We start from the raw sequence: 72089 nt of genomic DNA, 5'->3' as shown, positions 1-72089 counted from the left end.
TTATTCTATAGTCATTATTCCTTTTAACTATGTATTATCAAGATAAATATGATATTTGGCCTCTATTCTAGGAAAATTTGCATCCTCAAAGTTGCTGGAATTAGTTTAATATGGATCTTGTTTTTGTAAATCTCCAGTGCTTCTAGGTTGATCAAATGTCTCTCCCGAAATAAATGGCTTACTTCTTGTGTAGGCAAGTTGATACCAATGCTCTGTAAATGGAAATCTGGTTTATATTCTGATATCTTAGATAATCCATCTAAGTCTAATATTATCCAGCCCTTATATATAGGAAATGAATCTGTTTGCTCTGTTTTACTTGTATCAGTGGCATTATGTGGTTAAGAGCACAAACTCTGGAGCTAGGCTGATGGATGTGATCTTGGATAAGTACTTAGTTTCTGGAACTCTGTGCCTGTTTTTTCACTTGTAATGTAGGCATAACAAAATCACTTCCTTCATAGCTTTGCTGTGAGGTTTAAATGGGCTATTATGTTAAGGTTAGAATTTTGCCAGTCTCCTTACTAGCCTGATACAATCATTTTCTGTTGTTATTCTTGTGACTCCTTGTTCTGTCTGTACATCGTGCTACCTAGAACATTGGGATTTTTTTCCCCTTTGTTCTATTTCAAGGCTCTCTGAAGTTACAACATTCCCTTTGACCTTGAATACTGATTTTGGAAATTTCCATGAGTCTCAGCCCCATAGTCATGAACCCACTGATGGGACATGAGCCCAGTTCAAAACCCTAAGATCATTGCTTACAGAAGAAAGGAGTTCAGAATATGAACTTTTGTATGTACTGTTCAGCACTCTGCCCTACCTCCTCAACTGCTCACATTTGGACCGTAACATATATTCACTGAATGAAGTAAGAAATAAACACTTTTAAGCATTTAAGATTGAAAGAGTATCTTTCCTAGGCTAGGAGAAGCTATTACAGTTAATTGGATAGGTATCATTAAAGAGAAATCTTAGAGTAGATGATCAAACTCCATAAGATCCAGAATGTGGTATGTATACATGAGAAGACTCTTCATTTCACTTCCCATTTCATAAAATCATATGACATCATTCAAGTGATGGGTTTTCCCAAAGTCATTAAGATTCTCATTTCTCTTCACTAGAAGAAACAGTTACATTGAATATAAAATTTTCTTTTGTTGGCATTATTGGTTATTTTCCAAAGGAAGAATAGATAGAGGCTTGATTTTTTTCCTCTCCCATTTTTCATCAGAGGCCACCCTCAGACTTCTTTGTTGGACAACGTCTTGGAATTCCTCTTTTATATTCATCCATTCTGTTGCTCATTTGCTTTTATTTGTCCTCTCAGTGATTTTTCAAGATTGATTTTTAAATCAGAATTACAGAGCTTAAATTCTTTTGGCCAAAGCTTCACAAAAATTGTTGTTGTATTTTGGGGATGGAAAAAAGAGATCTATGACAATATACTCTGAGGGCATCCAAATAAGTTTTTTAAATCTTTTATCAGTGGTTGTTTCAAGTTAAATTTAAAATTATTCTCTGCTCTTTTCTGATCATGTCTCTTCCATTATTTCTGGAATAAATGGAATGCTCATGAGTTCTAAGGAAATATCAGCCAGATACTTGAATTTCTTGCCCAGCTGTAAACTGAAGAGAGAGTTGTTTTTATGATCTAATCCTAACTCTATGTATTTTCTTCATTGTAGCTGATTGCCCCGGTATAAACTTTATGATGCAACTGTTACTACGCAATGGAAATATCAGTGAACGTGATAAGAATTTAGTGAATACCTGAGAGCAATTCATCTTCCTCCTCATTTAGGGAGACCTGGAATTCTTCAGGTTTATAACATTATCCTCCTTAAGTCCTTTGGTGGTGCTGAAACTCAGAACATTTCTCATTTTCACTCAGGATAGATAGGATGGCTATTTGTTGATTATTCCTAGGAATGCTTATGAAGGCTCCCCATGAAAAGTCTAACTTTCCCCTTCCATGAACACAGTAGCATTAAAGTTCCCCTCATCCTTTGAAGTTGCATGTGACTGTGTGACTTGTTCTGACCTTTGATCAAAAGTGAAGACTCTTGGGGCACCTGGGTGGCTCACTGGATAAAGCCCCTGCCTTTGGCTCGGGTCATGATCTCAGGGTCCTGGGATCAAGCCCCATGTCGGGCTCTCTGCTTGGCGAGGAGCCTGCTTCCCCTTCTCTGCCTGCCTGTCTCTCTGCCTGCTTGTGATCTCTCTCTCTCTCTCTCTGTTAAATAAACACAAAATCTAAAAAAAAAAAAAAAAAAAAAAAAGTGAAGACTCTTTAAGAGTGGACTTATTTCTTCACATTCTCTTCTCCCTCACCCTGCCTATCTGACAGTGTTCCAGAATGTGGCTGTTCAGTCAACCTGGGTCCAGCAGTGAAAGCAATGATGACATAGAGCAGAACTCCCAGCTGGCAAAGATGAAAAATCAGCAAGAAATGAGCATTTGTTTTTTTAGGCTACTAAGATTTGGGGTCATTTGCTACTATAACATAATCTACCCTATTCTGACTAGAAAGCCTTCTGCAACATCCAACCTTCTTTTTTCTTTTTAGTTGCCCTTCATTAAAAGTATTGTGGGTCCATGTAGCTTCCCAGAAATGGACTTCTCCTATACTTATTATTATGCATATTATTGAGACTGAAACAGATGATACATTCCCAGAGACAATAGTCAGTTCAGGGTTGGGCATGTCATATAAGATTATTTAATCAAAATGCATCTAAGATTTGTAAAGATTGTTGGGATGAAGCTACTCCCTTTAATATTTAATTTTTTTAAGATTTTACTTATTTGACAGACAGAGACCACAAGTAGGCAGAGAGGCAGGCAAAAGAGAGAGAGAAGGAAGCAGACTCCTTGCTGAGCAGAGAGCCAGATGCGGGGCTTGGTCCGGGGATCCTGGGATCATGATCTGAGCCAAAGGCAGAAGCTTTAAACCACTAAGCTACCCAGGCTTTCCTCCCTTTACTATTTAATGTGAAAGAGGAACCATGTATTTCTGGATGTTTGTTTTCCTTCTCGAATACTGAAGAGGCAAACTTTGAAATGAAATGGACATTATAGAAGTTGAAGAAGAAAGACAAAGAAAACAGGTCCTTAGAGTCATCTTCGAGCTGGTAAGTGAAGGCTTATTAGATGTTAAGCCTTATAATAATTATATGTGCCAATAAATTACCTTTATGATTTATCCTACTCAGAGCCCATTTTTTCTGATATCTGAGACTAAAAAGAGCTCCCCTGACATAATGTTTGTTTGTCATGTGATAGATTTGGAAGGGGCATAACCATCACCAGTGATTTGCCAAAGCCAACCTATGTTTTATCATTGCTGCTAGAAGAATTGGCAGGTCTGTGAGATGACTTATGGGTGAAGAACGAATAACCATCACATTAGAGGCAACATGATGTGTCGGAAAGATATATGTTAGAATCCTGTGTCCACTAAAAATCAAGCATGTGTTCTTGGAAAGGTATTTTGGCCTCTCAGAGCCTCAACTTCCCATCTCTAAAATAGTGATAATTTGCTCTAAGCAATAAATGAGATAACACTTAAAATTTAGATAGGCAGGGTAAATTCTTTTCATTCATGAACTTTGGGGTTGTTCCAGTCTTAATGGATACTGTTTAGTACTTCCTGTCAAAATCAAAAGACTCTTGGTTCTTTTCTGAAGCTAGCCCATTCTACCCTTCCTACTCTCAAAGAATTGAGAGACTTTATCATTTGTATCTCAGAATACATGTCTAAGTTGCCCCATCTGAATGAAAGTCTTCTTTCATTTATTGGGGATATGGCACATGTATGTGTAGATGATTACCAATGCCAGAAAGACATCTGGAATGTAGTTTAAATACAGTATTTTAAAGAAAGAGTTCTATTTATGTATCCAGTGTAGTACATGAAAATCAAGATATTGTCAATTTTTTCTGATACTGTGTCATGCTGACCAATTTGTCTAAGCTTGTTCTGCAAGTCTAAATATAAGATAGAGAAAATCTATGGCAATTGTGATTATGAGTGTATCACAACCATTTATCTTGAATTCTTTTATCCCCCTATATGTTAGGTAGTGATCTCCAAGGAATTCTAAGCTAGCAAAACTTGGGTTCTTTTAAATATATACATAGAAAAGAGTGGAACTCATTTCATTCAAAAGCAAAAACAAAAGCTATCTATTTTTCTCATTTTGACCTTCATTGTAAAGTCTTTAAGGAGAGAACAAAGAAAAAAAAAAAAAAAAAAGAAGGGAGAGCATAATTGTGCCATAATAGAGTACGGCGATTCTATGCTCATTTTAATTAACTTTGCAGTCCCAAAGGAGCCATTCAACTCCTCAGAGTCATCAGAAAATCCTATAATATTTTATTTCTGTTTCATAGTAACATGGAGATTGGTTTGCTTATCCCATGGGATCAGAGACATTTTACACAAGGGACATAAAGTACTGTTAAAAATTAATCATTTTGAAATATAAAACATTATTGGAAGTAGTGCTATTGTTCTGAAGATTTACTAACTGGTTGGCACATTGTCATTACACGCAGAGCCACACTAGGTTTTTATATTTCATACTAAACACTTCTCATCATTTTCTTGAAGTTATTATTAGAGCACGACTAGAGCTCAGTGCACGTTAAATTAAAATAATGTGATGAGGCATATTTGCCTGACATCCTTGGTCTCCCAAAGATGCATATAGTCTGAGTGAATACAATGGTGGGGAGATTCAGGAGTCTAATAGTAAAGAAACAAGGTTAAGATTTTGGCCTGTGAGATCAAGGAGACCTATGTTTGAATCCTGGGTAAACACCATGGGATCATAAACCCTTGGGCAAGCCACTAACCTCTCTAAGCTGTGGGTTGGAATGTGTTCCCCACTCTTCTTCAGTGGATAGAACCACGTCTGTGAGGAAGCTCTAGAGCCAGGATCAGCAAACTTTTTCTGTCAATGGCCAGAACCAATGAGCTTGGGTTGCCGTTACAAAATACCATATGCTGGATGACACAAAAAAACATTTATGGCTCACAAGCTCCAGGCCTGAGTCCAAGTCAAGCCATGTCAGCATGGCTGGGTTCTGCGTAAGAGCCTTCTTCCTGGCTTGCAGATGGTCACCCTTCTTATTCTGTTCCCACACATTGTAGAGAGAGGGAGAAAGAGAGAGAGAGCATGCTCTGGGTCTTTCCCTTTACTCCTAAAGACACTGATCCTATCATGGGAGCCCTACCTTCAAGATGTTTTCTACTCCCGAAGGCCCCACCTATGAATATCATCACATTGGGTGTTAGGACTTCAACAAATGAATTTTGGGCACATGTTCAATCCACAACAGCCGGAAAGTAAATATTTTTTGGCTTTGTTCATCCTACAATCTCTATGGCAACTCCTCAATTCTGCCTTTGTACTGCAAAAAGAGCCACAAATAATACATAAACAGGTAAGCATAGCTATATTCCAGAGAGGCTTTATGTAGGGACACCAGAATAAGAATTTCATATAATTTTTATGTTACAAAATACTATATTTTTTGTTTTGTTTCTACTCTTTAAAACTTTGAGAAATAGCCTTAGCTCGTGGATCATTAAAAAACGGTTGGCAGCCAGAGTCAACCCACAGGCTAGAGTTCGCTGAGCCCTGCTCTAGGAAAGTTTAGCCTTTCATGGTGACAGGAGACTTGGCCTCTGAGTCACCACACAGAGAAAGACTGCCTATAGACTAGGAACATCTGCCCAATTTTGCTCTGAGAAATAAATGTCTTTTATACAAAGCTCTGAAATTACAGATTCCTTTTGTGAGAGCGGCTAGCATTACCCTAAATTAAATACCACCTCACAGGAATATATGAGGATGGAATAGAACACTTCACACAGTGCTGACATGTATTAAGGAATGATCAATACCATGTTCTCGGACATACAGTGCATGCTGAGTCCATGTGAAGGCATTCAACTCTCCAGGTCTGAGATGGACACCAAGCTTGAGAAGTTCATGCCAGTAAAGGGGCAAATACCTATTAGAGAGTCCCTCGGTCTTGACTTAGAAATATCCTAGAGTCTAGGCAATCTGGTTTGAAATAAACTTTCTAGAGGATAACTTATGATCCTATAATACTAGGTGTAGTGTAGCCAAGAGGCCAAGCTCTGCCTATAACACATAGCCCGCTGACCCATTTTTGTAGCCAAGATATGATTAAGGAGAGTTCTACACTTCGGAAGACATCTATGTGTTAAGTAGAAAGCCAAATGAAAGAAGTTGCATTTTTTTCAGTACAAGCCACAACTTGCTATGAAATTACATTCAAAAAGAATTTACATGTGAAAAGTATGTTGAACATTTTATAATTATTTGCTTCTTACATATTCTCACAATTTTCATAGTCTAACCATTGTCATTAAATGTTATTTATTTATTTTAAAGATTTTATGTATTTATTTGAAAGAGAGAGAAAGCACCAGCAGGGCAAGGGGCAGAGGGCATAGGACAAGCAGACTCCCTGCTGAGCAGGGAGCCCAGTGCGGGGCTGGATCCCAGGACCCTGAGATCATGAGGTGAGCTGAAATCACGAGTCAGACACTTAACTGACTGAGCCACCCAGGAGCCCCTCATTAATTGTTATTTAAAATCATAGGCTATTTGATACCTTACTGATGGTTTTCCTTAAAGGTAGAGTTTGAAATCTTGAATTTTTCCAAAGCAGTCCAGCTTGATTCCTCAGCAAATTCCACTCCTATTCTTAGAGCTTTATTGTTTTACATACTGAGATACAGAAATTAGCTATCTTCAAAATATATATTTTAAAGATTTTATTTATCTATTTGACAGACAGAGATCACAAGTAGACAGAGAGTCAGGCAGAGAGAGAGGAGGAAGCAGGTCCCCTGCTGCGCAGAGAGCCTGATGCGGGGCTCTATCCCAGGACCCTAAGACCATGACCTGAGCTGAAGGCAGAGGCTTTAACCCACTCAGCCACCCAGGCGCCCCTCTTCAAAATATTTTTATAAAACAACTATCTGAAAAATGGTTGGATACCTTTACATATTACATCTATGTGGACCTTTCTGCTTAATTTGCCAGTGTGATGATTTTAAAAAACTCAATTTTTATGGATTAAGTAACATAAGAAAGAGTACTAAACTTGGAGTCAGGTGACCTGGTCTTTTGGTTCTCTATTTACTCATTGTGGGATTTAAGGAAAGTTATGAGCATCTCTGGGCCTTTATTTCCTTATCTATAATTGGGAGACAATAAGACCTATGCCAGGGGTTTGTAGTGAGGATGAAATGAAATCATGTCTGTGGAAATGCTTTGTAAACTGAAAGTCATAATGATGCGGAAAATGTATTTTGTGATAAAGACCTCACCACTTTCTCAGTTTTCCTTGTCTTGTAACAATGAATGTTTTGTTTTCCAGAACTGAATGAACTAACTCTCTCCTCCTAGCTGTATCCCTATTTTCTGTCTGTCTGTCTGTCTCTCTCTCTCTCTTTCTCTCTCACAAACACACACACACACACACACACACACACACACACACACACACACACACAGACATCGTGATGCTTTGGGAGAAACGTTTTGTTCACTTCTGCAAAAGCAGCTTCTGACCATATTTCCTCTTTCTCTGTGGGTGGAGTGAGAAGAAAATCTGGTTAGGGATGTTGAAAAACGAGAACAGCTGACTGAACATTGGCATGCATTCACTGAAGTTTTATCCCTTCTGTGCAAATCTGGAGAATTTGGTTTGCTAACAGGCAAAATTTAGAGCAAAATAAAATAGTTTCTTCAGCCGTTTCAGGAGTTATCAGCTTGAAACAATATATCTGTGCTGAGAGATGCAATAAGGAATAGATGCGCCGTCAATTCTGGAGCTCTTTTGAGAATCAGATGTTGATAAAGCGACTCTTTCTTTTCCCATATTTTCCCTACATCCTCTTCTTCCCCACAATTCCTCCAGGCACTAAATTTAATGTGTCTCCTATTCAGACTTACATGGAGGAAATGGCATTTGGTAATTTTGAAATTAATAAATAACGGAAACACTCCCTTCTCATTGAGAATAAATGATTTCCCTTGGTTAAATTTAATGCAAAGAAACCTGACCCGATTAACACAATGGAACGTGGGTCATAGTCTATTTTAGGCTCTCCCATACCTGCAACGTGGCATTGACTCCAGGGTGCACAAAGGGACATGAGCGCTCATTTGCTAATTTTAAAGTAGGAGTCCTTTATTTGTGAGGTCTATCTCCAGGTATCTGAGATTGAAAGGGCAAGTTTATTGATGAAAGGGCCTGCTCAGATTACTTTGGGAACTGGGTGTTCCCATGGTGCCTTGGCTGCAGTGGCTTGTTACTGATTCAGAAAGTCAATCCTGTTTAAGATATCCCTTGGCTCTAATAGCCTCCCATAGTTAAGGGAAGGGAGGTAGAGATACTGTGTTTGTCCTACTGTGATGTCAGGAGACTCAAATAACTCAGGACTCCCCCAAGTGTTATTTTAGAAATTTGTGGGTGCTTTTTCCCCTGGTTTTCACAATAACCAGGCTGAAGAAGCATTACTGTAAGGAGGCCAGGGATGTTCCGATGTCCTAAAATGGATAGAATAACCAGCAACAACAACAACAACAACGAAAAGAATTATCCTCTATCTTAAATGAATTTTTAATATCACCTGAGCTGCTCTTTCTCTGAGCTCAGAACTTAAGTCTGCATACACACACACACACACACACAGAAACTATTTTTTGTCTGGTTTTGAAACACAGTGAATTTTCTGAGAATGAATTACTTTGTCAACTGAGGTAAGATTGCATGTATTCAGTTTTACTTGGAAACCTTCCTGAGAGTTGTTCATTGTTACAGAAAGCCATGTGACCAATGGCAATGTTGTTTGTGAATTTTCAACCACTAATATAATACTCCGGAATCAGTCTGTATTTGCTATTGTCACATTCATGGTGATCCTATATGTAGAAGATAGTTCTGACTACTTCTGTGTGTCATTAGGGTAGTTGTGTCCATCTGTTTTCATATGGGAATGTACAATGTTTTATTATAAATTATTGTTAATTTTCTCATTTGAGGAGAGCTATGGCATTGTTTTTTTTTAATTTTTTATTTCTTTTCAGCGTAAGCTATGGCATTTTTTGAAATTATGTATACAGTTTAGATATATTATCTATGAATCTAATTTAAGGATAGGGAAAGAACATTACAAGAAATTTATTAGCCAAGAGGAACATTGAATCCAAAAGACTGAGAAACATTAGGATTCATAGTCAAGACTATCATGCTTACATTTTGGGGAAAAACCAATGGGTCCCAAAAAAGATACAACCAACACTTGAATTCAGTGGTACAGACATCTTACAAACCTCCAAACCGAAGAATATCATTTTCTTTATCACTGGTAAGTGCATACTGATTTGACGGTGTAGTAGCAGCCCAGGCATCTCACAGAAACTGTATTTCTCCTCTCAGACAAGCAATACATTATTTAATAATAGACTCTTTCTCAGCTTCTTAGAGGTGGAAAGGGCCACAGAAAACATTTCAAATAATTTCTGACAGGAGAAGAATCTCTTATGCAATATCACCTACAAGTCTAAAAGTTGTTGCTTCAACGCCTCCAGGGACAGAAAGCTTACGATCATATATGATGATTTGTTCTCAATGTTGCATGCTCCTTTTTAGAAAGGTTGAGCTGAAGGCTCTCTACTTAAAATTTTACCCTCTCGTCCAAGTTTGGTTCTCATTAGTAATATGGAGCAGTTGTTTTTACTCCCCCTATATAACAGCCTTCTGTATATTTGAAAAGAGTGCTCACCTAGGGATGGAATGAGCCAGTGTTTCAACCAAGGCACTTTAGGAAGGCGGGAGTACTGTGGTCGTGGTGAGGAGTGGAGGCTTCGTAATATGAATCTGCATTAAAGCCACCAGCCAAAGGCAAGAGGTCAATGTTCTTCACCTCCAGCATCAATTACTTCAGCATCTCTCCCTTAGAGTGGTCATGGTTAATTTTACCTCCTCAAGGGTTTAGAGGAGATAATATAAGAGGAAGGAGCATATCAATAGAGATGTTGAAATGTATGAAGCTCTACCCTCTTGTGTGTCAATTCACTGTACTTTCTGTGAAAGCCAGAAGGCATAGGCTTGACCCTCTGTCTTGAATATCTTTGGGAGCTCAGGAACTGTTTCTTTCTTTGTTCATCTTTCCTAACAGCCAAGGACCCAAACCTTGCCTAAAAAAAATAGATTATCCCCCCCCCCAGAATTATCTAACTTATAACCTTCCCAATAGTGCACGATGAGCTGGAGTTCCCTACCTGAAGTGCTTTATACTCATTCCTATTCTGGCGCGGCAGGTTGTCTTCTCACTCAGGTTGTAACCCAGACATTACCTTCTCAGCAAGACCTTCCTTGACAACCGTGATACAAAGCAGGTTCCCCTAAACCTAGTCTTTCTGTATTAGGTTAGCTGTTTACATCATTTATAGCACTTAACTAGGTTAAATGATGTTTATTTAATGAGATATCTTATACATTAATTTTTTTTCTACCAAATTTCAAGTTCCATGAAAGTTGGCAACACATTTTTCATGTTCCCTGCTGTACAATTAGGTGTAAACAGTACCTGGCACATGGTACATATTCACTAAATATTTGCTGTATAAATGATTAAAGAGAAAGAATACAGCTCTTTGTTTTTCACTTTGGGGTAGCTTATTGGATTTTAAATTGGGGTCAGTATTTTTTGCTAACTATGATGATTCTTTCGTCTTTTCTCCAGGTTGTGAGTCTTAATTCCTTGTATAAGATACTTCCAGTCTCCCATTTTTGGAAATGCTCTACTTTTTTTCAATTTTTTTCTTAAAATATGATTTGTAGCATGAACACAATATGCCTTTAGCTTAGAATATGGTTATATAGATGCTGTGCTTCAACCACAAGGTTTAGTGTAAGTGTGGAACTTCTTAGTTTTAGCCTTAGGAATACTTGAACTCTGGAAATAATTGGTTAAGCTAACCTTGTGCTTTATTATTTTTTTATATAGATTAATTTTCAATTATCTTAGTCTCTTTGGATCTCTGGACTCTGTCCTCTTGTGTATTCAAGGTGTTAGCTAGAAGTTCATTTAAATAATACAATATAATTTATACTAGTTTTGGCATACAGTTTCTTATTATATCTGCATTCTAGTGTTTTAGTGAACATTTCACCGACAAAGGCATTCTATTTTGATTTATTAAGAGAGAACAGTGAACAGGATCTTAAAAGTTTACATTGATTATTAACACTTCTGTTTTTGAGGTTCATGTAACAATGACATTTGTCAGACTCTTCATGTGCTCTGCGGAAGGACTTCTGACTTGCTATCGCCTACATGTGTCTTGTATCTGTAATTTCCCATGCTTCCCACTGTCCCTGCCAACTGGTAGCATTGTGGTGACATGTCTATGTGGTAACATGTCTACTAGGCCATGGCATAGACCACAACATATCTGACTAGTGATTAAGTGGTCAGCAAAACAGCAGTCCCAAATCTTACTCCAGCACCATCCAAACTAGAAAAAGTTAGTCTGATAAATCATTTTTAAGTGCCCTGCATGCTGCCCTTGAAAGGGAAGCATTAATGATGTTGCATCAGAAAAGGTTTAGGAACAATAAGACAGGTCACATTTAGCCACATGTTAAGGTGAGAACTCCCCTCATCCCTCTATTCACACACTAACTAGACAAGTCCTGGCAGATGTTTGAAGTATGAAATGGAGGTCTACCAGTGTTCTTTAGTTTTATTTTAATCCAACTCAAAATACTTTGCTATAAAATTAATAATTCTGGAAAAATGCCTGGACAAGAAATTGGAATGTATCATTGCTCTACTTAGATACAATGCAACAGAAGAACAAAACCTCTCCCTGCCCTAGGTTGCCAACCACATCAAAGATGGAAGCTGATTACCTATGACCCTGCAATTGCACTACTGGCTATTTATCCCAAAGATACAGATGTAGTGAAAAGAAGGGCCATCTGTACCCCAATGTTTATAGCAGCAATGGCCACGGTCGCCAAACTGTGGAAAGAACCAAGATGCCCTTCAATGGAAGAATGGATAAGGAAGATGTGATCCATATACACTATGGAGTATTATGCCTCCATCAGAAGGATGAATACCCAACTTTTGCATCAACATGGACGGGACTGAAAGAGATTATGCTGAGCGAAATAAGTCAAGCAGAAAGAGTCAATTATATGGTTTCACTTATTTGTGGAGCATAACAAATAACATGGAGGACATGGGGAGTTAGAGAGGAGAAGGGAGTTGAGGGAAATTGAAAGGAGAGGTGAACCATGAGAGACTATGGACTCTGAAAAACAATCTGAGCGTTTTGAAGGGGCAGGGGGTGGGAGGTTGGGGGAGCCTCCAATAAGGAGAGCACATATTGCATGGAGCACTGAGTGTGGTACAAAAACAATGAATTCCGTTACGCTGAAAGAAAATTAAAAAAAATAATTTAGTTAAAAAAAACCAAGAAGCTGAAGCATCATCCATAGGACTCAATCATACGCTAATTCTTTCCTTTATTATTTTTTTTGGTTGCTCTTCTAAAAATACTTCATTGGATCTAGAGACTGAAAGTCAGCCATCATAATAGGTATAGATTTACAGCAATCTTTTGAGGATCCATAGGAAATCAGCAAATACACAGCATGCACGTTACCACTTCCTGCTCCTATGGGTAGACAGAACCTTCTAACTGATCTGTAAGAGACTTTAGGGTATCCAAGGCCTTGTTTGATGTTTCTTTATTTCTTTTTTTTTTTTTTTTTTTTTTTTTCATTTTAAGTAGGCTCCAGATCCAGCATGGAGCCCAACTCAGGACTTGATCTCAGGACCCTAAGCTGAGATCAGGTGTCAGATGTTTAACCAACTAAGCCACCCAGGCACCCTAGATGTTTCTTTGTTTTATACACACTACACAGTTTAGTAATATATTTCTCAAAAAGTTGTATATAGATAGATTTTGTTAAATCAAATCATATTTTAATTGCACAAACATTTCACCATTTAAATGAATCCCACTGTGAATATATTTATAAATAGTCACCAATTAATTTTAATTCTTATGTAACTTTTTCTTAAAATGAATCTACTCTCCAAACACATAATTATAAGAAGTATGCTTCATTACTAATCAGCCAGATAGAGGGGAGCCAAGAACTTTCAAAAATGATCAGAACTTCACGTTGTATTTCTGTTAGCCCTGCTGTGTGTGACTTTGTCTTTGCAAAAATCAAGCACTGATTATATGTTCCTCACCTGTGAGAAAGCCTATATACTCTTTTATAGTAATTTTTCCTCATTCAGGGCTTCCAAATCATTAAAATGGCTTTTGTTGAGGCTAGCAGATGTTAGTATTTGTATTTATTATATTAATGATTATTAATTTTATGGACCAAATCATTTACAAATGAATTAATATAAACTAGAGGGCCCATACGAACATTTTAGATTAAAAACAGGTGCCTAGGGACGCCTGGGTGGCTCAGTGGGTTAAGCAGCTGCCTTCGGCTCAGGTCATGATCCCAGCGTCCTGGGATCAAGTCCCACATCGGGCTCCTTGCTCCGCAGGGAGCCTGCTTCTCCCTCTGACTCTGCCTTCCACTCTGTCTGCCTGTGCTCGCTCTCGCTCGCTCTCTCTCTGACAAATAAAATAAATAAAATCTTTAAAAAAAAAACAAAAAACAGGTGCCTGTACTAACTCTGTTATTTGTTAAGTGTGGATTTAGAAACTGGCTTATGCTCCCATATAAGCCCAAATATAATCCTGAGTTGACACTAGGAGTTGTCAGCTATGGGCTGTGTCATAAATTTCATTTATTATAGAACAAATTGCCTAAAATTTGAAAATACTCAAGACCAAGAGATCCTTCAGCATCATTATTTTATGACAAGAATCTGCATAAATCCTACAGATAGATTGGTCCTATTCCACACATGGAAAACCTTTTAGTGTCTGTCTTCTCTCACTATGATCATATTTTATGAGTTTGACATTGTCTCTAACTTCAATGACCTGGAAAAAAATGCCTTCCTTTGTAGTCAGTCAAATTCTCTCCATTACCCCCCCCCCCACCTTTCTAGCACATTTGGAGAGATCATATTTGGGGAATTATCCAGGATTTGCCTAAAATCATGTCCTGGTTCTGGAGAAAATAGTTCTCATTGTTCACTTACTGGGCCGCTGTGATAAATTTTTTTATTTGATTTATCTCAATTACTATCCATAACCATATAAAACAATTTCCATTGCTCTCATTGGAACTGTTACTATTCTCATTTTAGAGAAGTAGAAATTGAATATGTAAGAAATATGCAATGTCATACAGCTAATCTATAGCAAAGCTGGGATCAAACCCCAAGAAGTATGATTTGTTGTTCCTTACCAGGTTTATCAAATAAGACTGTTATAATCCCTAAAAATATGGAGTATTAAGTGGAATGTGTAAGCATAGATATTGATGATCTTTGTCAGCTAGGACACTGTCAGTTATGATGTGATGATGGTGACTTTTGTAAACAGTGATATTAGACCCCCATTTCAGGAGGAAGCAGAACAACCTGTTGAGGCTTAAAGGATCTTCAGAATATGAATGAAATTTCTACCATTTTCAAAAAGGTCAGTCAACAAACATTTATTTAGGACTTACTAAACATCCAACACTGGGTTGAGCACCAAAGATAGAAAATATGATCAATGTCTGGAAGATCCCATAGTCTAACTAAAGAAAATAGACACTATATAGATAATTTTGTAATCGTTATAATTTTTAAAGACTTACTTATGTATTTATTTAAGAGAGAGAGCATGGGGAAGCACAGAAGGAGAGGAAGAATCAAACTCCCTGATGAGCAGGGAGTCTGACACTGACTGGATCCCAGGACCCGGATATTATGACCTGAGCCAAAATCAAGAGTCAGTTACTTAATCAACTGAACCACCCAGGCTCCCCTTGTTATAACTATTTTGGAAAACAATTTCTTAATATTTCATGATCACCAATTAGGTTCTAGGCCCTTGAGATGTTTCAGCATGTTTAATTTTTGCAAACACGGTGAAATGCAAAGAATCCCCATTTTTAAGGAGTAAGAACATTAAAATTAGTGGAGTCTAAACATCTTGCCCAAAGCCATTCAGCTGCAGGGTGAAGTAACAGTAGTGGTGGAGAATCAAGATTTGAATCAAAACCCATTTGCTGATAAACACATGGATTTTTTTAACCTAATCATTTGGAGTCTAGCTGATAAGATAAAGATGCAAGATCTAACAATAATTAACAGCTCGTACCAGATGAGTTTTATCAAATCCTTCCAGAAGTATTGATCCCCTCAAAAATTTGAGAATGAGAAATAAAGTTAAGAGGTCTGGAGTTGAAGCTTCTTGAGGAGGCCAGTTCTTGGGTGGGACTGGGGGCAGTGAACATCTAGATATTTATGTAAGTTCTTCTAGAAAAAAAGGAGAGCCAAATAGATGCCAAAAATAGAAGAAAAAGTTTATTAACAGAGTTTTTTCTTTTGCTTTCCCCCACCTTCCTTCTTTCCTTTCCTATACTTCTTTCCTGCCTTCCTTCCTTTTTCTTTCTCTCTTTTAAATAAATAAATCTTTAAAAAGTAGTTTAACAATTTACGAATTTGTCTTAGTTAGGCCTTAGTTAGGCTGTCAACTCAAAGAAAGGAAAAGGAAGAGAAGGGAAAGGGGAAGTGGACGGGCAAGGGGAGAAAAAAAATAAATCCAGCCACCAAGTACAGGTCCTAACTTTTAATCTACTTATTTTCCGTGGTTTCTTTATGCCTTTGATAGAAGTTAGTGTTTGCTGCTTCCCAAACTAAACCCAAAACTTTGTGGCTTAAAACATTCATGATTTCTCACAATTCTTTGGGTTATCTCAGTAGTCCTTTTGGTTTGGAACAGCTAGGATGGGGGTAGGTGCTAACTCAGGCTTATTCACATGTCAGTGATGTTCCACGGCCGCAAAAGCAGCAACTTCAAGGCATCTTGAGGTTAGGTTCAGAGCTCACACAGTCACTTCTGCTTCATTCTGTTAGTCAAAGAAGTGTTAAGACCAAACCATATTGAGTATGTGGTGGGGAAATAATATCTACCACTTGAGGGGAGGAACTGCAAAGAATCTGTGACTGCCGGCAATATAAAGCACTTCTGGATGGAGAAGTGAAGATTCCTAGTCTATTATCAGCGATTGCCAATGGCAAATGTCCTCTTTTTTTTTTTTTTTTTTTTTTTTAAGGATTTTATCTATTTATTTGACAGTGAGAGAGACAGTGAGAGAGAGAATAAAAGCGGAGTGAGGGGCAGAGGGAAAAGCAGAATTCCTGTTGAGCAGGGAGCTCGGAGGGCTCCATCCCAGGACCCTGAGATCATGACCTGAGATGAAAGCAGACACTTAAGCACTGAGCCACCCAGGTGCCTTCTTGAATGCCTAGCTAATCTGTATCAGTTATCAATTGTGATAACTCTGTCACTAAAGAACTTCAGAAAGTAATGCTTCGTGTCAGACCCATGAAAAGTTTCCTACAAAAGTGAACATGTTTGTCACATTAAATTTCTAGAACCAGCCACATTAAAGTTGAAAGTGGAAAGATGGTTTCACATTTTAACAACAACAAAAAATTTAAAAAATATTTGACATTGAGGAAATATTTCTGTCTCTATAACAATGTTCTTTGAATTATAGAACTGAGGCATGTATTCTAAATTGACATGAGGTTTTCAAAGGGGAATGTTAAACAATGCAGTTAATATTCTCTTGGAAATTTTGAGAAATTCACAGAACTTCAAAGTGAGAATTGAAAAGAAGCACAAGCATACTTTCCCAGATTGTTGGAAATCCAATAACAAACATTATGAAACACCAAAATTCCAGAAAATACTAGATATGATTACAAATTTGGTCATAATTTCTTCATATTCTTCAACTTTTATGGAATGAGCCACTGAGAACCTTAAGTACCACAAGTTTGCTAAAATAGTTCCCTAAGAGTACCTTACAATTTTGGGGGTAATTACCTCAAAGAACGCTTGTGTATGTATCCAAACACATCTTCCCTGTATTTTGATTCATGTTTTACCCCATATTCCATGTTGACAAGCCTTTTATCTTATCTTTTATTGAGATTTATTTACTTATTTTAGAGCAGGGGGAGGGGCTCAGGGTGAGGGAGAGAGTGAAGCCCAAGCAGACCCCCCTTCTTAGTATGAAGCCCAAGACAGGGCTCGAACCCACCCTAAGATATGACCTGAGTCAAAACCAAGAAATGGATGTGCAAGCAACTGAACTACCCAGGTGCCCTGATGTTGCCAAGTCTTTTAGAGAGAACACATCACTTGTACTCACTGGCCCCTATGAGAATACCAACATTTCCACTAGGAATGCCATCACCAGAGGGTCCCTAAGCTCAAGCTTATGGATAGCACAAAAGTGATGGGTTCTACTTAGAGGTAGAGGGATTGTTCAAACCCAGAGCTCCTTTTAAGTGTTCCTTTAACTCCCCTGTCTCTCTAACTCCCCTGTCTCTCTAACTCCCCAGTTTTATGGCTTCGCAGTACAAGGACCTTACACTCGACAGATACATAATATGAGCACTTGCTGGGGCAGGCAGGCCCTGTCTGGGGTGCTGGAGATAGAAGTGAACACAATGTTATATGTCAAATATATGCACTTTAAAAAGAGAAGAACAAGTGCATTTTTTCCAGTACCCTGCCTTCATGGAGCTTAAGCTTACTCAACTATTTACTTGTGTTCTCCTTCCTGCCCTAAGCCTGACTAAAACTTACCTCTTTCCCTAGTTCAAAAAAAAAAAAAAAGTCTCTTATGGTTATGAATAGATTTAAAAATCTGAGGAGTCCAAGGGGGGATAATGGACATGGTTTGCTGTCGCAGTCTCGTAGTGCCTGCCAAAAAATGCCCTGTTACTTTTACAGGACCACAACTCAACAGATTTAGACAGGATATATTTAAATAATGTCAAGGACATTGGTTGTAACTTGAAAAATTGAGCTTTTTTGTTTTGTTTTGCTTTGTTTAAAGGATTGCAAGTATGCAGTTTAAATATTATTTCTCCCAACACTCTATTTGGATGAATGCAGGGAGCATCAAGTAGCCACAGGTTTGGTCACTTGATTGAGTAAAAACAAAGAATACCAAGCAAACAGCAAGATGGCATTATTCACTTTCCATTTGGGCATCTTAGCATTTTATTGTAAAAATCAGGGAATGAGGGATGCCTGGGTGGCTCAGTGGGTTAAAGCCTCTGCCTTCCACTCAGGTCATGATCCCAGGGTCCTGGGATTGAGCCCCACATGGGGCTCTCTACTCAGCAGGGAGCCTGCTTCCTCCTCTCTCACTCTCTGCCTGCCTCTCTGCCTACTTGTGATCTGTCAAATAAATAAATAAAATCTTTAAAAAAAAAGATCAGGGAATGAGGTGAACATCACTTCCGCATGACCTACCTACTTTATGTGTCAGAACAAGTTATGTTCATTGAGCTATGCACTATTTATAGAGGAAAACTTAAGAGTTTGGGTGAATTTATATGAAGCCTCCTAATGTAGTGGGACCCATAAATATTTTAAGGTAAAAAACATGAAAAGGTAGAGCATTTGACTTGGGATTAGAGAGGACACAGGGCTTTGTCCCAGGTAATTGTTTCTGAAAGAGGAAATCAAAGGTAAATTCTTTTGCTATGTATTTGCGCACACTACTGACTCCTTAGTAGAAACTGAAAACTTTTCATTTTTATTTTTATTCTTTTTAGTTGCCATTTATTGTATACTTACTATGTGGCAGATTTTAATATCTGAAAGTCCATTATATACATTTCATTGTATCCTCACTGTAAGGGAAGAGATGGATATTAGTGTTCCTGTTTAACCCATGAGGGCACTGAGGCACAGAGACTTTAAGCAACCTGACAATGACCTTAGAGTCCGCAAGTGATAGATCTTTAATTCAAAAACAGAGTACTTCGATTTCTAAGCCATTGTTTTTAACCACCTAACACCTAACACTGCACCCTGAAATGTAGATTTCCAGAGCTGAGGTCAGCATCTTTTGTATGACAAAGGCTGATAGGATTTTGTACTCTACATCTCTGAACTCCAGTTCCCTCAACTGTAAAATGAGAACAATAATGCCTGCTTTGAAACTAAAAATAAAACAGTGTAAATGGAAGAACAAATGTGCTTTTCCAGCACCATTCACAGGATCTGAAAAAAATAGCATACAGTTCAAAATATTTATTGACTTAAATATGATATAAAGGAACTATTTCACACCATTTTTAAGCCAAGTTGCAAGGGGATGTTGGAATGCAATTACAGACATTGTAACTTCAACTTGAACATTTATCTCTATGCCAAATTAGTGAAACCAGAGATCAGGAATACTAAGAGGAGTCAAAGATAATTCACCCCACCTAATTTGTGGCATTGTTTGAAAAGAACATTTTCATTAAAAAAAAATGAAGTTATTTAATAATATGTGTATATAAGTAATGTTTTTAGTTCTGCTTTACATAAGGATGTGTGTGTTTATGTGTGAATTCTAGGGATGAAATATTAATATATCTTTCAAATGCTTTTCTGTTTATACTTATCTATGTATGCCTCTTCTATAGCAAAATACTAGTATATCAAGCCAGTTTCACATTTTAATTCAAGTAGAATTTTATTAATGTAAAAATTGTTATTACCTGATTCTGACCAAACTTCTAAACAAGTCTGATCCTTCTAAAAGATAGTTTGAATCATGTTATTCAGCTTATTAGTAGGGTTAGCTTTCTCTCATAACAGGTATTTGTTTTATAAGTTAGAGCATGATATCCTTGACTCATAATTGTGTCCTATGAGGAATGAAACAAGGTAGCAGTGACATTTTGCCTGGGGAAAAGTCGTGGGGGACACAAAAGTTTTGTATAGATACTTAAGCACCATCTTGTTACAAAGAGAATCCAGTTTTGTGTGGCCCTAAAGAATAAGACTAGGATGGTGAATGGAAGCTACAGGATGACAGGTTTTAGTTGAGTATGAGGAGGAGTTTTCTAACAGTCTCAGCTATCCAGAGATGCCTCAGGAACGGAAAGGATTCTAGCAGTTAAGGGGAAGCTGGACCTTCAGTGATTCAGGGCTTACGAGGAATGTGTGCCAAAGCCAGAAGCTGATGAAAAGCTCCACTTTGTCCACTGTGAAAACTCTTTCTGACGGATCTTTCACACCCACTGGTAAAGCTTATAGTCCTTTTAGGTGTTTTAGTTCATTTGGAAAACATGGTAACTTAACCCTAAGTGATAGCTGGTGTTTGATCTTGGCTAACGAATCTTTTGTCCTAGAATATAAAACCCTTCACTAGCCAAAGTTTTTCAGTGTCCTTTAATGGCCTTTCCTGATCTATCTGATCTTTACACAAAATTGTTCCTTAGAACTTGGCTTTGTGCCTCTTTTCCCACTCTTTTACCCTTCATGAGTTCACACACCCCATGACTTTAAATACCACCTACACCTTAAAGACATACAAGTTTACATCTTCTGAATTTGAAACCCATGTCTAGTTGTCTACTTAACATCAATATATGGATGTCTTAGAGGCATTTCAAACATTCAACATCTTTAGTCTATTTTCTAGCTGTCCTCCAATGATACTCTTTCTCTTCTAGTTTCTTCATCTCAAGAAATGATACAATTAAATATTCATGCAAGATGTATGGAATTCTCTTTTGATAGATCCTTCACATTAATCCTTCTCACAAAGGTTCTACTTCTGGCAGATGTCTCAATTACATCTGCTTCTTTCCACCTCTACTTCTAACACCTTCACTAAGCCACCATTATCCCTGTCTGGGACAGTGATAACCCCTTAATTGCTTCCCCTGGTTCCACTTTATATCCCCATCCCCATTCATTTTTCACAGTTCAGTAAGAGGAATATTTTCTTTTTTTTTTTAAATTTAATTTTATTTTTTCAGTGTTCCAAGATTCATTGTTTATGCACCACACCCAGTTCTCCGTGAAATATGTGCCCTCCTTAATGCCCACCACCAGGCTCATCTAATCCAACACCTCCTCCTCTCCAAAACCCTCAGTTTGTTTCTGAATCCACAGTCTCTCGTGCTTCATTTAACCCTCCAGTCTCCCCCCAATTCACTTTTCCTAATGTCCTCCATGTTCCTTATGCTCCACAAGTAAGTGAAACCATATGATAATTGACTCTCTCTGCTTGACTTATTTCACTCAGCATAATCTCCTCCAGTCTCCTCCATGTTGATACAAAAGTAGTAAAAGGAAGGGCCATCTGTACCTCAAAGTTCATAGCAGCAATGGCCATAGTTGCCAAACTGTGGAAAGAACCAAGATGCCCTTCAACAGATGAATGGATAAAGATATGGTCCATATATATAATGGAGTATTATGCCTCCATCAGAAAGAGGAATATTTTCTGTTCTTTTGTATCTCATTAAAAAAGGAAAGAAAAAGAAAGGGAAGGGGAAAAGGGGGAAGGAAATGAAGAAAGAAAAAAAAAAGAAAGGAAGGGAGGGAGAAGGAGAGAGAGAAAAAAAGAAAAAAACTTTTATTTTGAAATAATTATAAACTCATAAAAAATTGGAAAATAATTCCAGAAAGGTCCCATTCAAGGTAATATTTTAGAAGTGCATACCTTGTTATGTCACTGTCTTGCTTAAGGTCTTTTAAAGTTCTTCTCATTTTCTTAGGAAAGTAAACATTGCTATCATAGCCCGTAAATCCCAGCATGATCCCTGCTCTTCTGTTTCTTGTTTCTTCAACTTCCTTTTGATCTGCTCTCCCTGTCACTCATGGTGCTTTACTTATTCTGACTTTCTCTCTGTTTCTTGCCTATCAGAAATTCTTTCCAGCCTGATGTCCTTTGTCAGTGCTGTGCCCTCCTACTCACCCTTCAACATGATCAGCACATCATTCACTAATCCCGCAATCTAAATCAGGTCCTGTTATGGTCTTTCAATTATGTCTCATTTTTCCTACATAATACTTATCATCATTATTTGCATAATGACTTGTTTAATATCTGCCTCTCTAACTGAATTGTAAACTGCCTTTTCATTGTTCTAATATGACTACCGTGCAAATACTAGGTTCTTTACAATTTTCAAATCAATGAAATCTAACATATCCAAAAGGAAGAGTTGTGGTTGCTATTTAGAATTTCTTCCTGAGGCCAGCAAGCTCTGTGATAACACTGAGCTAGACATGGATCCAAACATTAGTTCTGTCTATTAAAGATGTGGATCTTTGACTCTTAATGTCACAAAACAAACTGAGAGAGGCCAGGGGGAGAAGGGTATGGAGAGAGGGGTGGGGTTATGGACATTGGGGGGGGTATGTGCTATGGTGAGTGCTGTGAAGTGTGTAAACCTGGCAATTCACAGACCTGTACTTCTGGGGCTTATAATATATTATATGTTTATAAAAAAATAAAAATAAATTAAAAAAATGATGTGGATCTTTGATTGAGTTACTTAAATATATGGAACCTCAGTTCACTCACCCATAATAACATTAACTTTTATTGGTTGTTGCAAAGATTAAATGAGTAAGGGTTCAGTATAGTACTGTGGGTGAGCCTGTCATATCTTAGAAGCAGTGTTCAGTATAGTACTGTGTTCAGTGTAGTAGCGTGGGTGAGCCTGTCATATTTTAGAAGCAGAGATTCTTAAAGTCTGCATGTAAGGAAAACAGGCACATGTATAGCCACACATATACAAAATCTCAATGACATAGTGTCTGAATATTCCTCAGAATACAGTGTATGCTTTCCTTTACTCTCCAAGTGATATTGCTCAGATATCTGATCCTAGATTGTTTCTCAGATTCTTTATACTGTACTTTTTTACTTTTTAAAATTTTTTTTTACTTTTATTAACATATAATGTATTATTAGTCCCAGGCGTACATGTCTGTGAGTCACCAGGTTTACACACTTCATAGCTCTCACCATACCACATAACTTTCCCAAAGTCCATAACCCCACCACCCTCCCCTTCCCCCCTTCCCCCCAGGTAACCCTTGGTTTGTTTTGTCAGATTAAGAATCTCTTATGGTTGCTGGGGGGAGTCAAGATGGCGGAGAAGTAGCAAGCTGAGACTGCTTCAGCTAGCCGGAGATCAGCTAGATAGCTTATCTAAAGATTGCAAACACCTGAAAATCCATCGGCAGACCGAAGAGAAGAAGAACAGCAATTCTGGAAACAGAAAAACAACCACTTTCTGAAAGGTAGGACCGGCGGAGAAGTGAATCCAAAGCGACGGGAAGATAGACCCCGGGGGGAGGGGCCGGCTCCCGGCAAGCGGCGGAGCAACCGCGCACAAAATCAGGACTTTTAAAAGTCTGTTCCGCTGAGGGACATCAGTCCAGAGGCTAAACCGGGGCGAAGCCCACGCGGGGTCAGCGTGGCCTCAGGTCCCGCAGGGTCACAGAAGGATCGGGGGTGTCTGAGTGTCGCAGAGCTTGCGGGTATTGGAACGGGAAAGCCGGCTGCAGAGACAGAGCCGACATTAAGCTCACAGCTCGGTGTGACCTTGAACCGGTCGCAGGCTCGGTGAGCTCGGAGCGCGGCCGGAGGTCAGGCAGACGGGAGTAACTGGGCGCTGTTCTCTGAGGGCACACTGAGGAGTGGGGCCCTGGGCTCTCGGCTCCTCCGGGCCGGAGACCAGGAGGCCGCCATTTGTGTTCCCGTCCTCCGGAACTCTACGGAAAGCGCTCAGGGAACAAAAGCTCCTGAAAGCAAACCCGAGCGGATTACTCACCCCGGCCCCGGGTAAGGGCGGTGTAATTCCGCCTGGGGCAAAGACACTTGAGAATCACTACAACAGGCCCCTCCCCCAGAAGATCAACAAGAAATCCAGCGGAGACCAAGTTCACCTACCAAGGAGTGCGGTTTCAATACCAAGGAGAGCAGCAGAATTCCAGAGGAGGAGAAAGCCAAGCACGGAACTCATGGCTTTTTTCCTGTGATTTTTTTTTAGTCTTGCAGTTAATTTAATTTTTTCTTTTTCATTTTTTTTTTCTTTTTTTCTTTTTCTTCTCGCCTTCGGGTAAAATTTTTTTTTTTAACTGTTACCTTTTTCTTTTTTAACGATTTTTTACTAGTTTATCTAATATATATATATTTTTTCTTTTTTACATTTTTCTCAGGTGTTTTCTTTTTTTAAAAAAATTTTTTTTTCTTTTCTTTTTTTTTCTTTCTTCCTTTTTGAACCTCTTTTTATCCCCTTTCTCCCCACTCACGATTTTGGATCTCTTCTAATTTAGTTAAAGCATATTTTCCTGGGGTTGTTGCCACCCTTTTAGTATTTTACTTGCCCCTTCATTTACTCTTATCTGGCCAAAATGACAAGACGTAAAAATTCAACGCAAAAAAAAGAACAAGAGGCAGTACCAAAGGCTAGGGACCTAATCAATACAGACATCGGTAATATGTCAGATCTAGAGTTCAGAATGACAATTCTCAAGGTTCTAGCCGGGCTCGAAAAAGGCATGGAAGATATTAGAGAAACCCTCTCGAGAGATATAAAAGCCCTTTCTGGAAAAATAAAAGAACTAAAATCTAACCAAGTTGAAATCAAAAAAGCTATTAATGAGTGCAATCAAAAATGGAGGCTCTAACTGCTAGGATAAATGAGGCAGAAGAAAGAATTAGTGATATAGAAGACCAAATGACAGAGAATAAAGAAGCTGAGCAAAAGAGGGACAAACAGCTACTGGACCACGAGGGGAGAATTCGAGAATTAAGTGACACCATAAGACGAAACAACATTAGAATAATTGGGATTCCAGAAGAAGAAGAAAGAGAGAGGGGAGCAGAAGGTATACTGGAGAGAATTATTGGGGAGAATTTCCCCAATATGGCAAAGGGAACGAGCATCAAAATTCAGGAGGTTCAGAGAACGCCCCTCAAAATCAATAAGAATAGGCCCACACCCCGTCACCTAATAGTAAAATTTACAAGTCTCAGTGACAAAGAGAAAATCCTGAAAGCAGCCCGGGAAAAGAAGTCTGTAACATACAATGGTAAAAATATTAGATTGGCAGCTGACTTATCCACAGAGACCTGGCAGGCCAGAAAGAGCTGGCATGATATTTTTAGAGCACTAAAAGAGAAAAACATGCAGCCCAGAATACTATATCCAGCTAGGCTATCATTGAAAATAGAAGGAGAGATTAAAAGCTTCCAGGACAAACAACAACTGAAAGAATTTGCAAATACCAAACCAGCTCTACAGGAAATATTGAAAGGGGTTCTCTAAGCAAAGAGAGAGCCTACAAGTGGTAGATCAGAAAGGAACAGAGACCATATACCATAACAGTCACCTTACAGGCAATACAATGGCACTAAATTCATATCTCTCAATAGTTACCCTGAATGTGAATGGGCTAAATGCCCCTGTCAAAAGACACAGGGTATCAGAATGGATAAAAAAACAAAACCCATCTATATGTTGCCTCCAAGAAACTCATTTTAAGCCCGAAGACACCTCCAGATTTAAAGTGAGGGGGTGGAAAAGAATTTACCATGCTAATGGACATCAGAAGAAAGCAGGAGTGGCAATCCTTATATCAGATCAATTAGATTTTAAGCCAAAGACTATAATAAGAGATGAGGAAGGACACTATATCATACTCAAAGGGTCTGTCCAACAAGAAGATTTAACAATTTTAAATATCTATGCCCCCAACGTGGGAGCAGCCAACTTTATAAACCAATTAATAACAAAATCAAAGAAACACATCAACAACAATACAATAATAGTAGGGGACTTTAACACTCCCCTCACTGAAATGGACAGGTCATCCAAGCAAAAGATCAGCAAGGAAATAAAGGCCTTAAACGACACACTGGACCAGATGGACATCACAGATATATTCAGAACATTTCATCCCAAAGCAACAGAATACACATTCTTCTCTAGTGCACATGGAACATTCTCCAGAATAGATCACATCCTCGGTCCTAAATCAGGACTCAACCGGTATCAAAAGATTGGGATCATTCCCTGCATATTTTCAGACCACAATGCTCTAAAGCTAGAACTCAACCACAAAAGGAAGTTTGGAAAGAACCCAAATACATGGAGACTAAACAGTATCCTTCTAAAGAATGAATGGGTCAACCGGGAAATTAAAGAAGAATTGAAAAAAATCATGGAAACAAATGATAATGAAAATACAACGGTTCAAAATCTGTGGGACACAATAAAGGCAGTCCTGAGAGGAAAATATATAGCGGTACAAGCCTTTCTCAAGAAACAAGAAAGGTCTCAGGTACACAACCTAACCCTACACCTAAAGGAGCTGGAGAAAGAACAAGAAAGAAACCCTAAGCCCAGCAGGAGAAGAGAAATCATAAAGATCAGAGCAGAAATCAATGAAATAGAAACCAAAAAAACAATAGAAAAAATCAACGAAAGTAGGAGCTGGTTCTTTGAAAGAATTAATAAAATTGATAAACCCCTGGCCCGACTTATCAAAAAGAAAAGAGAAAGGACCCAAATAAATAAAATCATGAATGAAAGAGGAGAGATCACAACTAACACCAAAGAAATACAAACTATTATAAGAACATACTATGAGCAACTCTATGGCAATAAATTTGACAATCTGGAAGAAATGGATGCATTCCAAGAAACATATAAACTACCACAACTGAACCAGGAAGAAATAGAAAGCCTGAACAGACCCATAACCAGTAAGGAGATTGAAACAGTCATTAAAAATCTCCAAACAAACAAAAGCCCAGGGCCAGATGGCTTCCCGGGGGAATTCTACCAAACATTTAAAGAAGAACTAATTCCTATTCTCCTGAAACTGTTCCAAAAAATAGAAATGGAAGGAAAACTTCCAAACTCATTTTATGAGGCCAGCATCACCTTGATCCCAAAACCAGACAAGGATCCCACCAAAAAAGATAGCTATAGACCGATATCCTTGATGAACACAGATGCGAAAATACTCAACAAAATACTAGCCAATAGGATTCAACAGTACATTAAAAAGATTATTCACCACGACCAAGTGGGATTTATTCCAGGGCTGCAAGGTTGGTTCAACATTCGCAAATCAGTCAATGTGATACAACACATCAATAAAAGAAAGAACAAGAACCATATGATACTTTCAATAGATGCTGAAAAAGCATTTGACAAAGTACAGCATCCCTTCCTGATCAAAACTCTTCAAAGTGTAGGGATAGAGAGCACATACCTCAATATCATCAAAGCCATCTATGAAAAACCCACCGCAAATATCATTCTCAATGGAGAAAAACTGAAAGCTTTTCCACTAAGATCAGGAACACAGCAGGGATGTCCATTATCACCACTGCTATTCAACATAGTACTAGAGGTCCTAGCCTCAGCAATCAGACAACAAAAGGAAATTAAAGGCATCCAAATCGGCAAAGAAGAAGTCAAATTATCACTCTTTGCAGATGATATGATACTATATGTGGAAAACCCAAAAGACTCCACTCCAAAACTGCTAGAACTTCTACAGGAATTCAGTAAAGTGTCAGGATATAAAATCAATGCACAGAAATCAGTTGCATTTCTCTACACCAACAGCAAGACAGAAGAAAGAGATATTAAGGAGTCAATCCCATTTACAATTGCATCCAAAACCATAAGATACCTAGGAATAAACCTAACCAAAGAGACACAGAATCTATACTCAGAAAACTATAAAGTACTCATGAAAGAAATTGAGGAAGACACAAAGAATTGGAAAAATGTTCCATGCTCCTGGATTGGAAGAATAAATATTGTGAAAATGTCTATGCTACCTAAATCAATCTACACATTTAATGCAATTCCTATCAAAGTACCATCCATCTTTTTCAAAGAAATGGAACAAATAATGCTAAAATTTATATGGAACCAGAAAAGACCTCGAATAGCCAAAGGGATATTGAAAAAGAAAGCCAACGTTGGTGGCATCACAATTCCGGACTTCAAGCTCTATTACAAAGCTGTCATCATCAAGACAGCATGGTACTGGCACAAAAACAGACACATAGATCAATGGAACAGAATAGAGAGCCCAGAAATAGACCCTCAAATCTATGGTCAACTCATCTTCGACAAAGCAGGAAAGAATGTCCAATGGAAAAAAGACAGCCTCTTCAATAAATGGTGCTGGGAAAATTGGACAGCCACATGCAGAAAAATGAAATTGGACCATTTCCTTACACCACACACAAAAATAGACTCAAAATGGATGAAGGACCTCAATGTGCGAAAGGAATCCATCAAAATCCTTGAGGAGAACACAGGCAGCAACCTCTTCGACCTCTGCCGCAGCAACATCTTCCTAGGAACAACGCAAAAGGCAAGGGAAGCAAGGGAAAAAATGAACTATTGGGATTTCATCAAGATCAAAAGCTTTTGCACAGCAAAGGAAACAGTTAACAAAATCAAAAGACAACTGACAGAATGGGAGAAGATATTTGCAAACGACATATCAGATAAAGGACTAGTGTCCAGAATCTATAAAGAACTTAGCAAACTCAACACCCAAAGAACAAATAATCCAATCAAGAAATGGGCAGAGGACATGAACAGACATTTCTGCAAAGAAGACATCCAGATGGCCAACAGACACATGAAAAAGTGCTCCATATCACTCAGCATCAGGGAAATACAAATCAAAACCACAATGAGATATCACCTCACACCAGTCAGAATGGCTAAAATCAACAAGTCAGGAAATGACAGATGCTGGTGAGGATGTGGAGAAAGGGGAACCCTCCTACACTGTTGGTGGGAATGCAAGCTGGTGCAGCCACTCTGGAAAACAGCATGGAGGTTCCTCAAAATGTTGAAAATAGAACTGCCCTATGACCCAGCAATTGCACTATTGGGTATTTACCCTAAAGATACAAATGTAGTGATCCAAAGGGGCACATGCACCCGAATGTTTATAGCAGCAATGTCCACAATAGCCAAACTATGGAAAGAACCTAGATGTCCATCCACAGATGAATGGATCAAGAAGATGTGGTATATATACACAATGGAATACTATGCAGCCATCAAAAGAAATGAAATCTTGCCATTTGCGACAACATGGATGGAACTAGAGCGTATCATGCTTAGCGAAATAAGTCAAGCAGAGAAAGACAACTATCATATGATCTCCCTGATATGAGGAAGTGGTGATGCAACATGGAGACTTAAGTGGGTAGGAGAAGAATCAATGAAACAAGATGGGATTGGGAGGGAGACAAACCATAAGTGACTCTTAATCTCACTAAACAAACTGAGGGTTGCTGGGGGGAGGGGGTTTGGGAGAAGGGGGTGGGATTATGGACATTGGGGAGGGTATGTGCTTTGGTGAGTGCTGTGAAGTGTGTAAACCTGGTGATTCACAGACCTGTACCCCTGGGGATAAAAATATATGTTTATAAAAAAAAAAAAAAAAAAAGAATGAAAGGACAAATACCCAACTTTTGTAGCAGCATGGACGGGACTGGAAGAGATTATTATGCTGAGTGAAATAAGTCAAGCAGAGAGAGTCAATTATCATATGGTTTCACTTATTTGTGGAGCATAACAAATAGCATGGAGGACATGGGGAGTTAGAGAGGAGAAGGGAGTTGGGGGAAATTGGAAGGGGAGGTGAACCATGAGAGACTATGGACTCTGAAAAACAATCTGAGGGTTTTGAAGGGGTGGGGGGTGGGAGGTTGGGGTACTAGGTGGTGGGTATTATAAAGGGCACGAATTGCATGGAGCACTGGGTGTGGTGAAAAATAATAAATACTGTTATGCTGAAAATAAAAAATAAATTAAAAAAAAATAAAATAAAATAAAAGTATTTATGTAGGAAAAAAAAAAAAAAAAAGAATCTCTTATGGTTTGTCTCTCTCCTGATCCTATCTTGTTTCATTTTTTCCTTCCCTACCCTCCAAACCCCCCACTTTGCCTCTCTACTTCCTTATAGCAGGGAGAGCCCGGCTAGCTCAGTCGGTAGAGCATGAGACTCTTATAGCAGGGAGATCATATGATAATTGTCTTTCTCTGATTGACTTATTTCGGTCAGCATAATACCCTCTAGTCCTATCCATGTTGTTGCAAATGGCAAGATTTCATTTCTTTTGATGGCTGCATAGTATTCCATTGTATGTGTGTGTGTGTGTGTGTGTATACCATATCTTCTTTTTCCATTCATCTGTTGATGGACATCTAGGTTCTTTCCATAGTTTGGCTATTGTAGACATTGCTACTATAAACATTTGGATGCACGTGCTCCTTCAGATCACTACATTTGTATCTTTAGGGTAAATACCCAGTAGTGCAATTGCTGAGTCCTATGGTAGCTCTATTTTCAACTTTTTGATGAACCTCCATACTGTTTTCCAGAGTGGCTGCACCAGCTTGCATTCCCACCAACAGTATAGGAGGGTTCCCCTCTCTCTGCATCCTAACCAGCATCTGTCGTTTCCTGACGTGTTAATTTTAGCCATTCTGACTGGTGTGAGGTGATATCTCATTGTGGTTTTGATTTGTATTTCTCTGATGCTGAGTGATATGGATTACTTTTTCATGTGTTTGTTGGCCATCTGGATGTCTTCTTTACAGAAATGTCTGTTCATGTTCTCTGCCCATTTCTGGATTGGATTATTCTTTGGGTGCTGAGTTTGATAAATTCGTTATAGATTTTGAATACTAGTCCTTTATCTGATATGTCGTTTGCAAATATCTTCTCCCATTCTGTCAGTTGTCTTTTGGTTTTGTTGAGTGTTTCTTTTGCTGTGCAAAAGCTTTTGATCTTGATGAAGTCCCAGTAGTTCATTTTTGTCCTTGCTTCCTTTGCCTTTGGCAATGTTTCTAGGAAGAAGTTGCTTAGGTCAAAGAGGTTGCTGACTTTGTTCTCCTCAAGGATTTTGATGGATTCCTTTCGCACACATGAGAGACATGAAAGACATGAGGTCTTTCATTCATTTGGAGTCTATTTTTGTGTGTGTTGTAAGGAAATGGTCCAGTTTCATTTTTCTGCATGCGGCTGTCCAATTTTCCCAACCCCATTTGTTGAAGATACTGTCTTTTTTCCATTGGACATTCTTTCCTGCTTTGTCAAAGATTAGTTGACCATAGAGTAGAGGGTCTATTTCTAGGCTCTCTGTTCTGTTCCACTGATCTATGTGTTTTTGTGCCAGTACCATACTGTCTTGATGATGACAGCTTTGTGATAGAGCTTGAAGTCCGGAATTGTGATGCCACCAACTTTAGCTTTCTTTTTCAACATTCCTCTGGCTATTCGAGGTCTTTTCTGGTTTCATATAAATTTTAAAATTATTTGTTGCATTTCTTTGAAAAAAAAAAAAAAAGGATGGGATTTTGATAGGAATTGCATTAAATGTGTAGCTAACTTTAGGTAGTATAGGCATTTTCACAATATTTGTTCTTCCAATCCATGAACATGGAACATTTTTCCATTTCTTTGTGTCTTCCTCAATTTCTTTCATGAGTACTTTATAGTTTTCTGAGTACAGATTCTTTGCCTCTTTGGTTAGGTTTATTCCTAGGTATCTTAAGGTTTTGGGTGCAATTGTAAATGGGATTGACTCATTAATTTCTCTTTCTCTGTCTTGCTGTTGGTGTATAGAAATGCACTGATTTCTGTGCATTGATTGTATATTGATTGTATATTGACACTTTACTGAATTCCTGTACAAGTTCAAGATTTGGAGTGGAGTTTTTTGGGTTTTTCCACATATAGTATCATATCATCTGCAAAGAGTGATAGTTTGACTTCCTCTTTGCCAATTTGGATGCCTTTTATTTCTTTTTGTTGTCAGATTGCTGAGGCTAGGACTTCTAGTACTATGTTGAATAGCAGTGGTGATAATGGACATTCCTGCCATGTTCCTGACCTTAGTGGAAAAGGTCTCAGTTTTTCCCCATTGAAGATGATACTGTATTTCATAGATGGCTTTGATGATATTGAGGTATTTACCCTCTATCCCTATGCTTTGAAGAGTTTTGATCAAGAAAGGATGCTGTATTTTGTCAAATGCTTTTTCAGCATCTATTGAGAGTATCATAGGGTTCTTGTTCTTTCTTTTATTGATGTGTTGTATCACATTGATTGATTTGCGGATGTTGAACCAACCATGCAGCCCTGGAATAAATCCCACTTGGTCGTGGTGAATAATCCTTTTAATGTTCTGTTGGATCCTATTGGTTAGTATTGTGGTGAGAATTTTTGCATCTGTGTTCGTGAAGGATATTGGTCTATAATTCTCTTTTTTGATGGGATCTTTGTCCGGTTTTGGGATCAAGGCCATGCTGGCTTCATAAAATGAGTTTGGAAGTTTTCTTTCCATTTCTATTTTTTGGAATAGTTTCAGGAGAATAGGAATTAGTTCTTCTTTAAATGTTTGGTAGAATTCCCCCTGGGAAGCTGTCTGGCCCTGGGCTCTTGTTTGTTGGGAGATTTTTGATGACTGCTTTGATCTCCTTACTGGTTATGGGTCTGTTCAGGTTTTCTATTTCTTCCTGGTTTAGTTTTGGTAGTTTATAGGTCTCTAGGAATGCATCTATTTCTTGCAGATTGTCAAGTTTGCTGGTGTATAGTTGCTTATATTATGTTCTTATAATTGTACTTCTTTGGTGTTTGTTGTGACCTCTCTTTCATTCATGATTTTATTTATTTGTGCCCTTTCTCTTTTCTTTTTGATAAGTCTGGCCAGGGGTTTATCAACCTTATTAATTCTTTCAAAGAACCAGCTCCTAGTTTCATTGATTTGCTTTTTTGTTTTGTTTTGTTTGTGTCTATTACATTGATTTCTGCTCTGATTTTTATTATTTCTCTTCTCCTTCTGGGTTTAGGCTTTTTTTTTTTTTCCCTGTTCTTTCTCCAGCTCCTGTAGGTATAGGGTTAGGTTGTGTATTTGAGAACTTTCTTGTTTCTTGTATTGCTATATATTTTCCTCTCAGGACTGCCTTTGCTTTGTGCCACAGATTTTGAACAGTTGTGTTTCCATTATCATTTGTTTCCATGAAATTTTTCAATTCTTCTTTAATTTCCTGGTTGACCTATTCATTCTTTAGAAAGATGCTCTTTAGCCTTCATGTATTTGGGTTCTTTCCAAGTTTCCTCTTGTGACTGAGTTCTAGCTTCAGAGCATTGTGGTCTAAATATATGCAGGGAATGATCCCAGTCTTTTGATACTGGTTGAGACCTGATTTATGACCAAGGATGTGATCTATTCTGGAGAATGTTCCAGGTGCACTAGAGAAGAATGTATATTCTGTTGCTTTGGGATGGAATGTTCTGAATATATCTGTGATGTCCATCTGGTCCAGTGTGTCATTTAAGGCCTTTATTTCCTTGTTGATCTTTTGCTTGGATGATCTGTCCATTTCAGTGAGGGGAGTATTAAAGTCCCCTCCTATTATTTTATTATTGTCAATGTATTTCTTTGATTTTGTAACTAATTGGTTTATGTTGTTGGCTGCTCCTAGTTAGGGGCATAGATATTTACAATTGTTAGATCTTCTTGTTGGACAGACCCTTTGAGTATGATATAGTGTCCTTCCTCATCTCTTATTATAGTCTTTGGCTTAAAGTCTAATTGATCTGATATAAGGATTGCCACCCCAGCTTTCATTTGATGTCTATTAACATGGTAAATAGTTTTTCACCCCCTCACTTTAAATCTGTAGGTGTCTTTGGGTCTAAAATGAGTTTCTTATAGACAGTGTGTTGATGGGTCTTTTTTTTTTAATCCATTCTGATACCCTGTGTCTTCTGATTGGGGCATTTAGCCCATTTACATTTCGGATAACTATTGAGAGGTATGAATTTAGTGCCATTGTATTGCCTGTAAGTTGACTATTACTATATATTGTCTCTGTTCCTTTCAGTCTACTACTTTTAAGCTCTCTCTTTGCTTAGAAGACCCCTTTCAATATTTCCTGTAGAGCTGGTTTGGTGTTTATAAGTGATTTTAGTTTTTGTTTGTCCTGGAAGCTTTTTATCTTTCCTTCTATTTTCGATGATAACCTAGCTGGATATACTATTTTTGGCTGCATGTTCTTCTCATTTAGTGCTCTGAATACATCATGCCAGTTCTTTCTTCCTGCTAGGTCTCTGTGGATAAGTCTGCTGCCAATCTAATATTTTTACCATTGTATGTTACAGACTCTTGTCTCAGGCTGCTTTCAGGATTTTCTCTTTGTCACTAAGACTTGTAAGTTTTACTATTAGATGATGGGGTGTGGACCTATTCTTATTGATTTTGAGGGGGATTCTCTGTGCCTCCTGTATTTTGATGCTTATTCCCTTTGCTATATTAGGGAAATTCTCTACTATAATTCACTCCAATATACTTTCTGCCCCCCCCATTTCTTCTTCTTCTGGAATCCCAATTATTCTAATATTGTTTTGTCTTATTGTATCATTTTTCTCTTGAATTCTCCCCTTGTAGTTCAGTAGTTGTTTGTGACTCTTTTTCTCAGCTTCTTTATTCTCCCTCATTTGGTCTTCTATATCACTAATTCTCTCTTCTGCCTCATTTCTCCTAGCAGTAAGAGCCTCCATTTTCTCTTGTACCTCATTAATAACTTTTTTAACTTCACCTTGGTTAGACTTTAATTCTTCTACTTCTCCAGAAAGGGCTTTTATTTCTCCATGTCTTTTTTGAGCCCAGCTAGCACCTTGAGAATCATCATTGTGAACTCTAGATCTGACATATTACCAACGTCCGTATTGATTAGGTCTCTAGCAATCGGTACTGCCTCTTGTTTTTTTTTTGTTGTTGTTGTTGTGGTGAGGTTTTCTGCCTTGTCATTTTACCCAGATAAGAATATATGAATGAAGGAATAGAATACTAAAAAAGTTGCAAAGACCCCAGAAAAATGTGGATTAACCAAACCAGAAGAGACCCCCCAAATCATGGGGAGAAGAAAGGGGATAAAAATAAGTTTAAAAAAAATTTTTAAAAAAGAAAGAATATTAAAAAATATAATATATATATTAGACTGGTGAATAGAAGAGAGCCAACCATCTGATTTGGGGAGTATTTGAGAAGAAACTACCTACCAAAATTTTAAAGAAAGAAAAAAAATACACACACACACACACACACACACACACACACACAAATAAGGGTAAACATGATGAAGGGGTAGAATATGACTGTAAAGATGAAAATTTAAAAAAAAATTATAAAAGGAGTTGATAAGATAATTTGGTTGGGAAAAGAAAGAAAAAGAAAGTGGAGAGAATTTGCTCAGGATGGAGACTAGAATAAACCCTGTGCTCAATTTATGGTATATTTTGATCTAGTAGAAGAAGTTGTATCCCAAATTTTTTTAGAAGAAAAAACCCTATGTGTATACAAAAGATAAAGTTAAATACCATGAAGGGTCAAATATAAGTATAATAATAAAGATTCAAAAAGATTGTTTTTAATAAAGGTATTGTTAAGATAAAGTAGTTAAAAAACATTAAAAGAGGAATGAGTAAAAGTTAAAAAATTAGAATAAGAAAAAAAATTAAAAAATTTAATTAACTTTGCAAGACTAAAGAACAGTGGGGAGAAAGCCATGAATTCCATGCTTTGCTTTCCCCTCCTCTGGAATTCTGCTGTTCTCCTTGATCAGTGAGCTTTGTCTTGGCTGGGTATTCTTTTTTTTTTTTTTTTAATTTTTTATTTTTTATAAACATATATTTTTATCCCCAGGGGTACAGGTCTGTGAATCACCAGGTTTACACACTTCACAGCACTCACCAAAGCACATACCCTCCCTAATGTCCATAATCCCACCCCCTTCTCCCAAACCCCCTCCCCCCAGCAACCCTCAGTTTGTTTTGTGAGATTAAGAGTCACTTATGGTTTGTCTCCCTCCCAATCCCATCTTGTTTCATTCATTCTTCTCCTACCCACGTAAGCCCCCATGTTGCATCACCACTTCCTCATATCAGGGAGATCATATGATAGTTGTCTTTCTCTGCTTGACTTATTTCGCTAAGCATGATACGCTCTAGTTCCATCCATGTTGTCGCAAATGGCAAGATTTCATTTCTTTTGATGGCTGCATAGTATTCCATTGTGTATATATACCACATCTTCTTGATCCATTCATCTGTTGATGGACATCTAGGTTCTTTCCATAGTTTGGCTATTGTGGACATTGCTGCTATAAACATTTGGATGCACGTGTCCCTTTGGATCACTATGTTTGTATCTTTAGGGTAAATACCCAATAGTGCAATTGCTGGGTCATAGGGCAGTTCTATTTTCAACATTTTGAGGAACCTCCATGCTGTTTTCCAGATTGGCTGGATATTCTTGCTGATCTTCTGGGGGGAGGGGCCTTTTGTAGTGATTCTCAAGGGTCTTTTCCCAAGGTGGAAATGCTCCACCCTTGCCATGTCCCAGGCCAAGTAATTTGTTCTGGTTAGCTCTCAGGAGCTTTTGTTCCTTGAACACTTTCCGTAGAGCTCTGGAGGACAGGAATCAAAATGGCAGCCTCCCAATCTCCATCCTGGAGGAGCCGGGAGCTTGGGGCCCCACTCATCAGTGCGCCCTGAGAGAAAAGCACTCAATCACTCCTGTCTCCCTGGTCTCTGGCCATGATCTGAGCTCACCCAGCCTGTGACTGAGTGTTTCTTCCTCTGGCACACAGCCCCATTTGTAGTCTCCAAACCCAGCAGATCCCTGACCCTCTTCCATGGGTGTCTCCCTGGATCTGCCACATGTGGGGTCCCTGCTCAAAGAGCAGTGGTCCAACTGTGCCACGGATCACAGTTTAGAGTAACCCCAAACTGAGAGCTCACTCCTTGGGTCTGTCTCGGTAGCCGGTTTTCCTGCTCTGATACCTGCAAGCTCTGCTACACTCAGACACCCCGATCCTTCTGTGACCCCACAGGACCTGAGATCACACTATTGCTGCAAGAGCTCCACCCCCACTTAGCCTGTGGAGCAATGTCCCTCAGTGGAGCAGACTTCTAAAACTTTTGATTTTATGCTCCACTGCTCCACCACTTGTTGGGAGCTGGCGCTGCCCTTTCCCACCACTCCGCAGTCTTTCTTCTCATCATTTCAGATTCCCTTCTCCGCATGTCCTACCTTTCAGAAAGTGGTCGAGTTTCTGTTTCTAGAATTGCTGCTCATCCTCTCTGTTGGATTTGTAGGTGTTCAGAATGATTTGATAAAGTATCTAGCTGATCTCCTGCGACCTGATGTTGTCTTAGCCTGCTACTCCCCCACCATCTTGACCCCTCCTCCCTTTTTTACTTTTTTAAAGGTTGGTTTTAATATGTAAAATATAGCTTCAAGCTTCTTTTCCTCTTGCCTTCATCTGACTATGAAATACATGATAAACAAATTCTCCTAGGCTAAGATTATATTCTATATTTCCAATCTAAACAAGCTTCTTTCTTTTAAAGAAGAATCTTAGAGATCATGACTTGTGCAGGGTTGTGTTAACTCTGGGGTACAGAGAAGACAATACAACATCCAAAGATCTGGAAAATATGGCTGTATAAGTATATAGAAGCTAGTTTATGTGCCTGTCAATGAATTGATGATTCAGAGATATATTTTTAAATGATTGGGGTGATGGCAACAATATATTACTATCTGACATTAATTTATATTACTACCATATTATTAACTGGTAATTATCAATTAATTATAGTAAATATTAATCCTCTAATAATATCAACTCTATTAACTAATTAACATAAATATGGTCAATAATGATAATATCAATCATTATAACAAATATTTGTAGTAATCTATATTAGTATCAGATAAAGTACAAAAATTGTTGCTAGAGGCAAAGAAAGATGCTTTCGTTTATGAAAGAGTCCATCAGATATTTGTTGATATGACAACTATCAGCACATATGCAGCTAACAAAGAGAGGCCCAAAATATATGAAACAAAAACTAAAAAAATTGAAGGAATAAATATACAATTCAACAATAATAATTAGAGACTTCACTACTTCCCTTTTCCTAATGGTCAGAGAAAGAAGGGATAAGATCAGGAAAGAAATAGAAGCTTAAACAATACTATAAAATTAATAGGGAGAAAAGAATCTGTAGAATATATGACTTGAAACATGCTTTCCTAGTGCATATGAAATTTCTCCCAAAGTAGATCATATATTAGATCAGTAAAAAAAGCCTAAATAAATTTAAAAGAATTGAAATCACACCAAGTGTGTTCTTTAACCATAGTGAAATTTGAAATCAACAGAAGGAAATTTGGGAAATTCACAAATATATGAAAATTAAGTACACTTTTAAATAATATTACATAGAAAATCATTAGTAATCAAACTAAAGCTATTAGAAACAATAAGTAAGTTTGTAAGATACATGGTATATATACTGAAATCAGTTATATTTTATACACTAGCAATAAGCAACCCAAGAATGAAATTAAGAAAATAATTATATTTATATCAAGTTGAAAAGAATAAAACAATAAATTTAGGAAGTATAAGTATATTGCATATCTTAAAAAAAAAGAAGTCACTGAAATAAAGAAGACCTAATTGAACAGAAAGACATCACATGCTTATGGTTGAAAAATCTGAGTTCATTAAGATAGAAATGCTCCCCAGATATATCTATCGATTTAATGTAGTTTCTATCAAAATCCCAACTTCTTCTTCTTTTTTTTTTTTTTAAAGATTTTATTTATTTATTTTGAGAGAAGACAGTGAGAGAGAGCATGAGAGGCAAGAAGGTCAGAGGGAGAAGCAGACTCCCCATGGAGCTGGGAGCCTGATGCGGGACTCTATCCCGGGGCTCCGGGACCATGACCTGAGCCGAAGGCAGTTGCCCAACCAACTGAGCCACCCAGGTGCCCCCAAATCCCAACTTCTTTCTGCAAAAATTAAGAGACTGATTCTAAAATCATTTGAAAATTGCAAGGGGGCCCAGAATAGCCTAAGCAATTTGGAAAAAGAAAAACAAATTTGGATGACTCACTGTTTCTGATTTTTAAAAATTTACTACAAAGCTACAATAACCAAAACAGTATGGTACTGCTGTAGGTTGAACATATAGATCAGTTGGATAGAATAATGAATATAGAGATAAACTCATACATATGTCCAACTGATTTCAAGAACATTGCCAATATAACTCATTTTTTCATCAAATGGTGCTGGGACAACTGGATAGCCACATGGGAAAGGATGAAGTTGGACCTCTCTCACACAACATTGATAAAAATCAACTCAAAATGATCTAAGGAAGAGTTAAGACTACAAAACACTTAAAAGAAAACAGAGGTATAAATCTTCATGACCTTGGATTAGGCAATGTTTTTCAGATATAACACCAAAAGCATGATAAACACCAGAAAAAAAATAAATTAATTAAACCTCATACAAAATGAAAAAAAAAAATTGGAAGTGAAAACTTTTGAGTTTCAAAGAATACTCAACAAATTGAAGAGATACCCTACAGAGTGAAGGAAAATATTTGCAAGTAACATGTATGGTAAAGATCTAGTATCCAGAATATATAAAGAACTCTCACAACTTAGTAGTTAAAAGGCAAATATCCCCGTAAGAAAAAAAAAAATGGATAAAGCTTTTGAACAGGTATTCCTTCAAAGAAGTGCAAATGACCAATAATTATATGAAGACATTCTCAGAATCACTAGTCATTAGTAAAATGTTAACAGCCTAAATCAAAACCACGCTGAGATGCAATTTTTAACCCACTAGGATGACTGTCATAAGAAAGGCAGAAAATGTGAGTAAGTATGGATAAGGTTGTGGGGAAATCAGGCCTTATACATTTATGGTAGAAATGTAAAATGAGGCAGATGATTTGGAAAAGAGTTAATTAGTTTCTCAATAAAGATAAACGTAGGGTTTCCACATGACCCTATTTATATACTTAAGAGAGATAAAAATATATATCTGTACAAATACTTGTACACAAATACTTATAGTAGCATAATTTACAATAGCCAAAAAGAGGAAACAATTTACATATTCATTAACAGATAAATGAAGAAAGAAATGTGGTATATGCAAACAATGGAACAGTATTCTGCCATAAAAATGAAGTATTGATTCAAGCTACAACATGGATGAACCTTAAAATATGCTACGTAAAGAAGCCATACACAAAAGACCATAGATTGTGGATTCCCTTCATATGAAATGTCCAAAAAATACGAAAATCCATAGAGGAAGAAAGTAGACTAGCGTTTGCCAGAGGCTGGGAGACAATGTGAGGAGTGATTGCTAGTGAGTAGGGGGAACCAAATGGAATTTGTGGGTAATGAGAATGTCCTGGAATTAGATAGTGATGATGTTTGCATGATCTTGTGAATATGATAAAGCCCACTGAATTATACATTTACTTAAAAGGTTTTTTAATTGAAGTATAGTTGACACATAATATTAGTTTCAGGTGTTCAACATAGTAATTCAACAATTGTATACAATATAATTGTATTACAATATTATTGACTACATTTCCTATGCTTTGCTTTTCATCCCTATGACTTAGTTATTTAAAACTAGAGGTTTGGGGGTACCTGGGTGGCTCAGTGGGCTAAAACCTCTGCCTTCGGCTTGGGTCATGATCCCAGGATCCTGGGATCGAGCCCCACATTGGGCTCTCTGGTTGGCAGGGAGCCTGCTTCCCTTCCTCTCTCTGCCTATTTGTAATCTCTGTCTATCAAATAAATAAATAAGTAATCTTTAAAAAAAATAAAATAAAACTAGAGGTTTGTATCTCTTAATTTCTTTCCCCCATTTTGCCCAGCCCCTGTCCCCTCCCTTTTGGCAACCCTAGTTTATTCTCTGTATTTATGAGGCTATTTCTTTTTCCCTTTTTCTTGTTTTTTTGTTTTTATTTGTTTGTATACCTTAAAAGGGTGAGTTTTGTGGCATGTGAATTATATTCCATATTTTTTTAAAGATGTGATAAACAAAAAAATATGCCAATATACATCTATCCTCTTTCCTGTACTGGATACTGTTTCAGCATTATCTCAGTACATCCCCTGACATACACTATTTAATATAGGCTGAATGTTTGGTTCAGGAAGATGAAGTGTCATGCCTAGAGTCACACCAGTCATTCTAGTAAATCACAGAACTATTTCAAATACTATTCCATTTGATTCCTTAGTATGTTTAATAAAACAAATTGATCCTGAAAGCTGATAAAAATTAAGTTAATGCTTAATAGATTCAGTCAGAGCAACCAAGCATATTTGTAGATGTGGACAGCATGGCCATCAATTATATGTGTATTTCATAAACACTATGTACTTCTCAGGTATAAGTGTCCTGTATATTTAGCATATACTTGTTAGGATCAAGAAGTGTCCATCGATTCCGTCTCTGGGATATCAGTGAGTAACTCACATCTGTTTCTTACTGTTGCAGAGCCTGTAGTCTGATATTATCCATCCCCTCTTAGATGTCAGGTCGTATGCTAGGTTTCCAAGAAGGAGAAGAGGGTTGGAGGCTTGGGTGAGGAATAGAGACATTTGTATTTCCTCTCCTTGATGGTGGTTGATATGTTTGCTTGTAATTAAAACCTTGCAAAGGTGACACTGTGCTACACTTCCCCCATGTCTCCTTTCTTTTTTGTTGGGTTTATCATTCATGGGTGGAAACACGTTGGCTTGTAGCTTTGAGCAGTTCAACAGAACTTGATTTAAATAGAAACATGTCTGTAAAAAATAATTTTCTGTCAACAACATGCTGTCACTTTCCAAAGAAAACATGACTGCTTATAGACAGACTGTGAATACCCAAGGCAGAATTTGGCAAGGGCCTTTAGCTCACATCTAATTCTAAAAAGTATTATGGCATCTTAAATAATTTCAGTTTTATATTTTACATGGGAGATATTACCTCAGGTGGATGATTCCCGTGAGGGCCACCCTGGGCCATTTTTTATGTACCAATTCTGAGTCACCAATTCCCTTTCATTTTGAGCTCTTTATTTCCTTATTCTCCCCTAGAGAATCAGAAACTTGGAATTTGTTTGTTTGATAGCTTGGCTGTTTCCTTGCTCAGCTAAATTTTGTGTAGTGTGTTCCAAATATTCTTTAAGAGTCCCAAAATGAAAAAAAAATGGTTTGGCCAATATGATACTCAATTATGTATCATGAATTAGATAGAAGGTCTGCGTGTACCAAAGCATATTGACTTGAAATTGACCTCACAATAGCAAGTTACTCTATCCAAAAAAAAAAAAAAGAAAAAAAAGAAAAAAAAAACACATGGGTTTCAGAGGGAAGGCAGATTCTAGGCAAGCCGTCAACAAAGGTTTAATGAACCCATCAACGATCTAGGTTGTTTTGCTGTGTCAGCTCTGGCCTCATTCCAAGACTGGTTCTTCTCATGGTTGCAAGATGATTGTCAATAGCATTTCTTTGCCTGCAGTCCGACAGAATCAATGTAGGAAACATATTATCCTCCCCCCACCACTGTCACCAATCAGTAATAATTGCCAGAGGAATACTTGGTTTATACTAATCTGCCTTTATCCCTGGGCCTGAGGCAACCTAACTCTGGGTTATATGTTTTATGCCTAAAGAAGAAGTTTGAGTAGATGGTCAAAAGTCTATGCCATTTATGGTTTGATTCTTTATCTGAAAACAGGGTAAAGGATTTAAAATTTGTATTGTTTGTATTATAAGATCTTCATATGTAAGTGTAAGGAGGAAACTATTAAGTTTAAGTCTACTTAGATGTAATTAAATTTAAACTTAGTATTGAGTTGGAGTTGGGAAGAAACCAGGTTGAATCCATAGGATCTTTTCCTTTTGAAGCTCAAGAGACAGTATAGCAGGATAGTTTGGCTTGTTTTGAAATCACAGAGTTCAAATATGCTTGTACCTCTTATGATCTGTGTCGCTGTGGGCCAGTACTTTAAATCTTATTGTTCACATCTGTATAAAGAAGGAAATGGCATCTAACTCATTAAGTTGACGTTTGACTATTGTCAAGTCGCTGGCACATGAAATGTTTTCCCATTTTCCCTAAGGACTGGATCAAAAAATCAGTCTTTAGTTTCAGAATCCTCTATTATGTGTGTTTGACAGGTAGCTAGCCTTCCTGGGTTTTATGTAAAGAACTTCATATGAAACCCACATGGTCCCTTTACCAGAGCTGTGCTTTCCACTGGCTTCATGAAAGATCTTCTTCGTCATCACTAGCAAAAATCCACCAGGAGAGTGGATTTTTCTCGTATCACAAGGACAGTAAAACATGGACTACGTCCAGGCTCTCCAGTGTTTGCTACAGTAATATCGGGGTGGGAGAGGAGTGCAGTGAAAGTAAAGCTCCTGCTGTAAGGTGGGTGTCATGTTGACATGCCCAGAAGGCTTTGTGCCTCAGATATCTGTGGGAAGCAAAAAGTGGCCAGACTTCAAATTATGGAATGTATACTTGAAAGAAGATGCTTTGCAACATGACCCCAGAGATATGAACTAATATCTTTTCTTTGCTTACTCATTCAGTTTAAAATAACAAAGGCAAAATTTTTGTCCTGCAACTGTGTTAATTTTGCCAGTTCTTTTATAATTTATTTAAAAATATTAGTTGGTCTGAAATATCTGTGGTGATATAAAGTTTTGTGTTTTGTTTGGTTTGGTTTGACTCTGTACCCTCAAACCAGTTTCCAGTTTCTAGAGAGGAAAAAAAAAAGGTTGACTTTCCATGGTGGCTTATCAGTTCATTTATTTTACAAACAGTCTTTTGAATTAAGTCAAATAAAACTAGGTATTAGTTAGTAATTACTTAAAAGTGGTTTAAGTAGCCATTAAAAAAAAAAATCTCTCTAATCCTCCACAACATCAAAACTTTTTTGTGCAAGTGGTTTGCTTTTACTGTGACATACTGAAAATGTTCAGCTGGATATGAGACGTCAGAAAGAAGGCATCCTGTGATTTAATGCAGGGAGATGCTCATGAAGGTATGGAAGAGCACAGTCTCTGTTCCTCAAATCAAACCCTCTATACAACTCATTTGGATTACAAGGATCCACACAGAACTGAACTCAGTGGCACCCACTGCTTCCCATTCCATTTTGTAGATATATATTTATATATATAGACTTGTCTCATTCTGTTATCAGCACCACTTGTTATTTGTAGTAAAATATTTATATTCCCCTGTCCTCTGCTTGTTTCCTATCAATACATGTAAGAACATTAAAGATTGATTAATTTTATAACTGCATAAATCAGCTAAAACGTTATCTTTTACAATTGAAAAATTGAAATGTGTGTGGGGTGTGTGTGTGTGTATGTATGTGTGTCTATTCACAGGAAAAATTGGGGAGAAATGGTACAAGGTTTAAAAGTATAAAAAAATTAAAAGTATAAATTTAAATGAAAAGGAGTGCTTACCAACATATGTTAAAATATAGGCGAACCTTAAAAACATTATGCTTTATGAAAAGAACAAGTCACAGAAGATCATATATTGTATAATTCTATTTATAAAAAATATCCAGAATAGAAAATCTGTAAGAACAGAAGATATAACAGTGGTAGCCTAGGGCTAGGTGAATGGAGATATGGGGGTCTTGGCTAAGGGGTATGAGGATTTTAGGGGGTAGTGACCATATTCTAGATTCAGTTGTAGTGAAGTTTCCCTGAATCTAGGACTATATTAAAAGCCATTGAACTGTATAGAATTAGAATGTAGAAAATAAAACTTTATAATTTAATAATTAAAAATAAAATTATTGAAGCTTTATGAAAATGGAATCATTTAAAACAATTTAACTTTTGTAAAGGCAAAACAAATTCTGTCTGTGGGTGAAAGTCAACCTTCAGAGGTCAAAATTGCAATACATTCTCTAAAGACCAGCAGAAGTTTCACTCATGGTTTTATTGATTTCTTCAGGAAATGGAGACTAGATCTGGTCATTCGGGGGCTTCAATGAGACACTCTCAAGCGATAGGAGAAATGTAGAAGTCTGACTCTATCATTGTACAAAAAATATAAGAAGAGGTATGTTCAAAGGAACAAAAATCTGGCAGGAAAGAAAAAGAAGGTTATTGAATCTTTGGATGGAGTCTTCAAAAAAAGTTCTAAAGAGAGGAGTAGAATCTTTGGATCAATGACTATGTGTGAGCTTCTTGTTCAGGTAAAGTTAGGACAATCTAATCTAATCCTTATATATAGATTTATTTATTGATTTACTTATAATTCTATAACACCATGGATGAGAAAGCTAAACCTTGACTCCAATTACACAGCTAGAAAGTGGAAAAGCTAGGATTCAAATCAAGGTTTTCTGACTGACCCAGGAGTTCCTTTCTTCTCTTAAAACTTCAGTTGATGGTCTGTGGCTATTGGCAGTGTGGGATCAACACGTACAGATTTGGGCTCTGAATCTGTCTTCCTGTGTGATCTTCATTCACATCTCAGACTCACTTTCTTCTTATATAAAAGTTAGACCTTTGCCTTAGATAATTTTAAAGGTCTCTCCCAAGTCTAATAAGTGAGTGTTATGCAGCATGCTGCTACAAAAGTGTTACATTTCAGATTGGCTAGAGCTTTTCATCACTGGTGGTTTAAATTGCCTTAAGGATTTAAGACACACTCTCAAGTAATAAAGCCTTTTGGCCAATTTAAATCTGCATTAACTATGAGCTTTTGTCTACTGAGCTACTTGAGGATGCTTTTTGGTTTTTGTTTTATTTTTTGTTTTGTTTTGTTTTTGTGGAAAACTGAGCACTACAGAATTTTCTTAAGGGGGATCTTATCCAAGCTTATGGGATGCAGACACAAAAGTGATATGGTGAATAAAATCTGAGTAGTAGCATTTTTTTCTTGAGGAATGAAATAATGATTAGAGACAGATTGGTAATATAAACCACAGAGGTTGCCCAAAATGAAAATTTGCAAGGTCAGCTCCTAGAGGTGATGTAAGGAATTTATTCCTGGTACACAACTGTATGTGGGTAGATCCTGACCAACAGTAAATGAGCTTGCATAGTAGCTTGCTTTTAACTTAGATGAAAAGCCTTCTGGCTCCTAGATGAGGCACGTTCTGTGTTTCAGATTTCAAAAAGAAAATAAAGGAATATATATCTTATTTCATTTCACTACTTGATATAAAGAATTTTTATATTGACAAGCCTAACTGGTTTGTAAGAGAATTTGAAGTGATTCTGATAGGGAAAATGGTGGTATCAAACTGGTTAAAACTGAAGAAACTCCCTGTGATCTCTCACACTTTTTATTGAAATAGCATAACAACATTTGCTCCATGAAATTCCAGTTAGTAATAACTGTTTAAATACTTGCAATAATATACTGAAATGGTGATCTTAATGTTTTAAAAACTTGTATCAACTTCTTTTTTTCCTCTCATAATAAGTCTTTTTTAATAGATGGGAAAGAATTCTTTTCAAAGCTTGTGGGTATGTCTAAAACAAGATTACTTTTACTCCAATGGTCTGCTTATGTGAGATAATGCAACCTACACTCTTTTCATCCAAGAAAATTAAAGGGAGTGGCCCAGTAGGGGGTTAGCTTTATCATGCTCTCAAGTTTTACTGTTAACAAACTCCTAACAGTTCTAATTGGGGAATTTAATTTTATTGGAGACCTGCTGAGGGACAAACCATCCATTAGGTTCCTTTTTCATGAGTTGATGAACCCTAGCTTAGAAGAAGGGTGGGGTGCTTTGTGCCATTTCCAGCGGCCATGCAAAACCAAATCAGAAAGGTGTTTCCTTTAAACAGTTCACTTCAATAGAGCTACAGAGGAAAAACACTGTCTAACTCTTCAAATAAAAGTATGCACATGCCTTAAGGGCTTGTATCTTCATTGCTCAAATCCTTACCCCTTAACGGTTTTTTCTTTCACTTCTCTGTCCTGAAACTGTGTGATAACTTACCCAGAAAGTCTTCTTATGGAATTTGACTTTACATTAGAACAACTTGGCAATATTTGCACAGCAGCTGGAAGAAAGGTCTTTTCTGAGATGTACAAAGAGGTGGAGCGTGTGTGGATCACTGATTAGACAAGGCAAACAGGCACAGAATGTAAGAGGGATGGAATAGAACGGAACATATGTCAAAGAAAGTCATTTGACCTGTATTTACACTCCAGCAGAAAATAGAAAATAGTAGGCAGATTGAGATTTCACAGTAAAGTATGGTAAAAGAATTCTACTTAAAATTGCAGTTACAGCTCTGACCGTTGACTTCTTATGATGACATTGGCAAAATGCAAAATGTCCTCATATCCCTATGCTGTGGTAACTTTGACATTTCTAAAGCTTCCTGAATTCCTTACAGAAGTTTCCATAGAAACCTAAAGACACATTCTTAGAAACAGGTGAATTAAAAATGTCCTGTTTTGAATCAGTATGTACCATAGAAGAAATGACAACTTATATATATGAAAAGTTGTCTTTCAAAAATAGTTTGGTGTAAACATGAGACACATGAAATTTCGTTATTAAGAGGGATAGTACTATTCACAGAAATTACTAGCAAGTACTTAATATTTTACAGAAGCATCATGTCCATTACTTAATTGTTTCTGATCAGAAGTCCCATGACTATTATATCTGTTCTTTTATAATCTCTGTTTTATGGAAGTGTAAGTTGATACTTGGCTGAAGTAAGCCATCTCCATTTTTCTTTCTGTCAGATTTGCTGAAAGTATGCAAGTAACTGTTGATGTGGAACTGGATTCAAATTTCACTTAATGAAACCATTCTATGCTAAGACTAGTAAATAAACAAGCACACAAACAAATAAAAAACTCTTTTTTTTTAAAAAAAGATTTTATTTATTTATTTGAGAGAGAATGAGAGAGAGAGAGAGAGAACATGAGAGTGGAGAGGTCAGAGGGAGAGCAGACTCCCTGCGAGCAGGGAGCCCGATGTGGGATTAGATCCTGGGACTTCAGGATCATGACCTGAACTGAAGGCAGTCGCTCAACCAACTGAGCCACCCAGGCACCCCCAAATAAAAAACTCTTAAGGCATTTAGGAAACACAAGAGGATGACCAATGTGGAAAAAACTTTTTTATTCAGAGCAGAATTTTATGACTGAAAGAACCTGAAAAGGTTATTCTGAAATTTTCCTATCATTTCTTTTCATATTGAAGAGAATGTGGTCACTCTTGTGATGAATAGTTTCCAGATGTGTCCCTGTATAGAGCAGTCCTCTGGATATCACTGGTTGAATTATCTTGAAGGAGATCATATTATACTTATGTAATCAGTGGAAATTTAAGTAATTACTATCTTTCTGGAGATTTTTTAAAATTACAACTATTTTTCTAAAATCTTGGACAAAGAAATTTGTAATATGGGTCTCTGAAGAGATTTAATTTTCCCCATTATTTCTAAGTAATCATTTATGCATATGTACATGTTCTTTCCAGACAAGTTTGGTTCTTTCAGAAACCAGGGAGTGGAATTCTGGAGAGATGGTGACCAAAGTGGCATCATTTCTGAAGCTCTCTAAAGCCCTACATAAAAACAGATTGTGCCAATAAATAACAAAACCAAAACCCCTGACAGCATTTATAACAAAATGAGGCAAAAGATATCCCATACATTCCAAAATATACATGGGTGAAGATAGCCATCAATAACCATGGGACGTGTGGGGTGATGATGGGGTAGAAGGAAACAGTATAGTGTTTGATGATCATGAAAACCCTGAGAATAGAGAAATCCCAAAGAACCAGCTGGCATGCAGGAGGACCAGCCTGTGAACAGCAGCTGACGCTGACAGGGTTTTGTCTTCTGTATTTTATCTTCTGGATGAAGAACAGAAAGTCTCAGAGCAGTGTGAGCTCCCATGGGTTATCCAAAGTTATCTTTCAGGGTTCCCATCTAGGATAGGATCTCAAACTGAGGAGAAGCTACTATTCAGGCATGAAATCAAAATTGAGGACAGACAGAGTAGAGAAAAAGATAGAGAAGGTCTAGATCTAAGTAGGAGGGAACAGAGCTAGGATAGCCCATAGTGAACTGCCATATTTTTGAACATAGGATCCATGGATTGAATGAGCAAGCTTTGTGACGTTAGAAACCATATTCTGAGCCATGCTTCCTGCAAAAGTTCAGGTTCCCCCCCTAAAAAAAAGTTCAGACCAATAGATTTGCATAAAAATACTTAATAGAAAATTATTTTGAAATCAAATTATCATAAGAAAAAAGATAATGAGCAAAAAATTAATAATCAAACATGCCAGAAATACTTTTCCACAGACAAATTGGAAGTGTAACATTTTATTTAATAATGAGGCAAAAGGCATTAAGGAAATGATGCAAGACGTGAAAGAATAACAAAATCAGAATTTTTCTAAATGTCTCCATTTTTCTAAGGTTGCAGTGAAGTAGCTTTCTGCTTAAACAACATATATGATAAACCACAAATAAATGAGGCAGGGATTGGGGAGTACATACAAAATATTTTAATTTTTCTTAGGAATGTGATTATCAATGTAGAAGAAAGGTGGTACAGATGTAAGATATAAAGGCAGAGTAAAATCCTGTAGCCTTATGTTTTAAATAGAAGAATTATATGAACTCAAGATATATTTTAAATTTAATAACATATATATCTTATATATTATTATAATTATAGTAATTATGATTATTAATATATATTAATTATATGTATATACAGTTGAACCCTGAACAACAAAAGTGTTAAGGGCACTGACCCCCTGCAACAGTCAAAAATTAGTGTATAACTTTTGACTCCCAGAACTTGACTATTTATAGCCTACTGTTGACCACCAGCCTTACTAAGAATATAAATAGCTAATTTATATATATTTTGTATGTCATATGTATTATCAACCATATTCTTATAATTAAATAAGCCAAAGGAAAGAAAATGTTAAGAAAATCACAAGGAAGAGAAAATATGTTTACAGTACTGTGTCAAAAAAAATCTGTATAAGGGGACCCATGCAGTTCAGATCCATGTTGTTCAAGGGTCAACTGTAGTTAGGTATGTTATAATAGCATATACCTTTATTTTATAATGTGTGTGTGTGAGTGTGTGTGTGTGTGTGTGTGTGTCCCCTTACTGGTCCTGAAAAAGATCTCAAACTTTGATCAAACCAGTAACACTGAGCATGTTAAGAGTCAAGATTATGGTTTTTAGAATACCATTTCCCACTACAAGACATTAAGAATTCTTGGGTATATAACTGATTCTGTGTCTCAGGCAGAAAATATAAAGGATGAAAGAGGAAGCCATGAAAACTGCTAGAGTCACATCAGATGGGCTCAGGAACCTATGTGTAGAGGGACCTACAGGCCAAAGATGAGATCATTTGACCTTTAATGGGGATAATTCAACTGACCAAACCAACTGGCCAAATTAAATATATTTAAATTCACAGATTGATAATGATGTGCTTGTGTGTATACATACATATGCAGGCATTCTTCATTTTACTATATTTGGTTTTATTGTGATTCACAGAGACTGTTTTTTGTTGTTGTTGTTGTTGTTTTGTTTTTACAGCTTGAAGGTTTGTGGCAACCTTGCATCCAAGAAATCTGTCAGCACCATTTTTCCAATAGCATTTGCTCACTTTGTGTCTCTGTGTTACATTTTGGTAATCCTCACAATAGTTCCAATTTTCATTATTATTATACATGTTATGGTGATCTGGGATCAGTGATCTTTGATATTACTATATTAATTGTTTTGGGACACCACAACAAGGCCCGTGTACGATGATGAACTTAGTCCATATATACTGTGTGTGTTCTGACTCCTCCACCAACCAGCCATTCCCCATCTCTCTCCTTCTCCTCGGGCCTCCCTATCCCCTGAGATACAATATTGAAAATAAGCCAATAAATGACCCTACAATGATCTCTAAGTGAAATGGACAGATGAAATGTAGAGTCACACATCTCTCACTTTAAATCAAAAACTAGAAATGCCTTGCAACAAATAGCCAAGTTGTGAATGTAAAGGAAAAGTTCTTCAAGGAAATTAAAAGTGCTAGTCCAATGAACATATGAATGATAAGAAAGTGAAACTGCTTTATTACAGATATGGAGAAAGCTTTAGTGGTCTGGATGGAAGATCAGAACAGCCATAACATTCCCTTAAGCCAAAGCCCAATCCAGACCAAGGTCCTAACTCTCTTCAGTTCTGGGAAGGCTGAGAGAGGTGAGGAAGCTGCAGAAGAGAAGTCTGATGGTAGCAAAGGTGGTTCATGAGGGTGAAGCTGTTTCCATAACATAAAAGTGCAAGGTAAAGCAGCAAGTGTTGATGTAGAAGGTGCAGCAAGCATTCCAGAAGCTCTAGTTGAGATCATAATGAAGGTAGCTACATTAAACAACAGATTTTCAATGTAGACAAAACGTCTTCTATTGGAAGACGATGCTCTCTGGGACTTTCATACTTAAGGAAAAGACAATGCCTGGCTTCAAAGGACAGGCTGACTCTCTTTGGGGCTAATACATCTGATGACTTGAAGCTGAAGCCAGTGCTCATTTACTATTCTGAAAATCCTAGGGTTCTTGGAATCATGCTGAGAAGACACTGCCTGAGCTCTATAAATGCAATAATAGATGTTGGACGATAGCACATCTGCTTACAACACAATTTACTAAGTATTTTAAGGCCACTGTTGAGACCTGTTGCCCCGGGGTGGGGGGGGAGGAGGGTTACAAATACTTGGCAATGCACCTGGTCACCCAAGAGCTCTACTGGAGATGTACAGCAAGATTATTATTGTTTTTATGTCTGCTACCACAACATCCATTCTGCAACCCACAGATCAAAGAGCCAATCTAGAGGTGCCTGGGTGGTTCAGTCAGTTAAGCATCCAGCTCTTGATCTCAGCGCCATGAGTTCAAGCCCCCACCCCAAAATAGATTCATTTTGACTTACGAGTCTTTTTTTTTTTTTTTAAAGATTTTATTTATTTATTTGACAGAGAGAGAGAGAGAGATCACAAGTAGTCAGAGGCAGGCAGAGAGAGAGGTGGAAGCAGGCTCCCCGCTGAACAGAGAGCCTGATGCGGGGCTTAATCCCAGGACCCTGAGATCATGACCTGAGTCGAAGGCAAAGGCTTTAACCCACTGAGCTACCCAGACACCCATCAAGTCTTACTATTTAAGAAATACATTTTGTAAGGGTGATTTCTCTGATGGATCTGGGTAAAGTCCATTGAAAACCTTTTGGAAAGGATTTGCCATTGTAGATACCATTAAGAACATTCATGATTCATAGGAAGAAATCAAAATATCAGCATTAATAGAAGTCTGGAAGAAGTTGATTCCTAGCCTTCTGGATGACTTTGAGGGTTTGAGACTTGAGTGGAGGAAGTAACTGCAGATATGGTGGAAAGAGCCAGAGAACTAGAATCAGAACTGGAGTTTAGAGATGTCACTGAATTGCAGCAATCTCATGATAAAACTTAAATAGATGAGGAGTTGCTTTTTTGGATTAGCAGAGGAAATGGTTTCCTATGATGGAATCTAGTCCTAGTGAAGTTACTGTGAAGACTGTTGAAATGACAACAAAGGATTTAGAGTGTTACATAAATTTAGCTGATAAAGCAGCAGGAGGGGGTTGAGAGGATGGACTTCAGTTTAGAAGAAAGTTCTATGGTGGGTAAAATCCTTTCAAAGAGCATCACATGCTAAAGGGAAATCACTTGTAAAAGGAGGAGTGAGTCATGTGGCAAACTTTATTACCTTATTTTAAGAAATTGCCACAGTGACTGTAATCTTCAGGAGCCATCCATATGGAGGCAAGACCTCCCACCAGCAAAAAAAAAAAAAAAAAAAAATTTACGGCTAATGAACACTCAGATGGTGCTTAGCATTTTTTACCAATAAAGTATTTTTTAAATTGAAGTATGTACTTGCTTTCATACTAAGTGTGATGCTACTTCACACTTAGTATGCTACAATATAGTGTGAACGTAACTTTTATATGCACTGGAAAACCAAAGCATTCAATTTAACTTGCTGTATTGCAATACTCTCTTTATAGCAATGGTTCAGAAAAAAACATTGCAATACCTCTGAGGTATACTTGCATTAACTGACTTCTTTTGGAGAATGAGAGCTATTCAGTTATTTATGTTGAAAGTGGATAAATAGGAAGAATCAAGCATTCTACTCTTGTACAGAAAATGTACCCCTGGTTAACCAAATGAAGATGAGGAGAAGCATCTCTATAAAATATCCCTATTAGTGAAAAAGCACAATGGAATTAGAATATTGTCACCTTGCAATTCCCAGTGAACTGCTGGATCTAGGTTTTAAGCATCAAAAGGCACTAACATAACAAAAGAAAGAACTGGACATTAGGCATCTCCTGATATACCATCTATAGTCTTTTAAAATAGGGATAGAGTCCATATAGAAGTATTTTACCCTCTTAAAATCTAAAATCTAGTGGTGCTTAGTATATTCACGAAATTGTGAATCATTATCATTTTCTCATTCCATGACATTTTTAGTACCCTAACAAAGCTACCATCCAATAGCAGTCATTTGGCACCCTTTTCCAAAAACTCAGAAACCCCTAATCTATGTTCTGTCTCTGGAGATTTGCCTATTTTGGATATTTCATGTAAATGGAATCGTACAATATGTGGCTTTTAGCAACCAGCTTTTTTTTCATTCAGCATAAATATTTTCAAAGTTTATCCATGTTGTAGAATCTGTTCAGTACTTTGTTCCTTTTTGTGGTTGAACACTGTTCCACTGCATAGATATACCACATTTTGTTAATCCACTCATCAGCTCATGGATATTTTTTTTTTCTACTTTTTTGGCTATTACAAATAACCTTCTGTAAGTGTTATAAGCATTTTTTTTGTATACCTATTTATGTAGACTTATGTTTTTAATTCTCTTAAGTATGTAAATAGAAGTGGAAATATTGGGCCATATGGAAACTCTACTTTTAACTTTACTGAGGAACTGCAAACTATTTCCCAAAATGACCATAAGAATTGAACCTGATTCTGATCAGGTTCATCCAGATGCTCATTTATAGGAAGTGCAAAGGACAGAGAAGCTTGTTGATCTACACCACGTTGGTAACAGTGGACAAAATCCAGATTGTGAGAAAGTGGACCAGTTAAATGATTTGGGTTTGTCAACAGGTCAGTTACGGGGAAAGAAGTGGGATGGTGGAGGATCCTAGAGCAAGAGACTAGAAAGACACATCAATCTTTAAAAAAAGTGCAGAGTAAATGACATGCCTAGAGATGATAAAGAAATGAAAAGATCGTGTCTAAGTGAATTGAGATACTCTGCAATGTAGTGATTCTTAGTCAAGAAAGTAAGTCCACATCAGTTCCTTAGAGACTATGAAAAGTTGTAGTCTTCAGTTTTATTTAAGTCTTTCTCTACTTATATACCTTGGTCTTTGGGTTATTTACTTGAAATGTCTGGTAGCTATTGTTATATTTTCTTTTTTACTTATATGTATTTTTTGTTTGCATCTCTTTCATTTATATGTATTTATCTATGTTTTCTTGTGACTTCAAAGTAACCAGTTTTAAAACCCAATCCTATATGTCCATGCTCGCTTTGCTCTCATAAACAATAACATGAAATCAATTCTGGTGTGGTTAGGTAAGGCAAATCCCATGTATCAGAAACATCATCTCCACCCCCAAACCACAAATAATGATATGTCACAGAATCAACCTGAATGTAATGGTCCCTGTGGAAAGTGGAGGTTAAGATTTTAGGTTAGTCCTGTTGTTTTTGAAAAGTAATGCTATTCAAACCTGAATATTCAAAAATCATTAGAGGAAGTAAATTTAAAAATCAGTCAGTCAATCTCAACCATGTGTCCTGCTTGGAAAGATAGATTTAGAAATTCCAGGTTTTAAAGCTTGGCTGTGACTTAGGAAGAAACCTATTTTCTCTGAGAAAATGACACTCGACTAGATCTTTCTTTCTCATTCTAAGTTTTAAACTGTTACTGTTCTCCGTAAACTGGTTTCTTCTGTGGCAGCTGGAAAGAGAGCAAATTCACCACATTTTGGGGACAGCAGCTCATAAGCACTATAACTGAGATACATGAAAATCTCTTCCCAAAGCAAAGCCATTAAAAAGAGTGGGTGCATTGCCATTTTCAAAGCATCGTGGGAGGTAAGGCGAGCTGAATGTATGGAAAGAGTCAGACAGTTTCTGATTTAGTTGATATGCTAGGCACACATTAGAATAGGTAATGCCATTTTCTCATTGACGTGGTACACGCTGAGCATTTAGTAAAAATGGAGGGCCAAGATGCTGGTTAGCAGTATTCAATAAAGTGTGTTGGTGGTTGTGTTCACAGGGACACTTGGGTTTCTGGAAAACTTAGAAACAAGAAATTGCCCATCAAAACAACAATTAAAGGATGAAGAGTAGAGGAGAATTCTGGAGATCATGAAGAGGAAGCAGCCTCCATCAGTGGCATTCATCACTCTCTTAGCTTTCCCTACAGAATACAACTAATACAGACTTCAGGATAAATTCTAGGGTTGTTTTTCTTCTAAGCCCTTAAAGATCTCTGCTGACAGTTATGATGTGCCATCGGCAGCTGCTAGCTATGTGTACTATACTGGCATCAGTGGTGGCCCCAATTATTCATCGGTCTCTCTATCCACGTCCTCTCAGTGTTGATTGACTGTGACTCTCCAGCCCTGAGTTTGGTCTTCTGACTAGCTTTGGGCAACAGAATGAGCACAGATGCTAGTGCACTACTTCTGTCTCCAGTTTTCAAGAGAACATGCTTGCTTCTGTTCACACTCTTACTCTTCTGCCATTGCCAAGAGTAGGACATGGTCCCAGGTGGATGGCCAAAGATATATAGAGCAGAGATCCCAGTCAACCCATAGACACAGGAATAACCTTTGATGGCATCAGCATTGCATAGCCTTAATAAAATGAACTCCATATATGCATGAGAAATAAATATTTAGTGCTGCATACTGCTGAATTTTAGGGTGGTTTATCATATACTAATAAGTAATGGATACATTATCCTTTTTCAAGACTACAGGCTTAATTCAAGGTGCTCCTTTTGCCTGGAATGTTACTGCTGTGATCTCCTTCACTTTGCTCTTTCATGAATAAATACATCAGTCCATCATACTTCACCTTAGATATCACTTCCTCTTGGAAACTTCCTTTTATCTCCCAAGAGTATGTTCGATGCTCCTTCTCATTTTTTTATAACCTTCTGAACTTGTTTATATCATCACTATTAAAGATGGTTAAAAAGGCAAGCCATTGACTTAGATGTCTTGAGTTTAAGGATTTAAATCATAATTCATGTACTTCATAGATAGACAGCACATTCTCTAAATGCCAGTCTTCTCATTTTTATAATGAGAATAATACCTATGTTGGTGATAAAATTTTATGAGGCTTGAATGAGATGGTATATGTAAAATACTGAGTGTAGTCACCAGTTCTTGGGTGTAATTATTTTTGTCATATATAGTTCCAGTTAATTCCTAAAGCTCTGGCTGCCTAACCTATTCCAATCTATAAAGAGAAGGATCTCTTAATTAAGTGTTTGGCTACCCTGGGATATAGTTCATATAGATAGAATGGGTAAATATTTGATTCATGCCCCTACTTCCCCATATCTATCTATCTATCTCCAGTTTAAAAACTGATAGATGAGTTGGGTTACTAACATTCTCTGAAAAGGAAAAAAACACATTTTTTTCCTTCATGTTTCATTCTTTTGAACTCAAGGACTGTAAAATACCTGATGTGTGTCAGTCATTGCTGTTACTCTTATTTATGTATGACTTTGCCGTCTTTGGCCATAGCAAATCTTTTTGTTAGATCCTGAGTTCTTTGGCATAACCTCAGTAGTTTTGATAAATTCCTTGGTTTCTGGTTTGGCAGTGTGCTCCAGGCCTATCTCATATATTTTCTACTCCAGTTATTTCTCTAAAGTCCCCCAGTATCTTATAAGAAACTATAGAGACCATACTCCAGTGTAAGAGTTTTGCAGCTGATTAGACCACTGATTTGGGGCCTTTTTAGAGGACAGATTTAGAAACTCTTTTTTTTTTAAGATTAAATACTGAATGGATCTGAAATTAATCCTAAATGGAACCTTTGTATTGGTAAGCTCATCAGAGTACCTACTTACTTTCCTTATCTAACCTAATTGTAATACTCTGGACTTTTGTGAGTAAAGCCTTTTCTTAATTTAAAATACCTTGACTGGTCATTTAGAAAAGATGGGATGCCTAAATACCAATTGATATAACTTCTGGAGTAAAATGAGGAGAGATTGTTAGAAGATAACAGATCAGGCGAAAACTCATCTTGTCTGAATGATGCTATGTGCATGATTAAATGACTAAGTCTATTTTCCATCTAAGGACCTTTAGATATGCAACTTTATTTTAATAGATGCTTTTCATCCTGACTATTAAGTCCGGATGACTATTATTAATTCAGGTTAAATTTCACACTTTCTAAGTCTTATCTCCCCTCACCCCAATCTAATTATATTATGTTAGTCTTTCTTATAATATCTTCAGCTTTCTTTAACACCATTTATTGAAATTGGTTAATGATATGCTTGTGATATTATTTAGGGATTGTCTCCTACATTAAATTCTAAATGCAGAATTTAGAATTGAAGATTTTTTTGTTGTTTATTACTTCTTCCGCAGTACCTGATACTGACTCAAGTATATGTTGAATAAAGGAAGGTAGAGTTCATTATTCATTGTAATGCCTAAGGCCAAGGTTCTTCAATAAAGTCTAACAGAGTTCAAAAAAAGAGCATAATAAAGAAAATTATTTTAAGATTCTTTGTAGCTCCCTGTAAATTTTGCTAGGCATGCTTAATTTGTTTTGCCAAGATTTGCTTTTTATTTATTTATTTATTTAGTCCACAATTTATATTCAACATGTCCTTTCTACCACTTGTTGGCACTTGATGGTCAGTGCTGATTTCGCTCTCACTAGAATTGGTTGATGCTTGGGTAACCACTCCCAGAAGATAGGCTAAACAATTCTGAAATGTTGCCCTTAGGTGATTGTTTCCACAGTTGGGTAAGACCCATCTCCATCGTGGCCTCTTTAAACTGTAGTTTTGCCATTTTAACCATATGACAGCTTTGGATTGAGAGTGTGAGAATATTGAAGAAGGAAGTAATCATCTTCAATCAGTTCTGAATTCCTATATCACAAATTGAAATATATAGAGAAAAGATAATCATGATTTAGTCACACTGGTAAATAGTAATAATTCACTGATGTGAATTATAAATGAAATCTTCCTTAAGCCATCTCCTGTGGGCTACTTGGTAATACTAGGTTATATTTGTAAATCAACTTAAGAAGATATCTCTCTTTAATTCAAGTGATTATCCCCAGAAATGTAGGATATCCAAGTCAGTTTATTTTGTTTGTGTTTTAGAGGCGAGGTCTTTCATTATTAAATTATGAAATCAACTGGTAGGCACTTGAAAAGTTCACAAGAACATCACTTAAGACGTTTGAGATACCTGCATATGTTTAAACCTATAATTCCAAGTATGTGTATATGTATGTATATATAAATGAATGAATGAATGAATATAACATTGTTGAGAGAAAAAAGTGTTCTCACTCCCTTATTTATATTTTTATCAAATATATGTACTTAAGTCTTAGAGAATAAAAGAAAATGGTATCTTTAACCTTATAAAATATATTTTGTCAAATCGACAATCCAGACACATTTTTGATGAGGTTGGACCCTCTCCCTGTTCCACGGGTGAAACTTGATTGGTCAAAGCTAATCAGAATAATAACACTCCATTGTCCTCGTCTTTGGATCAGATAACTAAAGCCTTTGTTTTATTCAGAGCATGAGTTCCCCTGGCACCAGGGATGGGGTCACAGCTGAGGCAACCTGCAGGAAGTTGAGGGCTTCTCTTTAAAGATTATGGGGGAAAAGCCTATTCTCTCCCATCGTATAGGAAGCAACAAGTATACAAACCCAGTTGCTGCTGGAAATCATCTTCTCTCATGAATTGCACCATCCCCAGGGTGAAGTTGATAATTGTGAAATGGCACTGAAGAGAGCCAGGCCCTTGATGACATCATTGAACTCCCTCCACTGCCCACTGAGCTGTTCTAGTTCTGGAATGCCAATTAGAACCAACCCCAAAATATTAATTTGCTTTTACTGTCACCTCTTTCTGGACAAAGCTGCGTTGGCCCCTTTAACTTGGCGGGTTTCAGTGCCTCCTGCCTGCTGCATCTCCGTAGTTTCTTCACTCAGTTTATCTCTTAAATTCACATTGCATCTTCGCATTATTTATGCACTTTGGGCTACTATCAATATATGATTTCTGACTCCATACCTCTCTCAACAGCCATTTATAATTATAATTTTACAGTCTTAGGTATCATAGTAAATCAACACCAGTTCATTAATGTTATAGTCCAATTATTGAGCAAGTCTAGTGACAGCCATTAGCATGAATTACAACAAATATTAAAGGTAGAAATATTGAACCTTTCCCCATAGGTACTATATAAGTGATACCCAGATTTATCTCTAATCATCAGATGCATGTAGCCTGTAAATCCTTCCAGCCCATCCTACACGTATTTGGGACTTAAGTCTGTCTGTTAATATTATTTGGAAGCAGAAGGAATTTTTTTATTTTTATTTATTTTTATTTTTATTTTTTTTTCTTTTTATTTTCTTGCTGTTTGTCTTAGCCCAACACTGAATTAACCATAAAGGTGACTCCTGTCAACTTCATTTCTCTAAGTCATGGTCTCTGATGATGGTAGAGCACTGAGCAGCTGCCCCTCAGTTATCTTTGGAACAGATGTATTTCTTAAATAGTTGGTGGTAAAGCACAATTCCACATAGCTAATCCAGGTTTGCCATTAACTTATATAAATTGAAAAAATATTAAGCCCCAGCCACCTACTTTGAGGAAAAAACTTCCCAAAAGAGAATTGGGTTTGCTAGAGGATTAAAACCTGCAATTTAAGGCATCAGGCCAATTCTCAGCTTCCAAACTCTGATAGCCCTTTTTCTTCTCCTTTTCCCTCCTTTTTTGCCCCTGTTACAGATTCCTAAGAAACTAGCTTTCTCTGCTTCAGCATTTTAAAGCTGCCAAAACAGTTTTATCTGGATTTCTCACCATTCTCACTCTAGATTAGTTTACAGAGAGGGCACTTCTTCATAGGGATTTGCTTTCTCAGGATCTTCTAAAAAAAAAAAAAAAAAAAAGAAAGAAAGAAAAAAGAAAAAAAAAAGCCTATAATGTCATTGCCTTAAGGGGTTTCTGACTCAGTGCCATAGGAAAGAAAACAACAATATAGATAAAAGATAGTTTAAAAATATAATGTTAAAAGGGATCACCTTGAATTCATTGTATCAATAGCCAGCACAATGTGGAAGAGTGAGCACTATCTGAAATCTTGCAGATCTGTTTCCATACAGGGTTTTTTTTATTACTAGACTTCTAGTTGTGTAACTTAGTTGTTTTTTTTTAAGCTTTAGTTACTTTATGTGTAAAATAAGTATGATAATGCCCACCTGAAAATTTTAGTGAGGATCAGAAATAATATGAGATCCCTAGAACTACTGAATGTTCCATTAAAGCTAGTTGAGTCCGTTCTTAGAGGCCAACTTACTAAGTCTTGAGTGACAGCTACAAGTCTGAGTTTTCCCTTGTTTTATTGCTGAAGGTAGGATGCACAACCTTTCTCTCTCTGTAACGTGCAGATAAGTAATTGATTAGGGGACAAGAAAACTATAAACGAATGGGTCATTCAAGTGTTGAATGACTGATGATCCCTGAATTGGGATATAATTGGTTTCTGAAGAGGGCTTAAAAATCCATCTTTTGGGTTTTTCTGTCTCAGTTCATGCAGCTTGCCCTTGAATCTGTACATTGTGTCATATTATTCTCTTCCCAAATGATCAAGTCATTATTTGCTTAAAGTGAAAAGGATTCTTTTTGAAAAGTTGGTGAGTTCTGCCTCCTACAATGACTGATTATATGGATCTATTACCCTTCAACTCAACTTGGGTTTGACATCCATAAAAATTGTCCAGACAGTTTTCCCCAGAATATTCTGTTGAAAATTGGTTCAACAAGTCATTAAATGACTATTTAGGTTTGGGAAATGCTGGGTTGAACAGATGTCTTTAACTGAGTACTTTTCCAGAGGCTTTAATATGCTTGCATTCACTATATCTTCAGAAGATGGTTTTGTACTCAGTGTTGCTAAAGTTCATTTTTTATGGTTATATGCAGCTAACATTTATTAAGGGCTTAATTCATGCCTAGCACTGTTCCACATTTATATATATATAAATAAAATCATATAATCTAATTTAATCCTTGCAATAATCCTCTAAGGTAAATACTGTTGTTACCTGCATTTCACAGCAGGAAAATTAGGCACAAAGTGGTTAAGATATGTGTCTGAAGACACATATTTAAGAGTATGACAGTACAGTTTCAAACTCAGAGGATTTGACTATAGAAATAGTACTTTTTTAAAAAAAGATTTTATTTATTTATTTATTATATATAGAGAGACAGAATGTGATAGAGATAGTGAGAAAAAGCACAAGAGGGGAGGACAGGGAGAAGTAGACTTCCACTGAGCAGAGAGCCTGGCATGGGGCTCAATCCCAGGACCCTGGGATCACTTAACTGACTGAGCCACCCAGATGCCCCCCAAAATAACACTTGTGTTTACTGTTTTTGCTTCATGATGGGTTTCTACTGATCACAGAACCATTTTCGGAAATCTTTCTTGCAAAGAGTGCTCTGAGGAGAACATGTTGAGAACGGCCCTATCAGATGAAATTTGACAAGTTTCAGTCATATTGTCAGGAACTTTATTTCTAAAAGGAAGATTGTGTTTGTGGAAATGTACCAGGAAAATCATGCTAAGTTAGGTGTCTCCTGTCTTGAGAGGGTAGTTTCCAATTTTTGAGTGCCTCAGTCTGACTTAGTTCCATTTGCTTTAGTCCTTGGTATGTATGGGAAAGGCCGGTTCCTCACATTTGGTAAGAGAATCCCAAATCCAAAGCTTGCAGGCAGAGAGGCCCCCATGGTCGTAGATGGCTACCTAGGGACAAATACTAGCCCCATTCTGATAAAAACAAAATGTGATCCCAACATCCTTACCAGTGAGAATCAATCTACTTATAGTGATTGTATTTGTAGGGTGTTTCCTAGGTGAATGTTCCAAAGGTTAAGTTATCCAAGAGTAATTTAGTCTTTTTTTTTTTTTAAGATTTTATTTATTTTATTTGACAGGCAGAGATTACAAGTAGGCAGAGAGGCAGGCAGAGAGAGAGAAGGAAGCAGGCTCCCTGCTGAGCAGAGAGCCCTATGCGGGGCTCAATCCCAGGACCCTGGGATCATAACCTGAGCTGAAGGCAGAGGCTTTAACCCACTGAGCCACCCAGGCGTCTGAGTAATTTAGTCTTAATCCTTTCTCTAACAAATGTATTTTCTACTTTATCAGTTCCAAAAATATGCAACCATATATCTAAGTCATAAGGCATCTTCAAAATTTGGGACATAGCATGATGTAAAGGTGCCATGAATTTCCATACTTCTGCAATCAGAGATGAGAGAGATTGGCAATATTCTAGTGTGAAGGAAAATATTTCTATCTCTAAGGCTGTCATCCTTAATTGTTAGTGAGCTATAATAATGTCACTTTTTGGATACATTTAAAATATATTTTAATCCTATTTCTATGTCCTATTGATAAAACTATCAAATGTTGTATTTATTTACTTATATTAGAAATAGAACATTTTAAGTTTTATTTTCAGACTTAGGTAGGTGAGGAATGACTTGTGTGTGCCTTGAGTTAGCTTAAGCAGATATGGACCATTGATAAATTAAAGTTCTTGGCCTCCAAAAATATTTTTAAAGTTAGTTCTCTGAACATAAAGTCCCACAAGACTATTTTATTTTTCATTTTGTAGCTTTAACTACTACTTTATTATGAGCTTATAAATAGATAACAATATATGCTAGCTTATATATTCAGTATTGAGTGTAAGTATGAAAAGCACCATAATTCCTCTTTTACTTATTACGTTATGTGCTTATAAATTCATATCAACCTCAGGAACACAGACTGATCTCATTCTGGAAATACTATCTATAGCAAGGTATAAACAAGATTTTGTCACTCAGTGGAATGGTGAAATAAACATTCAATTCAAATTGATACAGTTATTAACACAGTATGAGCAGGCATGTAGGATAGATATGTCTCATTATTTTAGAAATTCTATTGTATTAAAAATAAGACATTATTATTAAATAGCAAAACATAGTACTTCTTAAAGATTTGATTTCCTAACATTAAAAAATAAGCAGACTGGGGGCACCTGGGTGGCTCAGTGGGTTAAGCCGCTGCCTTCGGCTCAGGTCATGATCTCGCATCCTGGGATCGAGTCCTGCATCGGGCTCTCTACTCAGCAGGGAGCCTGCTTCCTCCTCTCTCTCTCTCTGCCTGCCTCTCTGCCTACTTGTGATCTCTCTCTGTCAAATAAATAAATAAAATCTTTAAAAAAAAATAAGCAGACTGAAGATCTGCTGTTAGAATTATTCCATAGTATAACTTCCATATTCCTTTCCAACTTCCTCCATCCTCTTTTCCTTCCTTTCTCCCTCCCTCCCTTCCTCCAACCCTCCACCTCTCTCTTTCTTCCTTTTCTCCCTCCCTCTCTCCTTCCTCCCCTTCCTTATGCTTTGCTTTCCTTTCTCTCCCTCTTTCCCTCTCTCCTTCCCTCCATTCCTCCCTCCCTCTCTTCTTTTCTCTCTTTTCTTCTCTCTCCCTCCCTCCATCTCTCTCCCTTTCTTTCTTTTCTTCATTGCTTCCTCCTTCCTTCCCTCCCACCTTTCCTTCTTCCTTCCTTCCTTCTCCCTTCCTCCCTTCCTTTCTTCCTTCTTCCAAGATTGAAATGACATATAACATTGTGTAAGCTGAAGGTGTTCAACATGTAGATATATGATGCATCCATATTGCAAAGGGATTATGACCATAGCTTTAGCTAACACTTCTGCCATGCCATATAATTACCACTTCTTTTTTATTTTAAGAACATTTAATATCTGTCTGGTCTCTTAGCAATTTTGCAGTATATAATACATTGTTGACTATCATCACTGTGCTGTGCATTTGATCTTCAGGATTTATTTATCTTCTAGTTGCAAATGTATCCTCAGAATTTACTCATCTTCAAGTTGCCAGTTTGTCCTTTTTAATGAGATCTTCCCAATTCCCCCAATGCCAGCTGTAGCTACCATTCTACTCCTTGTTTCAATGAGATTGACTTTTTAGATTCTACATCTAAGTGATATAATACAATATTTCTTTCTCTGTCTTATGCCACTAAGCATAATGTCCTCAAGATCCATCCATGTTGTCACAAATGGCAGGACTTACTTCTTTGTTGTCACATATCTCATATATTCTTTATCCATTCATCCGTTGGTGAACACTGAGGTTGTTTCCATTTCTTGGCAATTGTGAATAATGCTTCAGTAAATGTGGGAGTATATATAGCTCTTTAATATTCTGTTTTCATCTCCTTTGGATATAAATCCCAACATGTGATTGCTGAATCAATCATATGTAGTCATATTTTTAATTTTTTTGAGGAACCTCCATATTGCTTTCCATAGTGACTATACCAATTTACATTCTCACCAACAGTGCACAGAAGTTCCCTTTTCTCCACATTCTCACCAATACTTGTTATCTCTTGTCTTCTTGATGATAGCCACTGTAACAGGCATGAGGTGTCTTCAAATTGTGTTTTGAGTTGTACTTCCCTGATGATTCATGATGTTGAGCATGTTTTCATGGACATGTTGGCCATTTGAATGTTTTCTTTGGAAAAATATCTATTCAGTTCTGTACACTTTTAATTGAATTTTGTTGTTGCTATTGAGTTGCATGATTTCTTTATATATCAAAATTTTTTATTGTTGTTATTTTTTGTTAGCTGGAGAATTTTGTCCATTGTTCAAGTGAAAAACTTGCCTGAAATCTTGTGAGCATTATTTCTTTGGTGAATTATAATTACAGCACGGTTAGGGAAAAAAAAAAAATCAAAGAAAATGACTTTACTCTGTGCAGCCTCTATTGACCACCTGACTATTTTAATGGTTTAAGTTTGGCTCTAAGAGGGATATAAATCCATGTACTAAAAATATTAAGGAGAACAAAGTCCATAGAGGGAGATAATATCTAAACATTAATCATTATAATTCAAGGTATAAATAATGTAAATGCTACTATAAGGACAGAGACAGAATGTTACCAGATTTAGAAATGAGAACAATTACTTCAAAATGGGGGAAGATTTTGGTGCTTCTAGCAAAATAAATATTCTTCAGTTGTTTATTGGTAAAACATATTATAGCCAACATTGGTGACTTGAGAATTTCAACATTATGTAGAAGTGTCCCTATTTTGAGATACAAAATAAGATAACTTATTTGAAATACAGTAAAATCTTCAGGGCTCATTTTACCAGGGCTAAGAGGGAAGGGAAGTGGTTTATGTAAAGTAGTATTATCTATAGGTTATGAGTGCAGTCTTTATGGTAGGATAAAAATCAGAACATTTAATCCTAATGTGAAGTCACTTGACTATTATTGCTAAGAATGAAAATCAAGGATTGATTGTTGTACCATTTATTTCAATGACACTTGAAAAGGCACTTCCTGTCCCTTTGTATGCTATTCCACGATCAGATATTTCTGAAAAGCTTTAAAGAAGTGAATTAATCTGTCATTATATAATACTTATATAAGATATTTCTCCCCTCAAGCTATATCATATATATCTAAGTTTGTTAGGATAATACAGAGGAGACCATCAACACCATAAATTACTAGAGGGACATCTCAGCATTTTCATTCAGGACTAAGTCATTTTCATATCTTATTCATTACATGATTGGCATAGTTCAATCCAGTTCTGCTTCCCAGAGCTTGAAATATTAGTTTCTTCCTCTTTCAATTTCCTCCCTATAGTAGCAGCAACTACTTGCTATCAGTTACTTCCAAGGATTCCTTCAGCACCATCATTTCTGTGATCAGTTGGCAGGTCTGGAACATTATCATTGGATGTCCATGTCATGCAAATGATTTAATGTTGAAAATATTAGAAAAGGTTGAATTATGGTATGAGGAGTTTCTAATATGTCAAAATGCCCTAACAAAGTGAGTGTGGGAAGAGGCGTCCGATGTTCAGAGGCAGTGAGAAACAAAGTGAGAAGAATCACTTGAACAATCACAGAAAGAGTCATAAGTAATAACCACTACTTACTTGTCCAGTGCTTACTTGGTGCAAGATACTGTGTTAAATTCTTTATGAACCTTTACTCACTTCAGTGTTTGTTGACACAGATTGAAAGACTACATAGAGTTCCCGTACTCCTCCTCCAAGCCAAGCAGACTTTGTTCACACATTCATGCCCTCCAGTTCATTGAATGCCTAACATGTGTATGTGACATTATGGGAGCATATGACATGCAGAAGTGACTACACTTTCTCTACTCCAAATTAGAAGAGCTGAGGTATTTAATATTTGGAATCAGGGATGTTAAGATAATACTGATAGGTTTTCAGAGCATACATGCTACATACATCAGCCTCATGCCCGTGTCTGAAGTGCTTGTGTAGGGATCTATGATATGTTATATGTATTAAAAATTGATCACTGCTTTGGAGTGATTGGGAATTTTTATTCCTATATTCCAATAAAGAAATTGAAGTGACTAGAGAAGATATGTTGTGACCAAGTTCCTTTGGGTATTAAATGGCAGTGCCAGCACAGGAAGCTAGGTCCTGTCTTTTAATCCATTACTTCTTTGAGTGCTGCAACCCCCCACAAAAATAATGTTTTATTTTAAAGATTTTATTTACTTGAGAGAGAGAGAGAGAGCCAGAGAGAGAGAGCAAGAGCAGAGGGAAGGGGCAGAGGAAGAAGCAGACTCCCCACTGATTAGAGAGCCTGATGTGGGGCTTGATCCCAGACTTCTGAGCTGAATGCAGATGCTTAACCAACTGAACCACCTAGGCACCTCAGAAAGAATGTTTAAAAAAAAAAAAAGAAAGAAAAATCACAAACAATTACTGTTTTTGCTTTTGTTACCTCTCAGATTTCACTTAAACATTTGGAATATATAAACTATATTCTCTGCCAAATTTTCTCCTATTAATCTTCTTGTGCCTTGCAGGAAGACTGAGTGCTTACCAAGAGGTGAGGAGAAAATAGTAAGCAGAAAAATACCCAGTAAGCTTGTGGGGAAGATGATCTACCCTCATGTCTAAATCAGGCCCCCTTGGCTTTGCTGTGTGGCTTTGTCTTCATTACTCTCCTTGGAGGCCCAGAATTTTAAGGCAGGACTTGAGTTTTAGGAGATTAGGCCTGACTGCAGGCGGTGGTGGTTCTTGCTGTTGCTGCTGCTGCTCCCCCTCCTCCTCTCTCCCTGCCCCTCCTCCTCTCTTCTTCCTCTTCTTTTTCCTCTTCCTCTTCTTCTCCTCACTCCTTCTCTTCCGTCCACTCCCCCCACTCCTCCTCCTCCTCCTTCTAGTAACCTTCCCCCTCTCCCTCCTCCTGCTCCTCTTCCTCCTCCTCTTCCTCCTTCTTCTCCTCCCCCTCCTCCTCCTCCGTCATTATTTTCTTCTTCTTCTCCTTCTTCTCCTTCTCCTTCTTCTTCTTCTTTTTCTTCTTCTTCTTCCCCATCCTTCTCTTCCTCTTCTTCTTTTAAGATTTTATTCATTTACTTGACAGAGAGAGAGCAGGAGGGAGGAACAGAGGGAGAAGGACAAGCAGACTTCCTGATAAGCATGTGGGCTCCTTCCCATGACCCTAAGATCATGACCTGAGCCCAGATCAAGAGTGGGGCACTACTACCCTATGACCCAGCAATGGCACTACTGGGTATTTACTCTAAAGATGCAAACGTAGTGATCCAAAGGGGCACGTGCACCCGAATGTTTATAGCAACAATGTCCACAATAGCCAAACTATGGAAAGAACCTAGATGTCCATCAACAGATGAATGGATAAAGAAGATGTAGTATATATACACAATGGAATACTATGCAGCCATCAAAAGAAATGAAATCTTGCCATTTGTGACAACGTGGATGGAACTAGAGGGTATCATGCTTAGCGAAATAAGTCAATCGGAGGAAGACAACTATCATATGATTTCCCTGATATGAGGAAGTGGAGATGCAACATGGGGGGTTAAGGGGGTAGGAGAAGAATGAATGAAACAAGATGGGATTGGGAGGGAGACAAACCATAAGTGACTCTTAATCTCACAAAACAAACTGAGGGTTGCTGGGGGGGAGGGGGTTTGGGAGAGTGTGGTGGGGTTATGGACATTGGGGAGGGTATGTGCTATGGTGAGTGCTATGAGGTGTGTAAACCTGGCGATTCACAGACCTGTACCCCTGAGGATAAAAATACATGTTTATAAAAAATTAAAAATTAAAAACAAAAGAGGGGCACTAACCCAACTGAGCCACCTGACTGCAGATTTTTAATAAGGCCTGAGATTGACCTCAGTGAGGAGTTAGGGCTGCAGCAGAGCCAGTAGCCCTTGTGTAGGAGCACCAGATTGCAGACCAGCTCCCTAATGATTCCCACAGACCAGAAGTGGTGTTTCAGAGGAGTTAACCTTAGGTAGAGCATCAAGGCAGTTTCCACAAGAGAGTGGAACAGAAATGAAAGAATGAGAGAAGAGTCCAGGAGGGGGTGAGGAGAGGGTTTCAAACTGGGTATTCAATTTTAGTTTTCAAGAATTCATTATTTTCTGCATGGCTTGTCTGAAGTTTCCAGGCATCTAGTCTTTCTTGGGGTAGCCTTCTGAGGAGGTAGGTTTGGTGGGCTTAATAAGAAAAAAAATATGGGCAGTCCTTATTTTGCATAGTCCATCCACTAAAGGCCATCTGGGTTGTTTCCATTTGGGACTATTATGAATGAACCTGCTATATCCATTTGTATACAGGTTTTATGTGAACATGAGTCTTCCTTTCTCTGCAGTGAATGCCCAAGGATTCAAGTGCCATTTCTTGTCATAACTGTATGTTTGATTTGATTAAAAAAAAAAAAAAGCATCAAATGGTTTTCCAAAGTGGCTATACCATTTACAGTACTACCAGTAATATATAACAATTCATGTATTTCTTCACATCCCTTTGTCTATGTGAACTTTTCCAATCCCTGAACACAGAATCTCTGCTTATTTAGGTCTTCCATCACTTCTTTATCAGCATTTTATAGTTTCTACAAATAAACTTATACATGGTTTATTAGATTTACCTCTTAGTAGACCTTTTTTTTTTTAGTGAATGAAAATAAGATTGCATTTTTAATTAGGAGGTCCATAATTTCATTCTAGTATATAAAAATACAAGTAATTTTAATATGTTTATCTTGTATACTGCACTCGTATAACCCACTTCTTTAAGTGTTTAGAACATTTTCTGATAGATTGTTAGGGGCTTTCTTTGTTGTTGTTGTTGTTGTTGTTGTTTTAATTAACATATAATTTATTATTTGCCCCAGGGGTACAGATCTGTGAATCATCAGGCCTACATACTTCACAGCACTCACCATAGCACATACCCTCCCCAAGGTCCCAACCACTCAACCACCCTCTCCCTATTCCCCAAGCCTTCAGCAACTCTCAGTTTGTTTCCTGAGATTAAGAGTCTCTTATGGTTTTGTCTCCCTCCTCATCCCATCTTGTTTTATTTTTTCCCTCCCTCCCCACTATGATCCCCCACTCTGCCTCTCAAATTCCTCATATTAGAGAGATCATATGATAATTGTCTTTCTCTGATTGACTTATTTCACTTAGCATGATACCCTCTAGTTCCATCCACATTGTTGGAAATGGCAAGACCTCGTCTTTTTGAGGCTGCATAATATTCCATTGTATGCATCTATAACACATCTTTATTCATTCATCTGTGGATGGACATCTAGGTTCTTTCCATAGTTTGGCTATTGCGGACATTGCTGCTATAAATATTCAGGTTGATGTATCCCTTCGGATCACTACATTTGTATCTTTAGGATAAATACCCAGTAGTGCCATTGCTGGGTCATAGGGTAGCTCCATTTTAAACTTTTTGAGGACCCTCTATACTATTTTCCAGAGTGACTGCACCAGCTTGCATTCCCACCAACAGTGTAGGATGGCTTCCCTTTCTCCGCATCCTTGCCAACATCTATCATTTCCTGACTTGTTAATTTTAGCCATTCTGACTGATGTGAGGTGGTATCTCATTGTGGTTTTGATTTGTAATTCTCTGATGCTGAGGGATGTTGAGCCCTTTTCCATGTGTCTCTTGGCCATCTGGATGTCTTCTTTGCAGAAATGTCTGCTCATGTCCTCTGCCCATTTCTTGACTGGATTATTTGTTCTTGGGTGTTCTTTGAGTTTGATAAGTTCTTTATAGATTTTATCTGATATGTCATTTGCAAATATCTTCTCCTATTCTGTAGGTTGTCTTTTGGTTTTGTTGGGTGTTTCCTTTGCTGTGCAAAAGCTTTTGATCTTGATGAAGTACCAATAGTTCATTTTTGCCCTTGCTTCCCTTGCCTTTGGCAATGCTTCTAGGAAGAAGTTGCTGAGGCTGAGGTTGAAGAGGTTGCTGTCTGTGTTCTCCTCAAGGATTTTTTTAAAAGATTTTATTTATTTATTTGACAGAGAAAAGAGAGATTACAAGCAGGCAGAGAGGCAGGCAGTGTGGGAGGAGCAGGCTTCCCCCTGAGCAGAGAGCCCAATACAGGGCTTGACCCCAGGACCCTGAGATCATGTCCTGAGCCGAAGGCAGAGGCTTAACCCCCTGAGCCACCCAGGTGCCCCTCCTCAAGAATTTTGTTGGATTCCTGTCTCACATTGAGGACTTTCATCCATTTTGAGTCTATTTTTGTGTGCGGTATAAGGAAATGCTCCAGTTTCATTCTTCTGTGTGTGGCTATCCAATTTTCCCAATACCATTTGTTGAAGAAACTGTCTTTTTTTCATTGGACATTCTTTCCAGCTTTGTCAAAGATTAGCTGATCATAGAGTTGAGGGTCCATTCCTGGGCTCTCTGTTCTATTCCATTGATCTATGTGTCTGTTTTTATGACTGTACCATACTGTCTTGATGATTACAGCTTTGTAATAGAGCTTGAAGTCTGGAATTGTGATGCCACCAACTTTGGTTTTCTTTTTCAACATTCCTCTGGATATTCATGGTCTTTTCTAGTTCCATATAAATTTTAGGATTATTTGTTCCATTTCTTCAAAAAAAAATTGAGGTATGTTGATAGGGGTTGCATTAAATGTGTAGATAGCTTTAGGTAGCATAGACATTTTCACAATATTTGTTCTTCCAATCCAGGAGCATGGAACGTTTTTCCATTTCTTTGTGTCTTCCTCAATTTCTTTCATGAGTACTTTATAGTTTTCTGAGAACAGATTCTTTGCCTCTTTGGTTAGGTTTATTCCTAGGCATCTTATGGTTTTGGGTGCAATTGCAAATGGGATTGACTCGTTAATTTCTCTTTCTTCTGTCTTGCTATTGGTATATAGAAATGCACTGACTTCTGTGCACTGATTGTATATCCTGACACTTTACCAAATTCCTATATGAGTTCTAGTAGTTTGGGGGTGGAGTTTTATGGGATTTCCACATAAAGTATCATATCATCTGCAAAGTGTGATAGTTTGACTTCTTCTTTGCTGATTTGGATGCCTTTTATTTCTTTTGCAATTAGTCTGATTGCTGAGGTTAGGACTTCTAGTTTTATGTTGAATAGCAGTGGTGGTAGTGGACATCCCTGCCTTGTTCCCGACTTTAGGGGATGAGCTCTCAGTTTTTCCCCATTGAGAATGATATTTACTATGGGTTTTTCCATAATGGCTTTTAGGATATTGAGGTATGTACCCTCTATCCCTACACTGTGAAGAGTTTTGA

Source organism: Mustela nivalis, assembly GCF_964662115.1.
Source record: "Mustela nivalis genome assembly, chromosome: 1".
In the NCBI taxonomy this organism is placed as follows: Eukaryota; Metazoa; Chordata; class Mammalia; order Carnivora; family Mustelidae; genus Mustela; species Mustela nivalis.
This window is presented reverse-complemented; position numbering follows the sequence as displayed.